The 72,089-nt window shown below is 46.8% G+C and overlaps 2 protein-coding genes across 2 annotated transcripts in view; one reads left to right on the top strand and one right to left on the bottom strand.

Moving 5' to 3' along the window:
• The window catches only part of HAAO (3-hydroxyanthranilate 3,4-dioxygenase), a 56,030-nt gene extending 53,630 nt beyond the window's left edge, over nt 1-2,400 (top strand). Inside the window, exons 9-10 of the mRNA XM_073553452.1 lie at nt 1,452-1,534; nt 2,221-2,400. Coding sequence (XP_073409553.1) covers nt 1,452-1,534; nt 2,221-2,299 — 162 coding nt within the window. The 3' untranslated portion in view covers nt 2,300-2,400. The remainder of the gene's footprint in view (nt 1-1,451; nt 1,535-2,220) is intronic.
• Nucleotides 2,401-29,236: 26,836 nt separating this feature from the next.
• Nucleotides 29,237-45,528, bottom strand: TMEM229B (transmembrane protein 229B). The gene is made up of 2 exons (XM_073553451.1): nt 45,363-45,528; nt 29,237-30,901 (listed from the first exon to the last, which is right to left on the bottom strand). The coding sequence occupies exon 2, from the start codon at nt 30,877-30,879 to the stop codon at nt 30,400-30,402; it is 480 nt and encodes a 159-aa protein (XP_073409552.1). The 5' UTR covers nt 30,880-30,901; nt 45,363-45,528; the 3' UTR covers nt 29,237-30,399.
• Nucleotides 45,529-72,089: the final 26,561 nt, after the last annotated feature.

Below are 72,089 nucleotides of genomic sequence, written 5' to 3'. Positions count from 1 at the left end.
CCTATTTTCCAGGGTGCTATGATTGTTTGATTATAATTAACTAGATGGTGGCCCGATTCTAACGCATCGGGTATTCTAGAATATGGCCAGCGTGGGTTATACTCACCTTCTGACGGCCCTTGATCTCCTCTCCACGCTCCCGGCATCTTCCGGTCCCAGTAATGCTTAGCGTGAAGGACCGAAGATGTCGTCATTCTCGCGAGAGCGCGACATCATCAGCGGTCTTTCGCGCAAAGCATTACTGGGACCGGAAAACTCCAGGCGCGTGGTGAGAGGAGGGAAAGAGTCCGGCGGCCGTCGGAAGGTGAGTATATCACTATTTTTTATTTTAGTTCTATTTTTTACAGGTTTATGGTACCCAGGGCCTGGAGGAGAGTCTCCTCTCCTCCGGACCCTGGGTACCATCCACACATTGAGCACTAGTGCCGCAGATCTCCAGACGGTAGCGGTGGCGTTGGTCATTTGAATGTCGCACCAATTCGCGACCGGACTGCGCCTGTCGCTGATTGGTCGCGCCCCGCTGGGCGCGACCAATCAGCGATGCGGGATTTCCGTTACAGACAGACAGAATTAGACGATTACATAGTAGATGATGAATCTTTGCTGAGCAGCAGTTCAAAGCAACCTCTAAAGGAGGTTGAGGCAGCACTGAAGCGCAGTGCTTGGAAGAGAAGGAAGCAAAATAAGGTAAGGAAGTATAATAACCTGGAGGTTAAATTAAAAAAAGTTAATGTTCAGGTTCTTTGCCTGGTTCCTTAGTATATTATTACTGTATGTTATGCAGTTCGAACTCCATAATATGTAAATCCTATATTGAAAAGAATTCTAGAATTTTTGGTTGAATCCATACTTTATTACTCTCAGAGTAGTTATATGTAACTAAGAAAATAAATCTATTTTCACTGATAGAACTCACACCTGTGATAGTCTATGCGGGCCATTCATCTGCCCGTTACTTTTTGCAGGCCGAAAGGTCTGCGGAAAATAATAGAGGCATGTTGATTTTGATCCGAGGGTTGCATCGAAATCAGCAGTGCAAGTCAATGGGTTTACAGACTGTCAGAAGGAAGAAGGTGGAGAATTTTTAAAAAAATTTCTGCATGTACGAGAAAATCGGATGACAGTCGTGACACACCCTGATGGGAGTCTGATTGATTTTCCGCTACATGAAAAAAATCAGATGCCTGAGTGAGGCTTTACATTGACTTTGCAATAAGGACTTGCCGATCCAACAGCTCCTCTATGGGGGGAATATACCAGAACGGCACAACTTATTTCTCACACATAAGCCCCCAGTACTATATGAAAGAAAAGTCGCCCAGTATTAGAGCCGTGCGGAGGTACAATGACTTGGAACAAGTCTGTCAAAACAATATTGTGTATTTTAAGCAACATAATAATAAACCATAATGTAGTTTATAGTGACATTTTCTTATGGCAACACATTGCAGGAAGGCTCCTCTGCGGTAGCGGCTGGTGACAGAGTTCTGACGTTAGAGGCTGGAGACAGCGTGCTCGTACCAGAACAGTCTGCGTGAGTTAAGAGATAAAACCTTCATGCTGTACAATATGCAGAACTGTAGGGTTTAACCCTACAGGACCATGGGATTCAGATCTCCACGGACATAATTTCACCCTTTTGGAATGACAAATATAATGTTGAATGTAATTTTTTTTATTAAATTTAGACTTTGGTCAAATATTGATTTTTTTTTTTTTTGTATGATTTTTTTGGACACAGATTGGGGATTTACCTTTGCGTAAAAAAAAAAAATCAGAGTAATTTTAATTTTTATTTCATAAATTTATAGTAAACGTCAAAATAAACAACTTTGTGATATATCTTATTAAAAGAAAATTGCTTTTTTCTCTTTCTGGTTTTATCTTTTCCTCTCAATTGATGGGTAAAATCTGTATTCATCCCTGAGATAGGAAGATGACAGTTGGTGCATTTAAATTTCTATGGAGGGGGAGGAGCTAGAAGAAGACACAGACATTCTGCTGCAAGTTCTCCTGGAATGACCGTTATAATTCTCCATAGGACTTTATAAGCACCAACTGTCAAGCAAAAACCTATCGGGCGGATTGTTGATGAGTGATTTAAACTGAAGTAAATACTGACTAGTGAATAGAATACTTACTGGAACATCCTGGATTTATTGAATATGTGTGAGTTGTTTTTTATGCTGTAACAGTTTCTTACTATTTTACTTGGAACAGGTTTTCCTGGAGGAGACATGAGGGCTGTGTTGCCTTCTGCATTCACATGGAACCGGCTCAAAGGAAAGCAAATAATTAATCACTTGATCAGAGCATTTTCCGAAGACAGCAGATGCATTTTTATCATGACACATTTGCCACTAAACATGTTCATGAATAAATTTGATATCGGATACGTTGTCCTTGAGTTACGTTTTATTGCTATCGAAATGAAAGGAACACGATCCAGCTTTATACAAAAGCCTTTATGTCAGACGCCGATAATTAGACTAACAATATATATGTAGCATACTGAAATACTAGTATTTTTAAAAACTAAGGGAAATGTCAGTGTATTCATCTGTCTGACAACTATTTGAAGTGGCTTCCCATTTTGCACAATTCTTTTTGTTGGAGCGCTTTTGGTTATAGGACAGAATTTTTTAGCATTGTGATTTTAACATAATATTACTATCAGGATCCTGACAGCGCTGGCGTACAGCCTCCGCTGAGCAGGGACTCACCCGCACTGTAGGGTCCCCTGGGGACCAGGATAGCCAGAAAGTATAGGTGCACAGGACCTGCGTGATGAAGTTTAGCCAGCCGGCACGGGACCTACGGTCATGTGACTGCAAGGGGGCGGAGCTTAACATCCTGCTTTCAGAGGAGACAGAAAAGTCAATCGGGCAAAACAGAGGTCATTCACAGTACAGACAGCGAGGTACAGGAGGGGTAAACAGACGGGAGGTCAGACAAAGCCAAAGGTCATACACAAGAGAGCGACGCGGTACCAAGGGGACGAGCAGAGAGAAGTCGGGTCACAAGCAGAGAGTCATACACGAGAGGTAGCGCAGTGCAAGAGGGACAAGCAGAACTCGTAACAGGGACAGAACCGGATCAAAACCAAACAAGCAAGCAAGCTATCAGGCACAAGGCACACGTACGCACAAGGTCAACTAACTCAGCCGAGGGTAGGAGTATAACTGACACCGGACCTAGGTCCAGTGAGCATTAAATAGCCGCCCTCTGCCAGGGAGAGGCGGAACAATTAACCCCCAGTCAGACCAGGACGGGCCAAAGCGAAACCCCGTCCTGGATCATGACAATTACTTTGTTGCTTTTTTAATTGAGGGAATGGTTTTTATTAATTGTTCATCCGCAAATGTAATCACCTCTATAGAAGGAGATGCTTTCTTAGTTTGCTGGTTAACACATTGCCAAGGAGGAAAGACATCAGCGATGATCTTAGAGAAGCAATTGTGGCTACCAGTCAATATGGAAAGACGTTTTAAGGCCATTTCCCAAAAATTTGGAGTCCAACATTCTAAAGTGAGAAAGAATATCAACAAGTGGCAAACATTTAAGACAGGAAAGGATGTCCCAGCTAATTAACCCTAAAGTCAGACCATGAAATGCTCGAAGAAATTACAAAAAACCCAAGAACTACAGCTCAGACTCTAAAGGCCTCAGTTACATTTTCGAGTTCGTGATAATACAATCTGAACAAGAATGACTTGGTTGGAAGGGTTTTGTCATGTCCCACGATTTGAGAGTCACAAAGTACTGAATTGCCATTGTATTGTTGCTGTTACACTGTTATACAATCAGGTTTGTCTTTCAGAAGTTTATCCTGTTTCTCATACTCTGAGTTCAGTAACTTCTCACTTCTTCCTCCTGTTTCATTGTTTGCCAGCCAGATTGATTTGAAGTTGATCCCTTTACATTTCTACTTTATCTTATTCTTTTTACCTACTGCAGTTGTTTTGCAGATACTGTACCTACTACAGCTGCTGCTGTTACTTTTGGGCATAATACAAGAATTTAGCTTGAAAATAAATTTCTTCTGGAATCTTCATACGTGCCTCTGCAGTAGAGTTAAAACTATCTGATGAAATCTGTTTGTGTGAGTACTGGTACATAGAGAAATCCATAGATTTGGTGTACCAAGCCCCACACTCACAGCCTACTTGTGCAGTCAGAATAGGTTTGACTGGAGAAAACCTCTTTTTTTAAGTTGCAAAATTATAAAGTTTGCAAAGCTGGATATGACCACTTCTGGAGCAATGTCTCTTGCACAGACAAGACCAAAATGGAGATATTTGGCCACAATGTCGTGCGTCATGTTTGGCAAAAACCAAACAAAACATACACCTCATTTTAACTATCAAGTAAGGTGGTGAAGGAGTGATGATTGGGATTGTTTTGTAGCCACAGGAGTCGATCAGGAATTCCTCTGTATAACAAAGCAGTATAGAGACGAATGTGAGGCCATCTATCGAAAAGCTAGAACTTGACCGAAAATTGGGTCACGTAACAGGGCAGTGAGGAGATCTGCTTTGACTACTAGGAACATAGTATTGAGGATTACTCTGACTAGTGCAGAAGTATGGTAGACACTGACTACAAGCTGGGGAGGCGTAGGCGATAAGGAATTGAAAGTGGTATTGGTAAGACTGCTGAGTAGAGACAAATCTTTTCATAATCAATTTGACGAGATTTTCCAAACTTAAACCAAAAAATTGCATTTGACGCAAATCGATTCACCATGTTGAAAGTATAGCTAAGCCTTCAATTGCCCTGAAAAATGTGCATGACACTATTCCTTCTTCCTTATACTTTAATCTTCATTGCTGAGTTGTCACAGTTTTATCAATGTTTCATGACTTTCTCTCCTTATCTTTATAGCAAAGTTGTGAGCTGTGATTTTCTTTTACTGTCCAGATTCACCACATAATGGCTGCTGCATTCCCTACCTCAGCTTTTAAACTGGCTGTGATTCTTCCTCCTTATTGGCTATTATTGTGAGGAAAGAGGGAGACACAAGCGCAATATAGGGTCTTATCCCACAAATAAATAAGCGGTTTGACAAAAAACTGCTCACCTGGTAGTAGGTATTCAAAGCATGTATAGATAAGGGCTGCTGCAGATCCACAAGTCGGTCACCGACTATCTGAAACAGAGCTCTGCAAAGGAATACGTGGATTTCGTCCACGCTGCCCAAATGATGAAATTCCAGAAGCTTAATAAGGTTTGACAGTGGTTTATTCTACGCGTTTCAAGGTTTTTTGCAACTTCTTCAGGAAATACCACCTACCTGGTAGGTGGTATTTCCTGAAGAGGTTGCAAAAAACCTTGAAACGCGTAGAATAAACCACTGTCAAACCTTATTAACCTTCTGGAATTTCATCATTTGGGCAGCGCGGACGAAATCCACGTATTCCTTTGCAGAGCTCTCCTTATTGGCTATGTTATACCATGTGTTTTGATAGCTGCAAGGCATTATAGGGAGGCCCCCTGTCGGGCCTGAGATCATGTAATCCTTCTATAACTGATGTAATCTTCTGCATTGTGTAAAATGGCAGTGTCAAATCACAAATTGTTCAAATTTGCCAGATTTGGCGAAATCTAAAAAATTTCAATACAAATTCAATTTGCATTAAATAAATTTTTATCATCTGTAGTGCTGAGATTATTATGATGTTAAGGTGATACCGTGACTGATGGCATATAAAGGGATGCGTTACTTTTACAACTGGCTAAGGGGACTGAGGTGCCTACTGAAAAAGTAGGGTGGTGGGCTTCTTTAAAGGGGTTATCCACTACTAGGACAACCCCTTCTTAAACTAAATGTTATGCCTCGATAAAATAATAAAGTCTATACTCACCTCCCCTGCTGGCTCCGTTCCAGCGGTGTCGGCACTCATGGTACCGGGGCTGTGATGTGGTGTTGTGAAACATGATGCCGGCGCCCAGTCAGCGCTGGCATCATTGTCTCTGCCATCGGACAACCTGAAAATGAAGAGGAAGCCAGGGCTGCTGCTCCTCCCCGACTTCCTCTTCATGTTCAGTTTGTCCAAAGGCAGAGACAATGACGCCAACGCTGATTGGGCGTCGGGCATCATGTCATTGCACCGCATCACAGCCCCGGGACCCCGAGTGCTAACATCGCTGAAACGGAACCAGAATGGGAGATGAGTATAGGCTTTATTATTTTATCGAGGCATAACATTTAGTTTAAGAAGGGGTTGTCCTAGTAGTGGTCAACCCCTTTAATGATCTAAAGGGAGAGTGTTAAATGCAATATTTATTATTGGGTGAGAGGTAGACTACAGTGACTATTAAGGAGAGCTCTATTTCGACTACTGGGGGCAATCATATAAATAGTGTGTCTGTGTTATGTACAATCAGTACTGGAGTTTTTTTTAATCTTTAGCCATATGGTATTATTTAGTAAGTGAAGAGAAAATGAGATGTTTATAGCTAAAGAAAATAACTTTTTGTTGAAGGTTATGGATTTTCTAAGAATTTTCCACCTGCTGATGCAGATGTACCACGGAAATGTGCATATAAACTCTCAGATGGCAGCGCTCAATTTAGTCAGGATTTTCAGATGTTGTTTTTGAAGAGCTTATAATTAGTGTAATGTCTACACACAGATATATAACGACTATTTTTGCTGCTAATGTTTAAAGGTATATGTATAAAAATTACCAATTTACTAGAAAATATACAGTCTGGGTCCTTGGTGGCCTCACATTGCAATCCCCCCTCCACTTGGTAGGTAACCAGTAGATCACACTCTGAGGTCTCCTTGGACCGTATTCATCTCATTGCTGGCTGTTTTGCAAACACAGACTTGGGGCTCATTCTCACGTCAGTTTTTCCATGTGTGAGTGCTATCCGTTCTTTTTCAAGGGGAAGCTATTTTGTGTATGATAGTCTATGAGGCTGTTCACATATCAGTGATTCTTTGCTGGACCGAGTGGTCTGTGCAAAATTGCAGAGTCATGCCAGATATTGATCCAAGTGTGGGATTAAACCTGGCAATGCAGGCATGAAAAAATCAGCCAGCACTTGGATGCCATGTACATTTTTAACTGATTGATAGATAAGAGAAGGTGGAGAACCAGTGATAAAGAATGATGAAACTTTGACCAAACTTTTGCACAGTGTGTAGCGTGTAGTGGCACTTGAGAAGTGTTGAGCGAGGGACCTGCATTTGCTAGACACTGCACAAGCGTGCCTGCCCGTATCATACTGCGCAAGTGTGGCGCCCCCAGGGGTATGGTCGCCACACTGGCCTTGCCTTCCTCCAGGGGAGGGTAATGCCAGGCTTGGAAGCAATGATGGGTCTCTCCAGCAGATAACCTAATGCATGCAACACAATTCCACTCCAAGCCAGCAGGGGGAACTCTGAACCAGGATGAAGGGGAGGGGGTGCTCCCTGAGGGCTGAGAGGAAGGAGTGGTCAGTGACTTGAAGGAGGTCCACGTGTGCAGACATGTGGAGGAAAGTGGAGGTTGAGCTCCGGGTGGAGAGCTCCCTCACTGCAAGAGCGCAAGAACTGGAGCTTGGTCTCCACGGTGGTACGGATACTAACGGTCCTGCCACAGATACCAGAGGAGTAGGAGGCTGTAAATGCCCTGCTCCCATCAGAGACTTGGGACACAACAGCAATTGAATAGAGAGCCAGTACTCAGGAGAGGAGTCCCCGAGAGAGGCTACAGTTGTCTGTCATACAAGTACGGTTCTAGGAACATCTGAAGAGAGGCATTCCAGAGTAACTAAGTACTGGGGTGCTTCACACCACAAGGCGCTAGGAAGGAGACTGCACAGCCCTTCTGCTGAGAGAGAATCCTGATCTGCTTCCAGGCTAACCTGCTCCAACACCATCTGTAATCAGGACCCTGGACTGCATATATTACGTAAAGGTACAGAAACTGCAACCGCTGTGTCTTGTCTGATCCCTACGCTTCCAGCACTGCTACATCCCCGTGCTGGTTACATCTACACTGCCCTGGGACTACAGCTCCACCTGTGGGGAGCTTTTACATCTTTGCTGCACCCTGCCATCAGTCCCAGTGGATCTGTATGCAGCGTTGGCCTAACACCATACTTGCCGAACACCACGGGTGGCGTCACGAACTATTCTACAATTAACTACATCCCCCATTGCTTGGGCGCCCAGCGCCATGGACCGGGTCAACGCTGCTGTGACACATTCCCCTGACACCGGCCCGGTACCGATTACCCCACAGCCCTGGGAGGGCGACCCAATTTGGCATCACGAACAGGATTACGGAACCAGGAATCCCCGGGTCCTGTGTGCCATAGACTGTGTTTGTGAACTGTGCGTGAATTTGGTGCCAGAAACCACCATTGCCGCGCTGCTTGGCGCGTGCAGGAAGAAAGAGGCGTGCCTTCGTGGGCGGAGCCTGCCGCAGAGCGCAAAGAAGCGAAGTGCCACGCGGGAAGAGAGGACAGCGCGTGAGAGGAGGAGGAGCTGAGGCCTACAGCCCGGAGCGCCGGGCCTGTGAAGCGGCCGCTGGTGAGCTCACACAACCCCCCGGCCCTGGCTAACGTTAACTAGGGGGGGGAGAGGATGTCCGCGCCAAATAGCGATGCAGTGACAGGCGCCGCTGCCAACACCGCGGTACCGCCAGGAGGAGCACCCGCCGCAGCGGTCCCCATAATGGCACTGTCTATGCCCTACATACCGGGAGCGGCCTGGCTACCGCAGTACTCGGGTGAGGCACATACCCTGAGTGAATTTAAAGAGACTGTGCAGCTTGTTTAAAGTTTACCCTCTGTCTGAAGACCAGAAAGTGAATATCCTGATTGGACAGTTAACGGGTGCTGCACTGAGGGAGGTGAAAGTCTGGCAGGCCACCGATAAAGAGACTGTTGCAAAGGTCCTGACCAAGCTGAAGAGCACCTTTGACACCCGCCCTGCAGCTGAAATCAAGATGCGGTTCTTTGGCTTTAAACAGAGGCCACAAGACAGTATCCAGGATTATGCCCTCAACCTGCAGGAGGCGCTACGAGCAGTTAAGCAAGTTGATCCTGATAGCGTAAAGGAAGAAGATAAACTGTTGAAGGAGCAGTTCATTGAAGGACTCCTATCTAGTACCCACAGAGGACAGTTGCGTATTATAGCCCTGCAAAACCCTGATCTGGACTTTGCTGAATTTAAGGACAGGGCTATTTGGATACTGCAGGAGTCCACTGACAGCCGGCCAGCGCCCCCTAGGCGCCCAGCGATCACCTACCATCAGGAAGCAACGTCTTTCCCTTCCATCCCTGTGGAGGCTGATGCACAGACTCTGGATAAAGATCCAACTGAGGAGCTGCGTCTTCAAGTCCAAGAGCTGACCAAGGGGATGGCTGCACTTACCAAAACTGTGCAGTCCCTGCAAGTGTCCTCCAAAGACAAGATCCAGCTTGCTTCCAGTCCAGAGGATGTCCCGTGGCTCTGGAGGAGGAGAACCCCGCCACTTCGAGGAAGAAACAACGATCGCTATGACAGGACGGACATCCCATCTGTCGTCGCTGCTACAAGGCAGGTCATCTTGCAAGGTACTGTCCTTTAAACGAGCAACCCCTGGGGCAGAGGGCCAACCCCCAGGAGTAGGTTCAGCAGGCCCAAGGAACTGGAGAGCCAAGTATGTGGGAGGGAGACCGATCCTTCCTGTGGTGATTGACAGCATCCCCATGAACGCTTTGTTGGACACTGGCTCCCAGGTGACCACTATGCCGTACGTTCTGTACAAGAGGTACTGGGCTGATTCTGAACTCACCTGTGGCCCAACTGATGAACTAACAGTAGTTGCTAGTAACGGTCATACCTTGCCGCAGATTGGATGCAAGGAAATTACTGTTAAGGTGGGGCGGGTAGAGCTAAAATCACAAGGTTTGATAGTTGTTGATATTGATTGACGTGAATGTAATCCCATGATGACTCTTGGTACCAATGTAATTGAAAATTGTCTGTCCGAGGTTATTGTCATGTTGCAACAGGTGGCTGAGACAGCTGGTTCCGGTGAACAACAAGTCCTGCAGAAGGAGATCCGAGCCCTGATGCAAAGACAACAGGTAGAACTCTCTGGCGGAGAGATTGGCAGCGTCAGAGTGAGTGATGCTTTTCCCATTGTAATACCCCCCAGGAGTGAAATGTTGATATGGTGTCGGGCAGCTATAGGCCTTAGAGGGAGGAATTACCAGGCATTGGTGGAACCAGTATACTCCGAAAGCAGGCCCACTGTCCTGACAGCCAGAGGGGTGGTTGATGTACAAAAGAGGAGAGTACCTGTACGCTTTTTGAATTGTGGGGAGGAGGAAGCCACAATACCTCGGTACGCCACAGTTGCCAAACTGCTCACTGTTAATAACAACACATTGCAGGCAGCAGAGCCCTTGGTCTCATCCCACCAGGTGGAGGACAACGGCTCTGGAAAGCAGCTAGAAGAGTGGTGCCAGCAACTGCATGTGGGAACTGACTCTACACCTTCATAACCAGAGAAATGGGGTCTACAGAGTGACACAAGAGTATGAGCGGGTATTCAGCAAACACCCACTAGATTTTGGGCTGGCAAAAGGGGTTCAACATCATATCCCCACTGGAGACCATCCACCCATAAAGGAGAGGTACAGACCTATAACCCCAACACATTACCAGTGTGCTAAGAGTATGCTGAGGGAGATGAAGGAGGCAGGGGTCATCAGGGACAGTTGTAGCCCCTGGGCAGCTCCAATAGAGTTTGTAAAGAAAAAGGATGGTACAATGAGAATGTGTGTTGATTACAGGAAAATTAACAGCATTTCACATAAAGATGCCTACCCATTACCTAGAATTGAGGAATCATTAGCTGCACTTAAAACTGCTAATTTATTTTTCCACCTTGGATCTCACCAATGGGTATTGGCAGGTTCCCGTGGCAGAGGCAGATAAGGAGAAAACAGCATTTACTACTCCAATGGGTCTCTGTGAGTTCAATTACATGCCATTCGGGCTCTGCACTGCTCCAGGAACATTTCAACAGCTGATGGAGTGTTGCCTGGGACACATGAACTTTGAGACAGTCCTGTTATACATGGATGATGTCATTGTTTTCTCCAAGACCTATGAAGAACATCTGGAACACCTGGCTGAAGTATTTGAAGCTTTGTCCAATTTTGTCCTGAAGGTGAAGCCTTCCAAATGCCACCTACTGAAGCCTTAGGTACAGTATCTTGGTCACGTGGTCAGTGCAGAAGGTGTGGCACCAGATTCTGACAAGGTCATGGTCATCGGGGACTGGAAGAAGCCCAGCAACCTCCACGAGGTACGCCAATTCCTTGGACTGGTACGCTACTACCGGAGATTCAGCAAAGGCTTTACTGAAATAGCTGCCCCGATGCAAGACCTTCTGGTGGGGCAGTCCAAGAAAAGCAAGCATAAGAATTCCACGTTTGAATGGACTGAAGAATTGGAGAAGTCCTTCACCAGATTAAAGATGGCCCTCACCGGTGACGAAGTTCTGGCTTACCCAGATTATGACAAACCCTTTGTGCTGTACACGGATGCCAGCAAGTGGGATTAGAAGCAGTACTGTCGCAGGTACATAACGGAAAAGAGAGAGTGATCTCCTACGCCAGCAGGAAGCTGCGTCCCACTGAGAGGAACCCGGATAATTACAGTTCTTTCAAGCTGGAGTTCCTTGCCATAGTCTGGGCGGTCACCGAAAGGTTCAAGCATTACCTAGCATCTGCCAAGTTTACAATCTTCAAGGACAACAATCCGTTGACCCACTTGGACACTGCAAAACTGGGTGCCCTGGAGCAGCGGTGGATGGCTCGGCTGTCTAACTACGAGTTTACTATCAAGTACCGAGCAGGGCACAAGAATGCCAATGCGAATGCGCTATCCAGGATGCCTAATTTGCCAGATGCAGGCGAAGACCCAGAGGCTCTGGAAGAGATAGAGTTGCCTCCCTTCCACCGACCACTGGCGGCCCAGCGTGCTCAGGGGGTGAGAGACAGATGGTCTGGCTTGAAGGAAGTCACCCTGAATCCATTGCCCCATCATGACTGGGCCGAAGCACAAGATAATGACCTGGCAGTCCACCTGGTGAAGGAGCTACTGCTACAAGCTGACTCACGCCCAGGTTCGAGTGCTCCTGAAGAAACCCAGCAGTTGTGGAAGGAGAAAGGACGGCTGTTCATATATGAAGGGAAGCTATGTCGGAGGAGTATCAATGCCCGCACTCATGAGCTAGTCTGGCAGGTGGTGGTCCCAAAGAGAGATGCATTAATGGTCCTGGAAGCATACCACAATGGAGCTGGACACTTCAGATGGAAGAAGTTGGAAACGTTGCTCCGAGAGAGGTTCTACTGGACTGGCATGAGGAAAGCCATTGAGAGGTGGTGCTGGGAGTGTGGACAGTGTAACCTGCGCAGAAAGGATAGAGACAGCCAGAGAGCTCCTCTGCAGCCCATCATCACCAAGCAGCCACTTGAGTTGGTGGCCCTGGACCATGTGAAGCTGGTTCCTAGCCGGTCAGGTTACCTCTATGCCCTTACCATTGTGGACCACTATTCAAGATTCCTGGTGGTTGTGCCTGTCAAAGATCAAACTGCCAGAACAGCAGCCAGAGCATTCCAACTGCACTTGTGTAGACCCTGAGAGAGTGCTTACTGATCAAGGTCCGGCTTTCGAGGCAGAATTGTTTCATGAATTCTGTAATCTGTATGGTTGTAAGAAGATCCGGACAACACCGTATCACCCACCGACCAATGGCATGTGCAAGAAGATGAACCAGGTAGTGATTGACCTGCTGAAGACATTGCCCTTGGAGGAGAGAAATCTGTGGCCTGAAAAGTTGCCAGATCTGGTAGACCTCTACAACCATATTCCCGTGAACTCTACCAACTGTGCTCCAGCATACCTGATGAGAGCCAGACCTGGTAAGCTGCCTATTGACTTGGACATGGGAGTCCTGACACCTGAAGTGGCATCCCCAGATGCTGATTGGGACACAGAGAGGCAGCAACAGTACAGAAGAGTGTAATGGTCAACGTGTGACTGGACACAGCGCCTCCAGCAGGGCGAATTTATGACACACGTGACCCTGGATACAGCGCCTCCAGCGGGGCGAATTTAAATAATACCGGGACGTGCAGCCGTACACACCGCCTCCAGCTGGCGAATTTAAAAAGTACACGTAAAACTGGATACCCTGCCTCCAGCTGGCAAATTTAAATAATAAGGGGAAACACAGGAACAATTACAGTGGTGGGCCCTGTAATAGGAAATAGGGATGTGGAGACCTCCTGAGCTCCCCTGAGGCAGCGTCCCTACACTCCTTACGTTCCCTATACAGGCTCCTCACCTGTCGCCGCACGCGAACCTTATGCCCTGACTCGCCCTGAACCTAGTCCCTCACTAGGGCATTGGCCGGTGCGGAAACTAATCCCACCACTGCACTAGATCACACATAAGGAAAGTCACAAACAGGGGAAATAGAAAACTTAGCTCTCTCTGTGCAAATGCTCCAGCACAGAGTCCAGCAACCGACTGCAGCCTTCCTCCTGAATAGCTGCCACCAAGTTCAGTCAGCGCTGCAAAGAACTCCCTTCTGTGACTCCTTCCACACCAGGACTGAGACTGAGCTGAGCATACTCTCCAGCTCCTTCCACCACCAAGGTTGGTTGCAAATGAACAACTATCACCAACAGTGACTGCACCCCCCTAGCACACCTCTATAGGGTGTCACACCTGATACATAATTACAAATTAAACCTACCACTAAGGTGCGATACCACATCCCCACCACCGGGCAACTTAGAACGAAAGACACCACGTGTGACAATTCCAATGGCCACCGGGGGCAATCACGTCACACTTTGCACTTGACAAAGTAAAAAAAATTCACTTTGTCCAATTTAAAACTGTCAGATCATGACAGTACCCCCTCCTTAATGAGGGGCCTCTGGACCCTCAAGACCACCCCTCATTAGGGAAACACCGACAGCGGGGACGCCCAGACCCTGAGTTCACCCCACGATCAGCCTGAATTCAAATTTATGACAAACACACAGCTGGTATTGGCAAATAAAGTTTATTTTGGAGGCATCACTCATCTCCACAGCGCCAACCTGGGGAACGAGTTTATGTATGAGTATCATTGTTATGAGCTGATCAGGCTCCACAACACTCCACAACAAGATGTTTTTTGGTGGCCACCCATACTGGCTCGTTCACACACAGGTCCGGACCTGAGCGTTTATTGCACACATTCGTTTGTCATAAAATAGGTGAACTAATTCTGGACCTGATAACAGAGGCGTCCCCCTGTGTCACCACACTCACACCCCCGCACTACACCATAGGGTACACCACCCTCCAACCCTTTCCACCACGAGGTCTGCCTCTCACAGGGTTTGGTCGCGGCGAGGGCTGAAACTTGCCCCTACTCTCCCGCCGCACAATCGTTGCTCTCACTGGAGAGGAAGGGGTCCCCTGAAGAGAGACGGCAGAGACAGTAGTCCCAAGGCAGCAGCCCTCACACGACTGCCCCCAGCTAACTACTTCCCTTGCTCGCCAATCTATCCCCGGGTTGTGTTTTTTTAGCCAAGGGAAGCCTAAAACGATAGGTACTGGCATTCCCTCCAAGACGTAGCATGACAAGGACTCCTCATGACGTCCTATACGCAGATGGATGTTTTCTACGACTTGGGTAAGGCTCCCCTGGCTCAGTGGAACAGAGTTAATGGCCTGGACGCTTATAGGTTGGGCCAGCGTCCTACACTTCAGGCCATGAGTCTGGACAAAACGAGCATCCACCAGACTGACTCCTGCTCCGCTGTCCACAAGCACCGGTACTACCTTCTGTACCCCGCCAGCCAACACTTCCCCTGACATAATACCTTGGGAGGGCAAAATGGAGGAAATGTACATTCCCTGGTTGTTTTCCTCCAAACGACCAGGGGTCTGCGGCTTCTGAGATGACACAGATATTTTGGCACGTAATGGGCACGCCTTAAGGAAATGACCAATCTGCCCACAGGAAAAACATGCCAACCCCACTCCCTGAACCGTAGGCAGGCCTGAACACAACCCAACACCTCCTACTTGCATAGGTTCGTCCGGAGACTTGGCATGCCCTGGGCAGGCTCCCATGAAATGGCCCGGCTTCCCACAGGAAAAGCATACCCCCCCACCACGGCGAACCCCAGGCAACCCCCTATTTGTACCAACAACCCCGGGCTGCTTGGGTTCCACCAACCGTACCGGGGGGTCCTCCCCCCCGGAGGGGACTACAGGGGGTACATTTTGTGTATGTCTTTCCCTAAGGCGTCTATCCACCCGGATGGCGAGGGACATGGCGGCCTCCAGCGACCTGGGGGCGGCGTACTGCACTAGAGTGTCCTGCAACTTTGGAGACAGACCCTGCACAAATTGACTCCTAAGTGAAAGGGTCATTCCACTGAGTGTTAGTGGCCCATCTCCTAAACTCAGAGCAGTACTCCTCAGCAACCCGGGCTCCCTGTTTACACCTACGGAGTCGGGATTCCGCCAGAGAGACGCCATCAGGATCCCCATACACAAACGCCAAAGCCGCAAAAAACTCGTCCACGGACTCTAAAGATGGTGAATCGTCCGGCAGGGAGAAGGCCCAGGATTGGGGATCCCCCTTCAAAAGGGACATAACGATTCCCACCCGTTGCGCTCCGCTCCCTGAAGAACGAGGGCGCAGCCTGAAATATAATTTACAGGCTTGCTGAAATACCAAGAATTGATCTCTCCCTCCAGAAAACCGGTCTGGGAGAGATATCTTGGGTTCTGGCTGAGCCTGTGCCTGAATCAAACCTCCAAAACCCACCAACAGCTGCAGTTGCTGCAGCATCTCACCGCGCAGCCCCATAATCTCTTCAGTAAAGGTCTGCAGTACCTGGGTAAAGGTTTGCATTAGGTCCATGGCTCAGCAGAAGAAAAAAAAAAAAACTTTATTGGTTGGTGATAATGTAATGGTCAACGTGTGACTGGACACAGCGCCTCCAGCAGGGCGAATTTATGACACACGTGACCCTGGATACAGCGCCTCCAGCTGGGCGAATTTAAATAATACCGGGACGTGCAGCCGGACACACCGCCTCCAGCTGGCGAATTTAAAAAGTACACGTAAAACTGGATACCCCGCCTCCAGCTGGCGAATTTAAATAATAAGGGGAAACACAGGAACAATTACAGTGGTGGGCCCTGTAATAGGAAATAGGGACGTGGAGACCTCCTGAGCTCCCCTGAGGCAGCGTTCCTACACTCCTTACGTTCCCTATACAGGCTCCTCACCTGTCGCCGCACGCGAACCTTATGCCCTGACTCGCCCTGAACCTAGTCCCTCGCTAGGCCATTGGCCGGTGCGGAAACTAATCCCACCACTGCACTAGATCACACATAAGGAAAGTCACAAACAGGGGAAATAGAAAACTTAGCTCTCTCTGTGCAAATGCTCCAGCACAGAGTCCAGCAACCGACTGCAGCCTTCCTCCTGACTAGCTGCCACCAAGTTCAGTCAGCGCTGCAAAGAACTCCCTTCTGTGACTCCTTCCACACCAGGACTCAGACTGAGCTGAGCATTCTCTCCAGCTCCTTCCACCACCAAGGTTGGTTGCAAATGAACAACTATCACCAACAGTGACTGCACCCCCCTAGCACACCTCTATAGGGTGTCACACCTGATACATAATTACAAATTAAACCTACCACTAAGGTGCGATACCACATCCCCACCACCGGGCAACTTAGAACGAAAGACACCACGTGTGACAATTCCAATGGCCACCGGGGGCAATCACGTCACACTTTGCACTTGACAAAGTAAAAAAAATTCACTTTGTCCAATTTAAAACTGTCAGATCATGACAAAGAGTTCAAGAATGTGTGGAGAAGAGTTTGACCCAGGCAAGACAAAAGCAGGAGAAGATTTACAATCAAAATGCACCTGCCGTTCCTTTGACGCCAGGGGAGCAAGTCTTGAAAAGAAAGAGAAGACTGCACAAATTGGATGATCAGTGGGAAGCTGAACCTTATACCATCCTGCCCTCAAACTTTGATAATACTAAGATGTGCCTTGTGAGTAAAGATGGAGGGGAGACCTCAGCAGCGGTATTAAGAGATTATTTGAAGTTGTGTCCTGACCAGTTGAAGGAAAGGAAAGAAGAACCAGATAACATCCGGCCCATAGTTGAAGAAGAGAAGGTCAGCACAGTGCTTGGAGAATTCCCTGCGAATTGGACTAGCGTGAACAATGCTATAGTGGTGCCAGTGTTGCTGTTTCCCCAATTGGTAGCACAGGAAGACGTGACTCAAGAGAATCAGGAAAATCGGGTAGCAGATGCCACACCAGCAGTGGAGCCAGAGAACCCTCGACCTGCCAGTGGTGAACCTGTCGTACCTTTGGTGAGTCTAAGAAGTCACTGTCAGTCCAGTATCCCTGTGTTACAAAGAACCCCCAGTAGTGTATCCAGTACATTACCCACTGCACCAGTCTTATGCAGATCTACCCGCACCACACAAGACATACTACCAGTTAGATACCGTATATAAAGTAATGTAATTGTTGAAATTTTGTAAATATGTAACTGTTTTTCAAGTTTTGTGCATACAGATAACCTGTAAGAGTTCCTTGGAGTTTTCTTGTTTTCTTTATGGACACGGAACCACAGGACTTGTGTGTGGTCAAAAACTTTTACCATTTGCCCAGGAATGGACCATTGACATTGATGCTGGACTTATCATCATAGGACCATTTTTGAGCTCCTGGTTTTTGTACATTTTTACCTTTTTAAAATCTTGTACAATTATTGTTGTTGATACGTTATATATGTTGTTTTTCATGTTTCTTGGTCAGCCCAGGAGTGCTGACTTGCACTAGGGGGGAATGTGGCGCCCCCAGGGGTATGGTCGCCACACTTGCCTTGCCTTCCTCCAGGGGAGGGTAATGCCAGGCTTGGAAGCAATGATGGGTCTCTCCAGCAGTTAACCTAATGCATGCAACACAGTTCCACTCCAAGCCAGCAGGGGGAACTCTGAACCAGCCTAATTCAGTCTGTCATACAGTTGTGTGATATACATTGGGCCTCACACAATACATCAGTGTCCAGAAGTGTGTAAGGACAATCCATTTCTGCCATCCTATGTCACATTTTTCACATGAGCCTAATTCAGTCTGTCATACAGAGGTGTGATATACATTGGGCCTCACACAATACATCAGTGTCCAGAAGTGTGTAAGGACATTCCATTTCTCCCGTCATATATCACATTTTACACACCAGCCAAATTCAGCCTATCATACAGCGGTGTGATATACACTGGCCTGACACAATACATCAGTGTCCAGAAGTGTGTAAGGACATTCCATTTCTCCCGTCATATATCACATTTTACACACCAGCCAAATTCAGCCTGTCATACAGCGGTGTGTTATACATTGGGCCTCACACAATACATCAGTGTCCAGAAGTGTGTAAGGACAATCCATTTCTGCCATCCTATGTCACATTTTTCACACCAGCCTAATTCAGTCTGTCATACAGCGGTGTGATACACATTGGGCCTCACACAATACATCAGTGTCCAGAAGTGTGTAAGGACAATCCATTTCTGCCGTCCTATGTCACATTTTTCACACCAGCCAAATTCAGCCTGTCATACAGCGGTGTGATATACACTGGCCTGACACAATACATCAGTGTCCAGAAGTGGTAGGAGAATTAAATTCTCCCCTGTCCTATATACACCTTGTACCTTGTTTTACAGTTCCATATCATTGGTGGAATTGTGGGTACATTTTTCAAAATAATAAGGAAGTGTGGTGTAAGAGGCCGTGTTAGTGGGCGGGGGTTGCCAGCTGATAATGATGGTGTTGGTGTTGGATCTGCTGGTAGTGGCAAAAGCAAAATAACACCTAATGCAGGAGGTGTTAAGCCTGCGTCATCGTCTGGCTCCACAAGGCCTCGAAGGCTCCCTTTTCTGGGAGTAGGTAAACCGCTTTGAAAGCCGGAGCTTCAGGAACAAGTTTTGGCCTACATTGCTGACTCGGCCTCCAGCTCTATCGCCTCCTCTTCTGAACTTGTAAAAAATCAAAGCACTGAGCCGTCTTTGGAGGCTCATGGTCATGAACCACACCTTTCTTTGTGTCCTTCCCCCCAACCAAAATTGAAGGATGCGGCAGGCCACACAACAGATTACTCCATGGAGCTGTTTTCACATACCATGCCAGGGTTATCAAGTGAAATAGTGAATTACCCAGGCCAAGATGAATCTGACATGGAGTGCACTGATGCACAGCCACTGATAGATGATTCTGCTGGTACATTCACTCAGAGCATGACATTTTCCTCGCAGTGTACTGAGCCAGATTCTGACCCTGATGAAACTCAGGTGCCCCTTCCCGCATACTATACCACCGTACACGGTGACACAGAGGAAGGTGCACATGACATTGAAGAGGAGGTGATGGATGACCCAGTTGTTGACCCAGATTGGCATCCATTGGGGGAAGAGGGTGCCGCTGCCCATAGCTCCGAAGAGGAGGAGGAGCATCCGCAGCAGGCATCGACCTCGCAACAGCTGTTATCTGGCAGGCACGGAGCAGTCCAAAAATGGGTTACAAAAAGCCAAAAAGTTGCTGGACTGCTTGGCCAGACGGTCAAAATAGCACAGCGTGCAAGGGCGCAAAATGTCTTCCATAGTAGGAAGAGTGCAGTGTGGCACTTTTTTTAACAAAATCCTAATGATCAGGCCAAGGTTATCTGTAAGAAGTGCGCAAAGACCTTTAGCCGAGGGAAAAATCTGAAAAATTTGAATACCAGTTGCATGCTTAGATATTTAACAACCATGCACTTGCAAGCGTGGACGGAACACCAAACCCCAAGTACCACATGTGCAAATGCTCCCAAAGAAGGTAGTCAGCAACACTACATTGTTTCCCCCACTGTAAGCCCACCGGTTAGCACAGCAGCAAATGTTGAGGTGTCATTGCAAGGCCAAAGCTGTCAGGGAATCACAATGTTATATCAACGAATGACTGAATCTAGGCCATCAGAAAGAACACCAACTCCATCACCATCATCATCCCTCTCTCAGTCCGCCCTGTCCACCGCTAGTTCCACCATAGGCATCTCTCAAGTCCAGCTCACCCTGCCAGAGACTATGAGTAGGACAAGAAAGTACTCATCCTCTGATCCGCGTAAACTGGGTTTGAACGCCAACATTGCCAAACTAATCTCGTTAGAGATGATGCCCTATTGGTTGGTGGAAAGTGTAGCTTTCCTCGAACTCATGGCCTACGCAGTACCACGCTATGAACTACCCAGTCGCCACTTCTCTTCTCGCAAAGCCATCCCAGCCCTCCACCTTCATGTGAAGGACCGCATTGTCCATGCACTCAAGCAATCAGTGAGTGGAAAAGTGCACCTCACAACTGATGCATGGTCCAGTAGGCATGGCCAGGGCCGTTACGTGTCCATCACTGCGCACTGGGTTAATGTGGCGGATGCAGGGCCCACAGGGGACAGCGGTGGTGGGACTGTGCTGCCTAGTCCACGGTATAGGAAACAGTTGGCTGTAGGCGTTCGACCCTCTTCCTCCTACTCCTCTAGAAGCAAAAGCTCGTCCCCAGAGCGCAGTCGCAGCAGCACTCCATCCGCAGCTGCCAGTGTTGCACACGAGGTGTCCCCCTATCGATCAGCTAGTGGAAAGCGTCAGCAGGCTGTGTTGAAGATGATGTGTTTGGGCGACAGACACACCGCGGAGGTACTGGCCGACTACTTTCAGCAACAAACTGAGTCATGGCTGGGCAGTCTACATCTTGAGGCAGGCAAGGTAGTCAGCGATAACGGCCGTAATTTTGTGGCTGCCATAGCCCTTTCAAAACTCAGACACATACCTTGCTTGGCTCACACCTTGAACCTGGTGGTGCAGTGCTTCCTCAATAATTATCCAGAGTTAACAGGCCTGCTCCAGAAGGTTCGAAAACTGTGCTCGCACATCCGCCGGTCGCCCGTACACTCCAGTCGTATGCAGAAGCTGCAGCGATTGCTACACCTTCCCAAGCACCGGCTAATTATCGACGTTGCAACAAGGTGGAACTCCACCCTGCACATGGTTGAGCGGCTATGCGAACAGAGGCAGGCCGTAGTGCATTTGTGGGAGGATACCCGGACAGGCACTTTGAGGGCAGACATGGAGTTGACAGGTGTGCAGTGGTCAAAGCTGAAAGACCTCTGTAAAGTCCTTCAGTGTTTTGAGGAATGCACACGGCTGGTAAGCGCAGATGACGCCATCATAAGCATGAGCATCCCACTTATGCGTCTGCTCATGCAAACTTTGACGCACATTAAGGAGCAGGTGTCTGCAGCCGAGGTTGACGAAGAGGAAGAGGAGGAGGAAATCCTTGATGACAGTCAGCCATTGTCTGCTCCGGGACCTCTCCTGGACGAGGTGGAGGAAGAAGAGGAAGAGGAGGAGGAGGGTGATGATGGAGATGATTATTTAGGGGAGGAGGATGCTTCTCGTGTGTCCAGAGAAAATGTTGGCGTGGCAAGGTCTGGTACAGGGTTTGTACGTGACTGGAGGGATGTGGATTTGCCAGAAAGTGCTCCTCCACCAAGCAGTCGCACTGCATCATTGACACTGGCAACATTGGCCCACATGTCTTGCAGATCCTAAAAAGGTTACCCCCGCATTGCCAAAATGATGAACGATGACGACTACTGGTTGGCCAGCATCCTGGATCCACGCTATAAAGGCAAATTCCAAAACATCATGCCACAGGAGAACCTTGACCTAATATTGGCTAACAAACAAGCTACTCTGGTAAACCGGTTGGTTGAGGCATTCCCAGCACACAGCAGCGGTGATGGTTCTCACACAAGCCGTAAGGGCCAGGGGCAGCTTGGAAGAAGTGTTCGTGGTACACACATCAGAAGTGGCGTTGGAGACAGGGGTTTCATGACCATGTTGTGGACTGATTTTTCAAGTCCCGCTCACACGACCGGTAATACTGCATCGATGGAAAGTGACAAGAGACAGCACTTGTCAACTATGGTTACAAACTACTTTTCCTCCCATGTCGATGTTCTCCCTCACAGGTCATTCCCATTTGACTATTAGGCCGCTAAACTGGACACCTGGCCTGAATTGGCACAATATGCGCTACAGGAGCTCGCTTGCCCAGCTGCAAGTGTGCTATCGGAAAGAGTCTTCAGTGCTGCTGGATCAATCCTGACAGAAAAAAGGACCCGTCTGTCGACCCAAAATGTGGATTATCTAACCTTCATTAAAATGAACCATGTATGGGTTTCCAAGGATTTTGTCCCACCTTCCCCTGATGACACATAGGTTGACAGAAAAATGGCTTGCTTTGGTCCTCCTCTTCCTGGGACTTGAACAATTTCGCCTTTTGCATCAGCTGAATGTCCAACATCAACATATGCCACTTTCTAAAACTCCCTAACTGTGCTGCCTCCCCCCCTCCCACGTCACCCGCCGTCAGACACACTGCCGTACTATGAGGGGCCCAGTGCCAGTACCGACGCCCACGAGTGGGCCCCCCTTGCTTGGGCAGGGCCCCAGCATTTGCAATCTTTACCTCTCCCTGCTCCACCGCTGTGTAGTCTGGGCCGTCAAATCCATACTGGGCCTGACACCGTCTGAGCCTGCCTCCTGATCTATAGACATATATTTTGAATGTGTACACTATGCTATCCATACATGTTATCCGGTGATACGGTACCCTTTCTCACCTTTGTGCAATCACGTGTAATCCATACTGGGCCTGACACCGTCTGAGCCTGCCTCCTGATCTATAGACATATATTTTGAATGTGTACACTATGCTATCCATACATGTTATCCTGTGATACGGTACCCTTTCTCACCTTTGTGCAATCACGTGTAATCCATACTGGGCGTGAGAACGGCTGGCGAGCTGTTAAGCAAGCTACAGCACCTGTGGTTTGCACACGTAAGTTTTTCATTTTTTCAGGAATGACGGTTAGGCCTAATTCCGGAACTGCGGTTGACCTGCTCTTACTGGGAAATCATCGTTCGCGGGTAATAATTGTAATCCCAGATCCCCATCACTAACGGTGTTCAGCGGGTTATCTGCACCTGTAAGCGACAAACGCTGGCCCTTTCAATGTAGCGCACATGCAGCCACGGACATGTAAGGGCATGACACACCAGTTATTGGCCAATCTCACGTGCCAGAGCCTCGCGTGTCCCTCTAGTAAGCCGGACTCGGACCGCGGGGCATGACGGAGTCTCGTTCGTTAACGGAATTAAGCCTGCAATGTGTGCATCTTTTTTGTGGCTGGATGGTTGAGGTTGCCCGTGTTGAGTCAAATTACGCCGCAGGCTCCACTCCTGGTGGTGCCCTTCTGGACATTCCTTTAAGGTTCAGCTTTGCAACCATACTTCCCACGTAAAACAAACACTTTGCCTTCATGAACGCTGTTTGGAGGGTCGTGACTTGTGAGAATAACGCCGCCCAATAAGTTAACCTGCTAGAGAGATCCTTCTTTGCTCCCAAGCATGACATCACACTCCCTAGGAGGAAGGTAATGCCACTGTGGCGACCGTACTCCTGGGGGCGACACACGTGCACTGATGCCCAGGCACTGCTCGATGAATCTGCTGGTACATTGACCCAGACCACTACATTCCCCACGCACTCTACACGGCCTGAATCTGACCCTGATGAAACTCAGGTTACCCTTCCCATATACTGTTCCATCTTACATGGTGACAAAGAGGAAGCTGCAGATGAAAGTGCAGGTTTGGCCCACCCGCCGTCAGACAGACCACCGTACTATCAGGGGCCCTGTGCCAGTGCCGTCGCCAACGAGTGAGCCCCCCCTGCTTGCTCAGGATCACAGCACTTGCGAGGTTGAAATACTGTGCAGTGAGATGGAAGATGGGGACGACGAGGAGTCCAGACTAGTACAGGGATTCCCTAGCGAGGAGACTTATTTCATTGTTTTCAATGTTGGGACAGCAATTTTTGGGGAGTACTATACTCTGGAGAATGATAGATGGGGCCCACCATACACTGGAACATTCCAAAGGTTCACATCAGACACTGGAGCAGCATTTCCAGGGCCCATTATACACTAGAGCATTAGAAATGGGGCCCATTATGTATGGAGCATTATTTGGGCCCATAAGACAGTGGAGCTTCATCCATGGGGACCAACATATACTGTAGCATTATGTGGAGCTCATCATATACTGTTTCAAACATTATATGGGACCAATGATTCTGTATGGAGAAATAGATGGGCCTCGTCATGAGATGTAAAATGTGAAGTATTTTTCTTTGTAGTATACCACTATTTCTCTGCCGTATCGGAGCAGCATGAGTTGTGGTATGTGTTAAAGGGGCGCTCTTTCGCCCAGGGCACATGAAAACCTGGAGCCAGCCCTACCCCCCACAACTTTAGCCAAATAACCCCCATTTTTCAGTGCGTAACTAATATTATGAAGTAAATAAAGGGTGACAAGCTTCAGTAATAAGAATTTATGCTTTTGGCATTCAAATGGGCACTCTAAGTGTGTTTCCTGTCCTCCTCTCACTGCCGACTTTTCTTCCCCATTGACTTACATTTGGTTTCGTGTTTCAGTCGGACCCCCGACTTTTCCCTATAGTCGGCCGATTTCGTTCGACCCGACTTTTGCGAAAGTCGGGTTTCGCGAAACCCAACTCAACCCGAAAAAAGGCAAAGTCGCTCATCTCTATTGATGACATTTAGCGGAAAAACTTCATCACATGATACTGCAAAAAAGGAGAAAAGGAGTAATAATTCAATAAAACTTAAGGCCGGGTGCCCACGATCCGGAAGTAACAGCGCTTTGGACACAGCATATGTCCGCTGCATCCAAAGCGCTGGCACTGGCGTCTATTGAACGCAGGTAAATCTGCATGTGTTCGCTGAACCGTACAGATTCACCGCGTCCAATACATTCTACGGGTGACATTTGTCTTGCAGAAACTAGCGTGTTCACAATAGAAATTGACATGCTGTGGTCTGTCTGTGCAGGTGAGCCGAGGGTGTCTCTGGACGCATAGTGGACATGGGATTTCTTGAAATCCCATCCACTCTGCTGTAGCATCTGGCCGCTGTGGGTTAGACGCTGCATATGTACACAGCGTTTACTGATCATGTGCACCTACCCTAGCAAACTTTTATTTCATTAAGTTAAAACACAATTATTGAGGTTTTCAGACGTATCACTGGTGAAACAGTGAGGACAGGGGCTGAACAATGCTATTTCTCAGTACAATAAATGTATCAGTCATGATACATAACATTAACCCCTTCCTGACATTGGATGTACTATTCTGTGCCCTGGGACTTAATGCCCATGGACGGAATAGTACGTCATAAGCGATCACTCGCACTCACGGGGGAGCGCGGCTGATCGCGGCCGGGTGTCAGCTGATTCTCACAGCTGACACCCGGCACTAAGTGCCAGGAGCGGTCAAACATGATCGCAGCGTTCCGGAGCCAGCAGAGGGGCTAACAAAAATTATAGCTCTCAAAATGTGGTGATGCAAATCTATTTTTTGCAATAAAAAGCATCTTTTAGTGTATGACAGCTGCCAAACATAAAAACCCGCTATAAAAACCCGCTATGAATAGTAAATCAAACCCCCTTTATCAACCTCTTAGTTAGGGAAAAAATAATGAAATAAAAAAATTTATTTATTTCCATTTTCCTGTTAGAGTTAGGGTTAGAGTTAGAGTTAGGGTTGGGGTTAGAGTTGGGGTTGGGGCTAAAGTTAGGTTTAGGGTTGGGGCTAAAGTTAGGGTTAGGGTTGGGGCTAAAGTTAGGATTAGGGTTAGGGTTGGGATTAGAGTTAAAGTTGGGATTAGGGTTAGGGGTGTGTTGGGGTTAGGGTTGGAGTTAGAATTGGCACATCACTGTTTAGGCACATCAGGGTGTGGCACCCCTGAGGGTCCAGTCACCACAGAGGTACTGCACCTAATCCAGAGGTGTGGTATCCCACACTCAGGTAAGGAGGGAGCACCACCCAGGACTTCCACACTTGCACCCAACACATGCTAGTTCAGTAAGGGCATCTGGGTGTACCCTTCGGGAGGATGGCCTCATCCCAGGCTGGCTAGGAAAGGGTGTTGGAGTCAGTGGAAAAGGTAGAGAAGGGGAGGAGCTTAGGAGGTGGTGTGAGAAGGGACATCCAATCAGTGACAGTTGGTGGGCAGAGTTAAGGCTGAGGTAAACGGAAGATTGTTCTAGAAAGGGTCAGTTGGTGACAGGACAGCGGAGGAGTCAGTCAGACGCAGGGGAGAGAGAAAGAGTGAGGAGAGCTGAAGGAATCTTCCGGAAGGACAGAAGGGGTCCTAAGGGTCCTAGTGTGAAAGCCACCTGTGGGGCCCATATCCAGACGTGGAAGGACCAGGCCACAGTGAGGGAGCCGGCCCCTAAGTCTAGTGGAGGATAACAAACGAGGCTCAGCTAGCAAGCCGGAGGCTGAGATAACTTCAAGTGCCCCAGCCGCAACCACAGGCTTTCCCCAAAAAGGCTGTCAGATAGGAGCAAGGGGACTTTGAGAACGTCACCTGACAGGTTCCGCGGCTGCTGACTCGGGGACAGTGCTTGTGAAGGCACAGGGCAGGGGAGAAAATGGAGATCAGCGCAGAGAGGCGGCCAAGAAAGGCGGACACAAAAGGGAGTCCTGGAGACATGCTTCCCAAACTATCTGGAAGTTTGCTGGCCCTCTGACCTGGAGGACACAGTGCAAGCGGGTAACTGTACTAAAACAGTGAGTAAAAAAGCTCTGCCTATGGAGAGCAGTAACAAATTGGCTGCATCATCATCGGCCCCGGAGGATCTGTTCTGCAGCGCTGGTCACCTCTGACCGGAAACCACAGGTGGCGTCACGACTCCATTTTCCTTCCCATTTTCACATCATCTTCTCCTCCTCATTGTCATCCATCATCCTTCATAAAACATCCATCTATACTGGATGCCCAGGGCCACGGACTGGGTCACTGCCATGGTGACACATCCCTCTTTAAAGAACCTGACCGGCCTGGTACCGAGTAACTTAAGGCCCTGTGGGGGTGTTCCAATGGGCTCTCCAAACACGACATGGTGTCTGATCTCAATTCCAGCCAATTCTGCATTGAAAAAGTCAACATGTGCTCCTTCCATTCCGAGCTCTGCCATGCGCCCAAATAGTGGTTTACCCCCAAATAAGGGATATCAGCATACTCAGGATAAATTGTATAACAGCTTTTGGGGTCCAATTTCTCTTGTTACCCTTGGGAAAATAAAAAATTGGGGGCGAAAAGATTTTTTATTTTTAGGGCTCTACATTATAAACTTCTGTGAAGCACTTGGAGGTTCAAAGTGCTCACCATATATCTAGATAAGTTCCTTAAGGGGTCTACTTTCCAAAATGGTGTCACTTATGGGGGGTTTCCAATGGTTAAGGCACATCAGGTACTCTCCAAACGCGAAATGGCTTCCGATCTGAATTCCAGCCAATTTTGCATTGAAAAGTCAAACAGCGCTCCTTCCGTTCCAAGCTCTGCCATGTGCCCAAACAGTTGTTTACCTGCATATATGGGGTACCAGCATACTCAGGACAAATTGTATAACAACTTTTGGGGTCCAATTTCTCCTATTACCCTTGGTAAAATAAAACAAATTGGATCTGAAGTACATTTTTTGTGAAAAAAAGTTAAATGTTCATTTTGCTTTAAACATTACAAAAATTCCTGTGAAGCACCTGAAGGGTTAATAAACTTCTTGAATGTGGTTTTGAGCACCTTGAGGGGTGCAGTTTTTAGAGTGGTGTCACTTTTGGGTATTTTCTATCATAAAGACCCCTCAAAGTTGCTTGAAATGTGATGTGGTCCCTAAAAAAAAAAATGGTGTTGTGAAAATGAGAAATCGCTGGTCAACTTTTAACACTTATAACTTCCTAACAAAAAAAAATTTTGATTCCAAAATTGTGCTGATGTAAAGTAGGCATATGGGAAATGTTATTTATTGACTATTTTGCATGACATATTTCTCTGTTTTAAGGGCATGAAAATTCAAATTTGTAAAATTGCAAAATTTTCAAATTTTTCACCAAATTTCCATTTTTTTCCACAAATAAACGCAAGTCAAATCAAAGAAATTTTACCATTATCATGAAGTACAATATGTCACGAGAAAACATTGTCAGAATCACCAGGATCCTTGGAAGCTTTCCAAAGTTATTACCTCATAAAGGGACAGTGGTCAGAAGAGTAAAAATTGGCCCGGTCATTATCATGCAAACCACCCTTGAGGGTAAAGGGGTGAAGTGCTCCTAGTAACATTTACAACCACACACCAGGTGCAGGCCTGTATATACTGTATACAAATAGAGTTATACTGTTTGTAATAGTACCTACAGATGCACATCTGACTCCTTTTTCTCCTTTTTGTGGTATCATTTTCGAGAAAGAATGTCTACATGGAGGCGGACACTCAGACGCAGTCTTCTATGTCTACGTGTCCACCTCCTGTAGGCATACACTCCCGAAAATGATGCACGTCAGAGCGCACATTTGCGTTCCATCATCATTACAATCTATGGCACCGTCAGTGCGTACACCCAGACCCCGTTTTGTGGGGTTTTCGGACATATATCCCAACGGGACACAAAACGCAAACATAGCCTTATTGTGCAGAAAGATCCCGGTAGGGCAGTAGGATACTATTTTTCTATTACATTATTGAAATAAGTGGAACTCACATCTTGGAATAAAGAAGAAGTAGGTGGTACACAGTATTTTCTGTAGAAAGAAAGAACTCTTGGGGTGCACTATGCACACAATGTGCTTTCGGTTCTCAATATTTCTTTAAGAAACATATTCTGCGTTCCATGAACGTAAACCTATAACACAATTGTGGAGACACAGCATTGTATCTTAATTAACCAGACATCTATTTTTTAATAAACCAAGAAGAATAGACTGTTATCTGTATGTTGGCTTTTGAATACATGTGTTTGTCAAGAAAAAAGACTTTTGCTTGTGTAAGCCTGTAATATTGATATTTAATATAACATACTGTGGTCTTATCCTTGATGACTAGTGAAGTTAACTGATATGCTAATTATGCATTATGCAGACCTGATAGTTTGGTGACTTCGAAAACAGAAGAGGAAAAACTATGCAAATAGATTAAATAATTGAGTAATGCTACTTGATCTCATCTCCATCCTTACACTTTATGTCAATACTGAATGAAGGACACTTGTTAATTATAAAAAGAGGTTACATGCCTCTATAGAGAAGACAAAGAGAGACAGAGATTCTGCCAAGACATCCAAACATCCAGGGGACCCTACAGGCTGCTGCCAAGTCATAATGGCTCCATCATGAGGGACACGTTTCTATCATTCTACAGGAAACGACCTTGGCCCCAGGTGTAAGAATGCAGATCTGCTCCATTGACCATCGCTGAACCATGGATACGTTTGGAGAAAGCATGGATTGTGACTGGCTGGTCACCTGGCTCCATGGAGATGTTTGAAGAAGCCAGGTTGTGACCTTCTATGATTCTATGATTCTATGATTCTTCGTGTCAACTGGCCTTATACCTGAATGGACTGTCATCTTCCTATGTTTGTCGTTACCTCCTCTCTGTGTGCGTGCCACAGGTGGGGTAGTCGACCCTGGCAGGTATGAAGTAACAGCTGCCATCATCCCGGCTAGTCAGCGGAAGGGTGAGACTCTGTAATGTTTATCATCTTGGGGTATTTTGCTGTGACTGTTCTACGTGTTATCTGATTGTTTTGTGGTTCAATAAAGTATCGCCACACTGTTTTACCCTCACCCTGTGTTGTCTGAGTAATGATATGCCCACGTTAAAGGGAGAGCAGGGGGTTCGGCAGGATGATCCCTGGTCCATGCAGTTTCAGCTAGCGAACCTTGGCGCCCGCCGACCCCCGGAGTCTCTACAATAATAATCTTAAAGAAAAAAATAATTGACTATTGTTAAGGCACTACATTCATTATTTAAAAATATGTGACATAAGACATAATGAAGAACTCTTAGCTTCGTAGTTTACATAGGGTACAACAAGGTAATTCTTCATGAGATCTTAATAGAAAATTTTACCCAGTTCTTTGCAACAGTTCTGAAAATAGCTGGACAAGCGTGAGCTGCATGTTTCAGAACTTTTATAGAAGTGAAGAAATTGTTGCCTATGCACATTGCCCCTCTCCTTTCACGAGTCCTCGTTCTGAAGATATGTAGGTGCCGGACTCAGAAGTCACATCTTTAGAGCATAGTGCGTGGACATGCCATCAATATCGGAGATGAGAATCTCATTCAAAGGCTATTACCATGTTATTGTATGTAAACAAATGTTATTGGTCTTTGCAATTTTTATGGCTATTCTGGATGAATTTTAGTCTAAGTGTCTTTTTGATCACCACTTGTTCGGCTATTATGCAGCCAAAATACCAAGGTATTGCATACTCCATAGTAATGAGACCCATAAAGTTTCCACTGAAATGTGAGTAATCCCATGGACAGGAATTAAATATCTTTAGTAAAAAACCAGTGGAGAACTCCCAGGCATATGTCCAGAGAGTGTACAGGAGACATCTAATAAGAAGATGACATTTTCCATCCAGATATAGTGACATTTTCTCTATGACGAATATTGCAGTTCCGTATATAAAAACCGCCCAAATGCTGCTCACACCGATCAGTTTCCAGCTGGAGGTGGCAGCCAAATCCCAGGATGCAGTAAACAATATTTCACATAAAAGTCCATGGAGTGCATATATGTACCAACGCCAGAGTCCACTGAGACATGCGGATTTCTGCTTCTGCACTGTCATTGTTTTGGTGGTAAATCACATCCTGAAAAACCAAAAAAATAATAAAAATATTAAAGATCATGAAAAATTATATACAAGGTGTTCTAGGAGCGCTTTCTCTTGTGGAATCTAAAACAAGAGTTATGGGTTTATTCCAATCTTTAAACATCATTGCCTATCAATAGAGCCCCAGACCGGGGTTCTGAAATGTCCCTTCTGAATGAAGTAGCTGCCAGGTCTGAGCACCATCGCTCCATTCATTTACGGGAATGATGAAGATAGGCAAAGGCTGAACTTGGCCATATCTGGCAGTTGTATAGAGATAGAATGGAGCAATAGGATAAAAAAGTTATCACCTATCCTATGAATAAGTAATAATGTTACTCACTTGTCCCCGCTGAACTCTGTCGTACTCCATGTCAGGCTTTGCAGATGGCCCAGTGTGATCCCATGTGATCATCTTCCTGGACCTATATATGGCCCACGAAGGTACACAACTGTGCCTTGGTATTAAGACTTTTAGTATTCTGGCAGTGCCGTAACTATAAACTTCGGGGCCGCGGGGCAAAACTTCATAGTGGGGCCCCTCAACATTTCAATTACTAGAGGTTGTGCAGAACGTGGTGAAGCCTGCTACTCATTGTTGTATACAACACACAGGCTTCACCACGTTCCGCAAGACCTTTAATAGATTTTGTTTATGATGCAAGTTTTAGAAGTTAAATATTCAGTGAATATGTTTGGAAAATTAATAAGGTGAATAATTCCAAATATTGCACAATTTTTCAAATAACTGTATGTGTTTATTAAATATTAAGTAGTTTTAAACAGTGTATATTTAAACTTTGTTCACTTAAACATAACAATACTTAAACATTACCAATTTGTTGAGTTTTAAACAGCAGCTACGTAAACATTTGTTTCCTAACTTTCAGAGAAGCGAATTCATCAATTACTTTGTCAAAGTTGATCTGTTGAGCTCGATCATTCTCAATTGAAAGTAAAGCTAAGCTGCTGAGTAGAGTTGAGCGACTTTGGTCGGATCGGGTTTCATGAAACAAAATTTGAGTCGGATGAAACTGGTCCGGCTAGGGCAAATAAAGTCAGAGTTTCGTCCGAAACCCGACCCCAATGCAAGTCAATGGGGAATAAAAGTCGGCATTGAGTGGGTGAATGTTATCCGCTCAATGCCGACTTTTATTCCCCACTGACTTGCATTGGGGTCGGGTTTTGGACGAAACTCTGACTTTTTTTGCCCTAGTCGGATCAGTTTCATCGGAAACAAATTTTGTTTCGTGAAACCTGATCCGACCAAAGTCGCTCAACTCTACTGCTGAGTCTTTCTTGAGCCATAGTACTTCTCAAGGAGTATTTTATGAGTTTAAGTTTAGAGAAGGATCGTTCAGCTTTAGGCTGCTTTCACACATCCGTCTTTTTGAATCCGGCACGATGCGGCAAAAAAAGTGAAAACCGGATCCAGAATTGGATCCGGTTTTGTCACATAGAAAGTAATGATCGCCGCATCGTGCCGGATGTACATGCGGCGGCCCCGGTTCTTTCCGGATACGGCAAAAATGCGCTGTCCGGCGTCTGCAAAAAATGTTCCCTGCAACGTTTTTTGGCAGCGCCGGAACGGCTTTTTAAAGTGCGCATGCCTGGACACTGTGTGATTTAACCCCACAGGTGCCCGTCAAGCGCAAGACTCGTTTACTCTCCATACCTTTCTTTGTCTGACTCACTCGTCCCCCTGCTCTCTCCAGATGGCTCTCATCGCAGCAGCTCCCGTCTCTACAGCGCGGCTCTCGTCTCTACAGCTGGCTCTCGTCGCCCGGTGCTGCGGCTCCTTTAATTTTATCCAGGCCACATCCGGCGACGCATCCACATCCGGTGTCACCGGTACAGGCCGGTTCTGGTGGCACGGCTTTTCACCGCACGCCGCCGGAACCCTGAAACCGGATGTGTGAAAGCAGCCTTAGACACAGTCACAGGAACAGTCAAATACATGATGCACGATGCACGCTGTGCAAACGTCTGGATAGCTTGATGAAAGTGAAGAATGCTCGACTATTAGGAAATCAGCAAATTCCATAACACTTTTCATTTTTTCCAGTTGCTTTTGAAACAAATTTTTTACTGAGCATAACTGTGAAGGAAAGGCTGGAGTTACATCATCTGCAAACTTGTTAACAAAATCAACACTAGACTTCCGCCTCTCTTCCCCCTCGCAGCAATATAGACCTGCAGAATGGAGAGGGGCAGGGCTTTTCACAGCTTGTCACAGGGATATTTGTGTCTGCTGAGACTGTCTCCTCTCAATGCTGAGAGTTTGTTACAGTGTGCACTGTGCCTGCCTCGCCAACTCTCTGTGATCTCCAGACTAACATATGGTTACAAATCTTGTGCTATGAGACTCTCCAGGCCAGTGCAGGTTTCCATTCATTGACAGCTGGCAGAGCTCCTGGAAATTATTGAAATGAGAGTCTCCTGTCCTCCGGGTGACATTGTCTGACAGGAAAGTTTGCCCCCTGTACTCCCCCAACCCCACCCCCCCATCTTGACACAGGCACAAACCCCTCTCCATGTCACCTACCCCCTCATGGTGCTGGCACATCCCAACCCCCATATTCCACCCCCTCCACACGATGCTGGCACATCACCCCTCTCCATGTTTATAGTATATGGAGGACTATGCGGGTGCAGTATACTATATGGAGCACTATGATGGTGCATTATAATGGGTGACTATGGATGATGCACTATAATATACGGAGCCAATTATACTATGTGGAAGCCATTATAATACTGGGAGGGCTCTGTAGGGGGGCATGATAATACTTGAAGGACTATGAGGAAGCCTTTATACTTTATGGAGGGCGATTAAAAGGGACACTGTCACCAGTGTCACTTACTTGGTGGCTCAGTGTAGTTTTCATAAAATCACTGTTCAACCAGTTTGAGATTAACATTGTATGACTAACCAAATAGTCCAGCACATTCATTTACTGCTAAATATGAAGCAGGGAAAACAGTAATTATATTAAAATTACAGCAAGCAGCTCAGTAAGTTTTTTTGGAAGTGCATTGAGCAGCAAGGTGGTGTGCTGGTGAAAGGGGAAAAAAAAAAAAAAAAAAAAACTCTTTTAAATCTTCTTCCTGAGCGAGTGTGAACGAGCTGAGTGTGACCTGAGCGTAAGTGCGAACTGTGGTAAGTGTGTGACTTGAAATTCAGTGAAGAGGTATTTGGAAAACCTATAACAAATACCTGTGTGAGTTGCTGAATTGTAAGTTGCTGAGTGCTTTCTACCTGTTCAATTTTTGGGGTGCTTTGGGGGCTTGTTTAACCTATATTTTCTCTCTTCAGGGTTAATCTCTTCTTTTACTATCTGTGTTTTTAAGGGTAAACTATATTGCATTTAAATCTTGAGGTGTAACTATATTCACAAGGGGTTAATTAAGGGTGGGAGTTCATACAGTAATTAAGGGTTTATAAGGGGCAGCTGGTTGGGGCTCAACTCCTTTTGGAAGTGCATTGAGCAGCAAGGTGGTGTGCTGGTGAAGGGAAAAAAAAAAAAAAACTTCTTCCTGAGCGAGTGTGAACGAGCTGAGTGTGACCTGAGCGTAAGTGCGAACTGTGGTAAGTGTGTGACTTGAAATTCAGTGACTTTAGATTCAGAGAGTTTCCAAGGGAGGTCTTACTGAATTGCTGTTATAGTAATATTTTTTTTTTTTTTATTTTTTTTTAATTTATTTTTGCTTATCTTATTGTCTGGTGCAATCCCCATTAGGATGTGCTCCACTATTGCCAATGCCATCCAGTGCACGTCTTGCCGCATGTATGAAATCCTTGAACAGCCGGTGGAGGGTGCATACTGCTGTGCAAGATGTGAGCACGTTGTGCATTTGGAAGCCCAGATACTGGATCTAAATGTGCAGCTGGCAACACTGAGATCCATAGACAATATGGAAAGGAGTCTTCTGCTCACTGAGCAGACGCTCAATGGGATAGATGAGGGGGGGATGCTAGGTTGGAGCTGCAGGACAATGAAGCAGCTAGCTGGGTGACAGTTAGAAGGCGGGGTAGAGGGAAGAGCACCAGGGAGGCTAGTCCTGATCTGGCACACCCCAATAAGTTTGCTAAGTTGGCAGATGAGGGGAGTGTCAGTGCAGGAGTAGCACTGCTGCAGCAAGGCATGTCCTCTGAAAGCCGGAGGAGTGTCTGCTCCAGTAAGGGGGGAAATAGGAGAGCAGGGCAGGCCAGACAGGTTCTGGTAGTGGGAGACTCAATTATTAGGGGAACAGATAGGGCAATCTGTCACAAAGACAGGGATCGTCGAACGGTGTGCTGCCTACCTGGCGCTCGAGTCCGACACATCGCTGATCGGGATGACAGATTACTGGGAGGGGCTGGTGAGGATCCAGCGGTCATGGTGCACATTGGCACAAATGACAAAGTTAGAGGTAGGTGGAAGGTCCTTAAAGATGATTTCAGGGAATTAGGCTGTAAGCTTAAAGCAAGGACCTCCAAGGTGGTATTTTCGGAAATACTTCCTGTACCACGTGCCACACCAGAGAGGCAACGGGAGATTAGGGAGGTTAATAAGTGGCTCAGGAATTGGTGTAGGAAGGAGGGGTTTGGGTTCCTGCAGAACTGGGCCAACTTCTCAGTTGGCTACAGGTTCTATGCTAGGGACGGGCTGCACCTCAATGGGGAGGGTGCAGCTGTGCTGGGGGAGAAAATGGCTAGAAGGTTGGAGGAGTGTTTAAACTAGGGACGGGGGGGAGGGTATTCCTTTTATAGGAGGGGAAGACAGTGCAGATAGAGACCTGGGCACAAATAATGACATTGGGGGTGGGGGTGGCATGGGGGGTGGGGTTAGAACAGTTAATAATTTAAGAAAGAATAGAGGTACAGAGAGATACATAAAGTGCATGTATACTAATGCCAGAAGCCTCGCCAACAAGATGGAGGAATTGGAGTTAATGTTATTGGAACATAGTTATGACATGGTGGGGATATCTGAGACATGGCTGGACGAGAGCCATGACTGGGCGGCTAATTTACAGGGCTATAGTCTGTTCAGAAATGACCGTACAAATAAGCGAGGGGGAGGCGTGTGTTTATATGTAAAATCATCCTTAAAACCCATCCTTCGTGATAATATATATGAATCTAATGAAAATGTAGAGTCCCTGTGGGTAGAGATAAGGGGAGGGGGGGAAAAATAATAAATTACTGATAGGGGTTTGTTATAAATCTCCAAAAATAATGGAAGCTACAGAGAATATCCTCATAAAGCAAATAGATGAAGCTGCGACTCAAGGAGAAGTCGTTATTATGGGGGACTTCAACTACCCTGAAATACATTGGGGAACAGAAACCTGCAGTTCCAGCAAAGGTAATAGGTTTTTGACTACTATGAGAGACAATTACCTTTCAAAACTGGTTCAGGACCCAACAAGAGGGGGGGCACTGCTAGACCTAATATTAACCAACAGGCCAGACCGCATATCAAATGTAAGGGTTGGGGGTCACTTGGGTAACAGTGATCACAAATTAATAAGTTTTCATGTATCCTTTAATAAGATGTGTAGTAGAGGGGTTACAAGGACACTAAACTTCAGGAAGGCAAATTTCCAACGGATGAGAGATGATCTTGGTGCAATTAACTGGGACGATATCCTGAGACATAAAAATACACAAAGAAAATGGGAGACGTTTATTAGCATCCTGAATAGGACCTGTGCACAATATATACCGTATGGGAATAAACATGCGAGATATAGGAGGAAACCACTATGGCTAAATAGAGCTGTAAGGGGCGCAATAAGAGATAAAAATAAAGCATTTAGAGAATTATAGCAAGTAGGTAGTGATGAGGCATTAAATAAATACAGAAGATTAAATAAATTCTGTAAAAAGCAAATCAAGACAGCAAAGATTGAGACAGAGAGACTCATTGCCAGAGAAAGTAAAAATAATCCCAAAATATTCTTTAACTGCATAAATAGTAAGAAGCTAAAAAATTATAGTGTTGGTCCCCTTAAAAATAGTCTGGGTGAAATGGTGGATGAGGATGAGGAAAAAGCCAATATGCTAAATGACTTTTTTTCAACAGTATTTACACAAGAAAATGCCATGATGGATAACATGATCAGGGATAAAAATTCTCCATTAAATGTCACCTGCTTAATCCAGCAGGAAGTACGGCGGCGTCTACAAATCACTAAAATTGACAAATCCCCGGGCCCGGATGGGATACACCCCCGAGTACTGCAGGAATTAAGCACAGTCATTGATAGACCACTATTTTTAATCTTTAAAGATTCCATAATAACAGGGTCTGTACCACAGGACTGGCGTATAGCAAATGTGGTGCCAATATTCAAAAAGGGGACAAAAACTGAACTTGGAAATTATAGGCCTGTAAGTTTAACCTCAACTGTGGGTAAAATCCTGGAGGGTTTTCTAAGAGATACTATACTGGAGTATCTGGAGAAGAATAACCTTATGACCCAATATCAACATGGGTTTACAAGAGACCGTTCCTGTCAGACTAATCTGATAAGCTTTTATGAAGAGGTAAGTTCCGGACTGGACCAAGGGAATGCAGTGGACGTGGTGTACATGGACTTTTCAAAAGCTTTTGATACGGTGCCACACAAAAGGTTGATACATAAAATGAGAACAATGGGGATAGGGGAAAATATGTGTAGGTGGGTTAAGAGCTGGCTCAGGGATAGGAAACAAAGGGTGGTTATTAATGGAGCACACTCGGACTGGGTCACGGTTAGCAGTGGGGTACCACAGGGGTCAGTTTTGGGCCCGCTTCTTTTTAACATATTTATTAATGACCTTGTAGGGGGCATAGAGAGTAGAATTTCAATATTTGCAGATGACACTAAACTCTGCAGGGTAATTAATACAGAGGAGGACAATTTTATATTACAGGAGGATTTATGTAAACTAGAAGCTTGGGCTGATAAATGGCAAATGAGCTTTAATGGGGATAAATGTAAGGTCATGCACTTGGGTAGAACGAACAAGTTGTATAATTATGTGCTTAATTGTAAAACACTGGGCAAAACAGTCACTGAAAAAGACCTGGGTGTATGGGTGGACGACAAACTCACATTTAGTGGCCAGAGTCAAGCAGCTGCTGCAAAGGCAAATAAAATAATGGGATGCATTAAAAGAGGCATAGATGCTCATGAGGAGAACATAATTTTACCTCTATATAAGTCACTAGTGCGACCACACTTAGAATACTGTGTACAGTTCTGGTCTCCGGTGTATAAGAAAGACATAGCTGAACTGGAGCGGGTGCAGAGAAGAGCGACCAAGTTTATTAGGGAACTAGGGGGTCTGCAATACCAAGACAGGTTATTACACTTGGGGTTATTTAGTTTGGAGAATCGAAGGCTTAGGGGTGATCTTATTACAATGTATAAATATATGCGGGGACAATACAAAGACCTTTCTAATGATCTTTTTACTCTTAGACCTGTGACGGGGACAAGGGGGCATCCTCTACGTCTGGAGGAAAGAAGGTTTAAGCATACTCACAGACGCGGATTCTTTACTGTAAGAGCAGTGAGACTATGGAACTCTCTGCCATATGATGTTGTAATGAGTGATTCACTACTAAAATTTAAGAAGGGACTGGATGCCTTTCTTGAAAAGTATAATATTACAGGGTATATACACTAGTCTCCTTAATATTGCGTTGATCCAGGGAGCTAGTCTGATTGCCGTATGTGGAGTCGGGAAGGAATTTTTTTCCCCAATGTGAAGCTTACTGTTGCCACATGGGGTTTTTTTGCCTTCCTCTGGATCAACATGTTAGGGCAAGTTAGGATAGGAAATGGGTTGAACTAGATGGACTTAAAGTCTCCCTTCAACCTTAATTACTATGTTACTATGTTACTATGTTACTAAGTGACACATCACTGGAATCCGGGTCTCTATCTCTACATTATGCTGCTTTCAGATGGGATGGCAAAATCCTGGTGACAGTGTCCCTTTAAGGCTGTGAGGGGGCCATAATACAGTGTGAAGAGATGTAGGGGCCATTATACTGTATGAAGGGCTGTGTGGGGTTCACAATGGGAATCATACCGTAGAAGAGGGGTAGTCTTATACGGCGAGTATATTCCAAACTCTGTATTTTAACTGGAAAATTTGGGGGTCGTCTTATATGCCGGAAAATACGGTAATGCTAAATACTCTCTACCTACACACGCACTACAACTACTATATGCGACACAGACTGCACTGACGATCCGACACTGGCCGCTGACCGATGAGCAATGGCCAATGAGCAGTCGGCAGTTTGGGTAAACAAGACCTCAGTGTCAGTGCACGTCACGTCGCGGCCGCTGCCTGAATTATTGGCTGAGTCACCGCCTGGCGCGACACCACACGATCAGCTAACAGTCTACTGTCTGCCAAAGAGCTCCTGTTACTAAGCGAAATAGCGTTTCCCCGTTTAAAGTATAGATGAACAAAAACATTTACGCTTGCACTTTCATGGATCTTTTCATTATTTTTATTAACTTTAAACTCGAATAATATAGGAGCTGGGTATTTTATGAGAAATTAAAGTATTAAAATACAATTTTTTACCATCAGTTTGGGGCCCTTTGGGTGGTTGGGGCCCCGGGGCAGTGCCCCGGCTGCCCCGGTTGTAGTTACGGCCCTGTATTCTGGAGTTCTGTGTGTTTGCAGCCTCCAGGACCTCTGTTACCTGTTTCCAGTCTCCAGTCCATCTGCGGTCTCCAGTACATCTGCTAAACGATCTTTGGTTTTCTGGCGGTCTCCAGGACCACTGCTAACTGTTCTTGGTCTTCTGTCCGCCTGCGGTCTCCAGAACATCTGCCACCTGTCCCTGATCTCTTGTCCACCTACGTTGCTAGTGCTTCACCTGCCAGCTGCACTGGTGCCTGTAGCTCATGTGCCCACCAAGACCTTGGGCTTGGAGGATCCACCTAAGGCAATCCCTGCATGTGTTACGGCTGTTGAATAGCCATGAAACATGCAGCTGTTGAGAGTCAAACATATTTTTTGAGCACACTGAAGTCACTCGGTTAGCACCCGCGCATGTTCCGATAACACCTTATCCCAGCACGTACGCTCATCACTATTGGTGGTATATTCCTAAGATATGCAGTAAATGCTTATTAGACAGAGGCCCGATTGCTGTTCCTCCACTTCCCAGTGATTGCTAGGAAGCATCAGCAACAGTGCTTGAAGGTGTGGCTCCATTTAGACTCCTGTCTCTGCTGCCACAAAGACCGCCATTTATTATAATGGCCTTCCCACATGGTCTCCGTAGAAAGCCAAGTAGGGTCAACAGAAGAAAAAGTGACGTGGCTGTTTGCCACCTCATTTTGCAATAGGTGGGTGTCCTATTCTTATGCCACCAATGTCCACCTTGAGTAAACCCCAATCAGGAGTTAAAGGGGTCCTCTTCTCCAACATATGGACCTTCTACTAGCATTTTTCAAAGTGCAATTTCTTACTAAACAAATTAAACACATTACCTCGAAATTCTTGGAAAACCCTTGACAGTAGTAGTCTGTATATATTAATCTGAGGCACAGAAGTTGGCAGCAGATGACGTTACTCAATTGTTGATTTGTAGACATTGATCTGTAGACATTGTACTAGATAAGATAGGACGGGAAGTGTCACGACCAAGCACAATGTTAAATGATAGCGTCAAGGGCCAAAAGTCAAATTAATATTTTACTAGAGCTCAAATACTGGGGTTACTGTACATGAATGTCCGAGGGACCGAGATCATGGAAGCTGCAGCAGACTAGAAGCACAGCAGGTTTTCATTTATAGAGGTAAAGTGTAATGAAACCTATAAACTTTGTTCCCCAAAGATAAAGAATGAGAATGGCTCATTGATGTGAAAAGTATTTGCCCCCTTTAACTATAGTGTATTTGTGACACTGTACAGATTTTGATGTTTCCGGCAGCTACATAAGGTCACCAGTGTATGTGGAGCTCTTCACTACAGCAGGAGGGGAAAGCTATTCCAATAATCTAATGTCATAAATAAGTACACCCTTGCAAAAGTCAAAAATTATGTGCCAATTATTCATATCTAAGATGGAATGAAATTTACAAATCTTGTGTTTGGTTAAAGTAATTTTGCAGAAATTTAGTAATGATGACCTATCCTTAGACTAGGTCATCAATATGAGATGGATGATCTTCTGACTCCTGCTGCACCCCAGCGATCAGCTGATTGAAAGGACTGCAGAGTGAATGGGAACAGCTCCGTACTGTCATGTCGGACGCTGTTCACACCACAGCGTCCGGCAGGCAGAGGTAGTTCCACCTCCAGCCACTATAGCCTCAGTGGCGCCGGCTTGATCTTCAGGCTCTCGGGGGTTAATCTTGCTGGAGACCAGGTTGGATGGTTAGTCACGCCCACGGTCTTTAAATAGTCATGCTGGCCTATGGGCGTCGCCGATTATAGCTTGTGTTTCATACCAAGTGGTTCCGGTCTGGAGTGGAGGTGTTGCAGAGAGAGAGATTCGTATCTGGTGTCGTATGATCCATCGTTATCCTTTCTCCTTCCCATATTTGTGTTTAGTTGTGCCCTGTTCACATTACTGTATATTCCTGTGTGTGTGCGGCGCAGTGCAGTTTAAGTTCTCCCTGTCTGTCTTATTTGTGTGGGAGCTTTGGTGGTGTGTCTCCTCACTGGGTGGAGGGTGGAGGGTTAAGTGCAGGGCTGAGCAGGAGATAAGGAAAGGTCGGAGGCTCAGGCATTTGCACCTTCAGCAAAAACCCTGGGTTGAGGGTCAGACAGGGTTTCCCCTAGTGAAAGGGACACCACAGGGGCCCCGGGTATTTCTGCCTTAGTTGTCCTAAGCCCCGCGTGACATTATAATCGGCCCACATTTTTTCAGGAGTCCATGGATCCCATGGATTCCATAACCCGCCAGTTGGCGGCGCTGTCCTTACAGGTCTCCGAGTTGAAAGGGGCAGTTCAGCAGCAGGGCCTGGTAGTAGCAAAGGTGCAAACGGCATCTGCAGGTATCGGTGCAGAGCCGAAGTTTCCGCTGCCAGAACGATTTTCAGGCGATCGCAGCAAATTTGTCGTATTTCGGGAGGCCTGCAAGTTATTCTTCCGCATGCGGCCAATCTCCTCAGGTAATGAGGCCCAGCGAGTAGGGCTGGTGTTGTCATTACTGAGTGGTGACCCCCAAGCATGGGCATTTTCCTTACCAGCTGACTCTGCTACATTTCATTCGGTCGATAATGTTTTTTCTGCCCTCGGGCTCATTTACGATGACCCTGACCGACTGTCTCTAGCGGAATCTAAAATCCGCGCCCTCCGCCAGGGGGAGCGCTTGGCAGAAGACTATTGTTCGGAATTTCGCCGCTGGGCTGTAGACACACAGTGGAATGACCCAGCACTGCGGAGCCAGTTTATTCATGGGGTATCAGGGAGGGTGAAACAAGCCCTCCTGATGTATGAGACTCCGGCATCATTGGAGTCTGCCATGAGTTTGGTGATACGTATTGATCGCCGTTTTCGCCAGGGGGCACAGGAGATGCTACCTCTGGGGGAAAGCAGAGGTGCAGGTGTGGTTGAAGTAGATGAGTCCCCTGAACCTATGCAGATTGCTGGCGTGGCACAGGTTCAGCCTCGCGCTCCGGGATTCCGGAAGCCCGGAGCATGTTTCTACTGTGGTAAAAGAGGTCATTATGTTAACGTTTGCCCGGTACTACCTAAGAGGATAACGACGGATCATACGACACCAGATACGAATCTCTCTCTCTGCAACACCTCCACTCCAGACCGGAACCGCTTGGTATGAAAACACAAGCTATAATCGGCGACGCCCATATGCCAGTATGACTATTTAAAGACCGTGGGCGTGACTAACCTTCCAACCTGGTCTCCAGCAGGATTAACCCCCGAGAGCCTGAAGATCAAGCCGGCGCCACTGAGGCTATAGTGGCTGGAGGTGGAACTACCTCTGCCTGCCGGACGCTGTGGTGTGAACTGCGTCCGACATGACACGTACACTGAGCAGTGGCCACGAACGGTACTTCAAGTTTCTCACACTCAACTATAAAAATATAAAACTTAATTTTTTTTGGGGGACATTACATCTTTATTTTTCATAAATGTACTAAGGATATTGTACACTACGCAGACAGATGAGCGGATCTTTTGAATTTCGAATTCGCCAGTTTTGCCAAATTATCCCCAAGATATACAGTATATTTGATGAGAGAGAGAGGACCCCGCTGACCATAAGGGTCTACACTCTACAAGATAGAAAGAGAGGACCCTGTTGATCATAAAACCTTAATCTCTACAGGAGAGAGAGAGGACCCCACTGACCATAAGAGCTTACACTCTACAGAAGAGAGAGAGGACCCCGCTGACCATAAGAGCTTACACTCTACAGGAGAGAGAGAGGACCCCGCTGACCATAAGAGCTTACACTCTACAGGAGAGAAGAGAGAGAGAGGACCCCACTGACCATAAGAGCTTACACTCTACAGGAGAGAGAGGACCCCACTGACCATAAGAGCTTACACTCTACAGGAGAGAGATGACCCCACTGACCATAAGAGCTTACACTCTACAGGAGAGAGAGAGGATCCCACTGACCATAAGAGCTTATACTCTACAGGAGAGAGAGGACTCCACTGACCATAAGAGCTTACACTCTACAGAAGAGAGAGAGGACCCCGCTGACCATAAGAGCTTACACTCTACAGGAGAGAGAGAGGACCCCGCTGACCATAAGAGCTTACACTCTACAGGAGAGAGAGAGAGAGAGGACCCCACTGACCATAAGAGCTTACACTCTACAGGAGAGAGAGGACCCCACTGACCATAAGAGCTTACACTCTACAGGAGAGAGAGGACCCCACTGACCATAAGAGCTTATACTCTACAGGAGAGAGAGGACCCCACTGACCATAAGAGCTTACACTCTACAGGAGAGAGAGAGGATCCCACTGACCATAAGAGCTTATACTCTACAGGAGAGAGAGGACCCCACTGACCATAAGAGCTTACACTCTACAGAAGAGAGAGAGGACCCACTGACCATAAGAGCTTATACTCTACAGGAGAGAGAGGACCCCACTGACCATAAGAGCTTACACTCTACAGGAGAGAGAGAGGATCCCACTGACCATAAGAGCTTATACTCTACAGGAGAGAGAGGACCCCACTGACCATAAGAGCTTACACTCTACAGAAGAGAGAGAGGACCCACTGACCATAAGAGCTTATACTCTACAGGAGAGAGAGGACCCCACTGACTATAAGAGCTTACACTCTACAGGAGAGAGAGGACCCCGCCTGCCATAAGAGCTTACACTCTACAGGAGAGAGAGAGGACCCCACTGACCATAAGAGCTTACACTCTACAGGAGAGAGAGAGGACCCCACTGACCATAACAACTTACACTATACAGGAGAGAGAGAGGACCCCGCTGACCATAAGAGCTTACACTCTACAGGAGAGAGAGGATCCCACTGACCATAAGAGATTACACTATACAGGAGAGAGAGAGGACCCCACTAACCATAAGAGCTTACACTCTACAGGAGAGAGAGAGAGAGGACCCCACTGACCATAAGAGCTTACACTCTACAGGAGAGAGAGGACCCCACTGACCATAAGAGCTTACACTCTACAGGAGAGAGAGAGGACCCCACTGACCATAAGAGCTTACACTCTACAGGAGAGAGAGAGAGAGGACCCCACTGACCATAAGAGCTTACACTCTACAGGAGAGAGAGAAGACCCCACTTACCATAAGAACTTACACTCTACAGGATAGAGAGAGGACCCCACTGACCATAAGAGCTTACACTCTACAGGAGAGAGAGGACCCTGCTGACCATAAGAACTTACACTCTACAGGAGAGAGAGAGGACCCCACTGACCATAAGAGCTTACACTCTACATGAGAGAGAGAGGACCCCACTGACCATAAGAGCTTACACTCTACAGGAGAGAGAGAGGACCCCACTGACCATAAGAGCTTATCTGATAATGCCAACTTGGACTTAACTAAAGTCAACTCATTAGGTGACAAATACTTTGGACATTAATATCTCCATAACGAAGAAGCAAAATTACATTAAAAAAAGTTTTATTGCGCAGACATTGAAAAATTTGGAGAAAGGTCCTCTTTTAAAGAAATACTCTCACATCAGTAGATGATGGCACTTCACTAGGATATTCTATCACTTTATTGGAGGTCTGAGCTTCAGACCGCCACCAGTTCTGAGAAAAAAAGGGCAGATGTAAGTGAAGGGGGTTGGCTGCAGGTCCCTGTGTGGCAAATTTCCAGAAGTACCTCTGTAAAAGAAAAAAAAGTGACATTGATCTTTCTCAGGATTGGTGGTTGGACCCCTTGTCATTTTAAAGTGATGATATATCTTTGTAATGTGCCATCACCTGCTTAGATGGGAAAACCACTCTTAAGGATTTGCTCTCGTACTTACAGAATAAAGACGTTCTCACGGTTCTCTCCTCTTCAGGACACGTTCTTGATGTGGCTCTGTTCAGTACTTGATCACTCGATGTTGATGACACTTAATCTAGTTAATATTTTCTCAGGCTGAATACTTAACACAAATAACCTTGATCAATATCGTGGATTGTGAAAGCTACTTGAAGATGGAGGACAGAACCATATGTGTGATGTTCGCTGCTCTTTTACAAAGGTCACTAGTAAATCCATGCAATAAAAAAAGACAGAAGCGTTGAGCAGGTGTTTAATGAACTGATAGATACAAGATCATTGCTTATCAATAGGCAGCGATAAGACTTCAGCTTCACTTTATAATGGTTAGAGCAGATGCACCTTAGTGCATGACATGTGTCACCTATGAACAGTCTGACAGTCTACGTACGGAATTAAAGTCGTTTTATACAATGGTCCATCAACATTTGATTGTCAGGTATCCTTCACTTGGTAACTCTGATGATCGGCTGATTGAAGGAGTTCTGGTGCTGTCATTGTGATTGTGCCTGGTTCTGTAGTTCACAGTCACAGTACCAGGCACAGTCACAATAATAAATACAGCACTGTGTCTAGGTGACATGAGAGTTGACGTGGTACTTTGCTACCATTGCTCAACAGGGGTGCTTAGAATCCTGGAATCATAGAATGTTAGGGTTGGAAGGGAGTGGGACTTCCAGGGTCGCCGTGCCCAACCCCCTGCTCAATGCAGGAATCACTAAACCATCTCAGACATGTGTCTGTCCAGCCTCTGGTTGAAGACTTCCATTGAAGGAGAACTCACCACCTCTCGTGGCAGCCTGTTCCACTCATTGATCACCCTCACTGTCAAAAGTTTTTTCTAATATCTAATCTGTATCTTCTCCCTTTCAGTTTCATCCCATTGCTTCTCGTATTTCCATGTGCAAATGACATTCCACCAGATATTTGTTTCAGCGCCCCTTTTATCAAATATTGATTGACTATATGCTATAGAAATCTCAGTACTAAAAATCCAGAAACTCTATAATTGGCTTACATAGCGGATTACCTTTATGAATCAATGACATTATTCCATACCGATTCTGCAAATTCATACCTGAACCATCTGAGCATTACTTGCTCCATTTTGGCACAAAACTTGGTCATTTAAACCCAGGGGTAGAGATGAATGCATCAAGCAAAATTCGAACCTAAGGATTCTCAAATAGAAGATAAATACAGCTCTGGCAAAAATTAAGAGACTACTTTCAAATGTTCAGTTTGTCTGAGTTTTCTCTTTATAGGTATATTTTTGAGTAAAATGTAAATTGTTCTTTTAGTCTTCAAACTTCTGACAACTTGTCTCCGAATTTCCAAGCAATAAATTTTGTATTTTTTTCTGACAAAAATAAATGGTCAAAATTAAAAAAAAAAACCCAGTGCTTTCAGACTTCAAATAATCCAAAGAAAATAAGTTCATAATGATTTAGAAACAATAATACTAATGTTTTAGCTCAGGAAGAGTCCAGAAATCAATATTTTGTGGAATAACCATGATTTGTAAAAGCAACTTTTATGCGTCTTGCTTGCCACCAGTCTTTCACACTGCTTCTGGCGCAAAAATGTAAGCAGTTCTTCTTTGTTTGATGGCTTGTGAGTATCCATCATCCTCTTGATTACATTCCAGAGGTTTTCAATGGGGTTCAGGTCTGGAGAATGGGCTGCCCATGACAGGGTGTTGATGTGGTGGACTCTTAATTTTTGTCAGAGCTGTATATTGTCTACCAAAAAGAAACCCGACTGTAGCAGAAGCAGACTGTTAAAATGTAACTTTTAATGAAGTACAGTATCTAAAAGTAATGATCCTTTTTGCTACTAAAACAACAGACAAACATATAATATTAATAAAACCCCTTATTTTGGCATATTTACCAGGATTCTATTGAGTTTTAGGAAACACTCCTATCAAAGGTTTAATCCTCTTAATATATTGCAATCATCATATTATGTAGCACTATGTGCTTACAATTGCTCATTTTGCCTTTCTACCCAGATAATTGTTCTCTTTTCCATTAGGTCTATGACATCACTTGATTAAAAACTGACGAGCTGAATCCTTCTAAGCGCTATTCAAATTGTCTTTTCAGACAGGAACTCTACCGCCAACTATTGGAGGTAGCAATCCTAAAAGTCAATATCGACCATTTAATGAGCCTTGTTACATGACTTAGAAGAAAAATCAAACCATAATCTCAATTTGTAAATTGAGATTATGATTTGGCTTTTCTCCTAAGACATGTGGCAAGGCTCGTTAAATGGTCGATATTGACTTTTGGGATTGCTACCTCCAATAGGTGGCGCTAGAGTTCTAGTCCTCTTCCTCTCTGAAGTGACAATTGGCATATTTAATTTCCCAGAGGAGCATTGCAAGGCTTAAAAGTCTCCTCGCCGTAGTATAGCAGGCTTGACGTCAGTTTCCGCAAGGGGAAAAGTTACCACTTAGATCCCAAGCTCTATGTAGAAACAGAAAGTCAAATTCCTCTGCATGACTCATAGGTCACTGCGAATATCCTTGGCAGGGAGAGGAAGGAGCAGATGGGTCACAAGATGAAGAGGGGAATGATAAAAGCAGGGACAACAGTCTTCCAGTTTCTACATAGAGCAGAGAAAATCTAAGAATTAACTGGGTAGAAAGCCAAAAAGAGCAATTGTAAGTGCACATTGCAGTATAATATGATGACTGCAATATGTTAAGAGGATAAAACCTTTGATGTGAGTGCTTCTTTAAACTGGTTAGTTCTACAATGCTAAAACAATAGAGTAATGTCATGTCAGTTACACATACTGAAAAAAGGAAAGATCCCACCCTAAAAAAACACATCGGTACAGTATATCACAAAAGTGAGTACACCCCTCCGTTTTTGTAAATATTTTAACCCCTTCACTACCAAGGGTGGTTTGCACGTTAACTACCGGGCCAATTTTTACAATTCTGACCACTGTCCCTTTATGAGGTCATAACTCTGGAACGCTTCAACGGATCTAGGCGATTCTGACATTGTTTTCTCGTGACATATTGTACTTCACTTTAGTGATAAAATTTCTTCGCTATAACTTGCGTTTATTTATGAAAAAAACGGAAATATGGCGAAAATTTAGAATATTTTGCGATTTTCAAACTTTGAATTTTTATGACCTTAAACCAGAGAGTTACATGACAGAAAATAGTTAATAAATAACATTTCCCACATGTCTACTTTACATCAGCACAAGTTTGGAAACAAAATTTTTTTTTGTTAGGAAGTTATAAGGTTTAAAAGTTGACCAGCGATTTCTCATTTTTACAACAAAATTTACAAAACCATTTTTTTTAGGGACCACCTCACATTTGAAGTCACTTTGAGGGGTCTATATGGCAGAAAATACCCAAAAGTGACACCATTCTAAAAACTGAACCCCTCAAGCTACTCAAAACTACATTCTAGAAGATTATTAACCATTCAAGTGCTTCACAGGAGCAGAAGCAACATGGAAGGAAAAAAATAACATTTAACTTTTTAGTCACAAAAATGATCTGTTAGCAACAATTTTTTAATTTTCCCAAGGGTAACAGGAGAAATTGGACCCCAAAAGTTGTTGTCCAATTTGTCCTGAGTACGCTGATACCCTATATGTGGGGGAGGACCACTGTTTGGGCGCACGGCAGGGCTCGGAAGAGAAGCAGCGCCGTTTGACTTTTTCAACCTAAAATTGGCTGGAATTGAGATTGGACGCCATGTTGCGTTTGACGAGCCCCCAATGTGCCCAAACAGTGGAAACCCCCCACAAGTGACCCCATTTTGGAAACTAGACCCCCTAAGGAACTTATCTAGAAGTGTGGTGAGCACCTTGAACCCCCTAGGGCTTCACAGGAGTTTATAACGCCCGGGCGTGAAAATAAAAAATCATATTTTTTCCACAAACATGATCGTTTAGTCCCCAATTTTTTATTTTCCCAAAGGTAGCAGGAGAAATTGGACCCCAAAAGTTGTTGTCCAATTTGTCCTGAGTACGCTGATACTCTATGTGTGGGGGGACCACTGTATGGGCGCACGGCAGGGCTCGGAAGGGAAGCAGCGCCGCTTGACTTTTTCAACCTAAAATTGGCTGGAATTGAGATTGGACGCCATGTTGCGTTTGACGAGCCCCCAATGTGCCCAAACAGTGGAAACCCCCCACAAGTGACCCCATTTTGGAAACTAGACTCCCTAAGGAACTTATCTAGATATGTGGTGAGAACGTTGAACCCCCAAGTGTTTCACTAAAGTTTATACTGCCCAGGCGTGAAAATAATAAATCATATTTTGTGCCCACAAAAATGATCGTTTAGTCCCCAATTTTTAATTTTCCCAAGCGTAACAGGAGAAATTGGACCCCAAAAGTTGTTTTCCAATTTGTCCTGAGTACGCTGGTGCCCCATATGTGGGGGAAAACTACTGTTTGGGCACACGTCGGGGCTCAGAAGGGAAGAAGTGACGCTTTGGAATGCAGACTTTGATGGAATGGTCTGCGGGTGTCATGTTCCGTTTGCAGAGCCCCTGATGTAGTTAAACAGTAGAAACCCCCCACAAGTGACCCCATTTTGGAAACTAGACCCCCTAAGGAACTTATCTAGATGTGTGCTGAGCACCTTGAACCCCCTGGGGCTTCACAGGAGTTTATAACACCCGGGCGTGAAAATAAAAAATCATATTTTTTCCACAAACATGATCGTTTAGTCCCCAATTTTTTATTCTCCCAAAGGTAGCAGGAGAAATTGGACCCCAAAAGTTGTTGTCCAATTTGTCCTGAGTACGCTGATACTCTATATGTGGGGGGGACCACTGTTTGGGCGCACGGCAGGGCTCGGAAGGGAAGCAGCGCCGCTTGACTTTTTCAACCTAAAATTGGCTGGAATTGAGATTGGATGCCATGTTGCGTTTGACGAGCCCCTAATGTGCCCAAACAGTGGAAACCCCCACAAATGACCCCATTTTGGAAACTAGACCCCCTAAGGAACTTATCTAGATGTGTGGTGAGCACCTTGAACCCCCTGGGGCTTCACAGGAGTTTATAACGCCCGGGCGTGAAAATAAAAAATCATATTTTTTCCACAAACATGATCGTTTAGTACCCAATTTTTTATTTTCCCAAAGGTAGCAGGAGAAATTGGACCCCAAAAGTTGTTGTCCAATTTGTCCTGAGTACGCTGATACTCTATATGTGGGGGGGACCACTGTTTGGGCGCACGGCAGGGCTCGGAAGGGAAGCAGCGCCGCTTGACTTTTTCAACCTAAAATTGGCAGGAATTGAGATTGAACGCCATGTTGCGTTTGACGAGCCCCCAATGTGCCCAAACAGTGGAAACCCCCCACAAGTGACCCCATTTTGGAAACTAGACCCCCTAAGGAACTTATCTAGATGTGTGGTGAGCACCTTGAACCCCCTAGGGCTTCACAGGAGTTTATAACGCCCGGGCGTGAAAATAAAAAATCACATTTTTTCCACAAACATGATCGTTTAGTCCCCAATTTTTTATATTCCCAAAGGTAGCAGGAGAAAGTGGACCCCAAAAGTTGTTGTCCAATTTGTCCTGAGTACGCTGATACTCTATATGTGGGGGGGACCACTGTTTGGGCGCACGGCAGGGCTCGGAAGGGAAGCAGCGCCGCTTGACTTTTTCAACCTAAAATTGGCTGGAATTGAGATTGGACGCCATGTTGCGTTTGACGAGCCCCCAATGTGCCCAAACAGTGGAAACCCCCCACAAGTGACCCCATTTTGGAAACTAGACTCCCTAAGGAACTTATCTAGATATGTGGTGAGAACGTTGAACCCCCAAGTGTTTCACTAAAGTTTATACTGCCCAGGCGTGAAAATAATAAATCATATTTTGTGCCCACAAAAATGATCGTTTAGTCCCCAATTTTTAATTTTCCCAAGCGTAACAGGAGAAATTGGACCCCAAAAGTTGTTTTCCAATTTGTCCTGAGTACGCTGGTGCCCCATATGTGGGGGAAAACTACTGTTTGGGCACACGTCGGGGCTCAGAAGGGAAGAAGTGACGCTTTGGAATGCAGACTTTGATGGAATGGTCTGCGGGTGTCATGTTCCGTTTGCAGAGCCCCTGATGTAGTTAAACAGTAGAAACCCCCCACAAGTGACCCCATTTTGGAAACTAGACCCCCTAAGGAACTTATCTAGATATGTGGTGAGAACTTTGAACCCCCAAGTGTTTCACTAAAGTTTATACTGCCCAGGCGTGAAAATAAAAAATCCTATTTTATGCCCACAAAAATGATCGTTTAGTCCCCAATTTTCAATTTTCCCAAGCATAACAGGAGAAATTGGACCCCAAAAGTTGTTTTCCAATTTGTCCTGAGTACGCTGGTGCCCCATATGTGGGGGAAAACTACTGTTTGGGCACACGTCGGGGCTCAGAAGGGAAGAAGTGATGCTTTGGAATGCAGACTTTGATGGAATGGTCTGCGGGCGTCATGTTCCGTTTGCAGAGCCCCTGATGTGGTTAAACAGTAGAAACCCCCCACAAGTGACCCCATTTGGGAAACTAGACCCCCTAAGGAACTTATCTAGATATGTGGTGAGAACTTTGAACCCCCAAGTGTTTCACTAAAGTTTATACTGCCCAGGTGTGAAAATAAAAAATCCTATTTTGTGCCCACAAAAATGATCGTTTAGTCCCCAATTTTCAATTTTCCCAAGCGTAACAGGAGAAATTGGACCCCAAAAGTTGTTGTCCAATTTGTCCTGAGTACGCTGGTACCCCATATGTGGGAAAAAACTGTTTAGGCACACGGCAGGGTCAGAAGGGAGTGACGTTTTGAAATGCAGACTTAGATGGAATGGTCTGTGGGCGTCATTTTCCATTTGCAGAGCCCCTGATGTGCCTAAACAGTAAAAAAAAAACACAAGTGACATTGATTTGGAAACTAGACCCCCAAGGAACTTATCTAGATGTGCCCCAACTAATCTAATGTTTCCGGTAACGAAATTTAGTAGTGCATTGAGGTGTGGTACAATTTGAAGCAATCCTTCATACACAGGCCAGGTTTTTCGGGGCAGGTGTCGCATTGATAAATGGTGTCCTTGCGTATTCCGTTTTTGTAACACACTCGGCACCTTTTTTGCGATTTACCTCTTTTTCCAGTTTGCGGGACCTCCCCCGGGAAATGCTGACCTGGTACAATACGAGCACCTTCAGTTCCGGAAGTTCTGGGGCCCGCTCCTTCCAGAGTGCCAAACATCAGGGCCTTAACCACTACCTCCTGAAACTGAAGGTACGACGTATCGCTGGGGCATGCACATTGTGACAATAGGAATGCGTTGAGCATTGCCAATTGGACGATGTGCACGACCAGCTTTTTGTACCACGCCTTGGCCTTTCTCAAAGCATTGTACGGTTGGAGGTATTGATCGGAGCGATCAACGCCCCCCATTTTTTTATTGTACCCCAGCACACTTTCAGGTTTGCTGACCTGTGCCGAGGTACCCCGTACAGTGCTGAGGGCGCTGCCATCACCGTGTATGGTGGTCAAGAGAAAGACATCCCTCTTGTCCTTGTACTTGACCACCAGCAGGTGGTCGCTACATTGGGCCCTGCTCTCACCTTTTCGGAGCATCTGCCCAAGTAGCGTCTTCGGGAGGCCTCTCTGATTTTTGTGGACAGTACCGCAAGCTGCGGTACCTCGCGCAAAGAGGGCTTTGTAGAGTGGGACACTGGTATAAAAGTTATCAGTGTAGAGGTGATAACCTTTATCCAGCAGTGGGTGCACCAAATCCCACACAATTTTCCCACTCACTCCCAGGTCAGGAGGACACTCAGGGGGTTCAATCCTGGTGTCCTTTCCTTCGTACACTCTAAACCTGTGGGTGTACCCTGAGGTACTCTCACACAGCTTATAGAGTTTGATTCCGTACCTGGCCCTCTTACTGGGAAGGTATTGACGGAATCCGAGCCTGCCCTTAAAATGGACCAAGGACTCGTCCACGCAGATGTTCCTTTGGAGCACGTACACTTCAGCAAACTTTTTGTTGAAGTGTTCGATGACCGGCCGAACTTTGAACAGACGGTCAAAGTTGGGGTCATCTCGTGCGAGACACTGTGCATTATCGTTATAATGCAGAAACTTGAGGATGGCCTGAAAACGCGCCCGGACCATGACCATTCGGAACACTGGAGTGTTGTATAAAATATCAACACTCCAATATTGCGAAATTTCAGGCTTCTTCAGGATACCCATGTGGAGGACCAGGCCCCAAAACTTCGTCATTTCAACTGCGTCCACAGGAGACCAGTTAGTATAGGATGAAAGCGGGTTTTGCTCCAAAAATTGCCGAGCGTACAAATTAGTTTGCTCCACCATGTGGTTAACAAAATCCTCAGAGAAAAAGACTTTGAAAAAGTCAATTTCTGTGAGGCCGGTGGTGTCAAACTTGATTCCTGATTCTGCCACAAAATCAGGAATCAGTGGCTCGTAATTTTCGGGGGGCAAGGTCCACACAGGGTCTGCTGAATCAGCTGCGGGCATGGTGGGCGCTGCCTCATCTTCTGTCCTGGAGCGTCTGCGTGGCGGTTCCGCAGGACCCGAGGAGGAAGATGAGGAGGGGGAAGAGGAAGAAGAAGAGGATGAAGAATCCGAAAAATAAAGAAAAGTCAGATCATCATCCTCGCTATCAGTGTCGGAGGCAAGGTAAGAATATGCCTCCTCCATTGAATAGCGCAGTTGGGAGGAACGTGATGGGCGGGACATTTTTTTGTGTAAATATGGTGCTTGGGTGTACTTTATTTATAACTGTGTATGTGGTGGGGGGCTAGTGATTGGTGCACACTATCCTGTAAGAAAAAGCTAAAAGGAAATGTGGAAAAAAAAGTCTAAAACAGCAGGACCTAGATATGGTAAGTGAACGGCGTCACTTACCAAAATTTAGTGGCTGCTGGATGTGTGCACAGGGGTGGCTCAAAGGGGGAGGGGGAGGTGAAAAAGAAAAATGGAAAACAGCCGGCACGAACTTTTATAAGTGAATTGCGTCACTTATCAAAATTCAGCGGCTGCTAAATGTGCACACGGAAACGGCACAAAGGGGGGTAAAAAGAGGGGGCTGGGGGGATTGGGGTGGATGAATAGAGATCGGACAGGGATCAACAGTTAGGGTTGTAGTTAGGTGGCACAAAAAGGGGAGAAAAAAATTTAAAACGGCAGGCAGGTGGCGCAAAAGTGGGGTGGAGGGGGGTGGGGGATGGGGGGATTGGGGTGGATGAAGAGAGATTGGGCAGGGGTCAGTTAGGGTTGTTAGGTGGCACAAGGGGGGGAGAAAAAAAATGAAAAACGGGATGTGTGTGCGAAGGAAAAAAAGCGAGCACGAGTGTTGATCGGTGAACTGCGTCACCGATCAATGCTTGGTGGCTGCGCACGGAGGTGGAGCAAAAGTGGGGTGGAGGGGGGTAAAAATAGGGGGAAGGGGGATGGGGGATTGGGGTGGATGAAGAAAGATTGGGCAGGGGTCAGTTAGGGTTGTAGTTAGGTGGCACAATGGGGGGGAGAAAAAAATGAAAAATGGGATGTGTGTGCGGAGTAAAAAAAAGCGAGCACAAGTGTTGATCGGTGAACTGCGTCACCAATCAACGCTCGGCTGCTGCGCACGGAGGTGGCGCAAAAGTGGGGTGGAGGGGGTAAAAATAGGGGGAAGGGGGATGGGGGATTGGGGTGGATGAAGAAAGATTGGGCAGGGGTCAGTTAGGGTTGTAGTTAGGTGGCACAGCTCTGATTCCTAGGCAGGTCATGGCCAGGTCATCAGCAGGGCACAGAGCGGTCACATGGTGACCGCAGCTGTGCCCTGTGGCTGGCGCGATCGCCGATCTAATCGATTGCGCCAACCACTTCCTGCAGGCCCTGCTGGGCCTGTCCTAGGCTCTGGCCTAGGATCGGTGCTATTACAGCACCGATCCGGGCCGGTACCGGCAGGGCACAGCGGCGATATTGCGCCGCTGTGCACTGTGATTGGCGCGATCGATTAGATCGGCGATCGCGCCAATCTGGGGGCTTTTCTCCGGTGCCTGGCGTTGCCAGGCACCGGTCCTAGGATCGAGTACATCGGTACTCGATCCTAGCCTAGATTCCTGTTGTTTCAGCCAATCTGATTGGCTGAAACAAAGAGAATTGCTGTGATTGGTTGTTCTGAATTGAACAGCCAATCACAGCTCAGAGAGGGGCGGGCCAGGGCGGAGACTGCCCAGGATGCCGAGGCCATCTATCCTGAGGTAAGATGGCATTGGCATTTTAATGCGATCACCGCGACTTAAGTCGCGATGTCGCATTAAAGGGCATGACGTAATATTCCGTCCATGGTAATTAGGTCCATGGTCACAAGGACGGAATATTACGTCAATTGTAGGTAAGGGGTTAACATATCTTTTCGCGGGACAACACTAAAGATATGACTCTTTGATGCAATGTAGTCAGTGTACAGCTTATATCACAGTTTAAATTTGATGTGACTGTCCTCTAAATAACCCAACACACAGCCATTAATGTCTAAACCGTTGGCAACAAAAGTGAGTACTCCCCTTAAGTGAAAGGTGGACTCTTTTGCAGAATTCTGATAAGCAGTATATTGGAACGCTGCTTCCGAACTTTGCCCAGTTTTGAAAAATGAGAATAACCCTTTCATTTATTCTGCGGTCCACTTTGTACTGCGCTGTATGGAGGCTATAAAAACCAGCCCATCCCAAGGATTTCTGATAAATTTGACTGTAAAAATGCATTTTACCCAAAAGTACATTTGTTACGGTAAAAAAAAAAACATGCCCAGAAAGTAAAAGAAGGTGATGTGATAAGTGAGCTTTGACTTTAAGCAAATTAGGTGCAGATTTATACATTTGCTTTGGATTCATGAAATACTTATGCAGCCTCCAAATTCCAGCATGAAATTAATGTAGTATAATTTGCATCCTATAAATGTTTCTTTGCCTGTTTGGTCTTATTTTAACTGTGGAATTAAAGCTCTATTGCCTTTCTTTGTTATGTACTTTCTGTGTCTCTTACAATGAATACATCATGCTTCGCTTTAGGTGGACTGTTCCGTTGGTATTTTCCTATTATTTTACAGTAAGCAAATGCTTACATTATAAATGGCGATATGTCATCCAAATTCAGCACATTGCGCAATTCGGCAAATAAATTCCATAAAATGAGCTACGATAGATATATCTGTGAGAGTTAGGAAAACAGTAATATGCGACCTCATATAGTTATATGCAAGTTTATATAAACTAAAGCACGTAGATGCAGCTGTGAGTCTTATTTTTTTTTTAAAGTAGAGTCGCTCATAAAAAAGTAGGCTTTAAATGAAAGCTAAAAATGATACAGCTACAGGCCATTAGTGTGGGAGTGACTGGTTTCCTATGTAAGGGATGGAGCACTTACATGCTCTTTTCAATAGAGTTTGTAAGTGCTGCCCTAAAGCTGGCCAGATCGCTGGATCTTGGCAGCTTCAGTGCCATTGCACTCCTGCAATACTGGCGCCCCCTGGCGAAGGTTTTCTGAAACGCGCGTTGGGGTGGGCACGTGGACCCTCTGTTTGCCCGCACTTGCTCTTACCAGGTGATGGGTTTGTGCCAGCTATTATTTATCTATTGCTTTGATTAATGTGTTCTATCTGATATTATCTATGAATTCATGGCCAATGTACATTTCTATTTGCCCAGATTAACTCTATGATATGCCGCCTGTGATATATACTTACCTTTGATTCAATGATAAATGTGTCTACACGATGTTCTCATATATTAGGCATTTATGGTCCGCTGTGCCATTGTACATATTGTGGTGGATAATTGGCATTTTAGCATGTTTTACTGTTCCTTGCCCTTCCACAAACAAAGCAATTTTATAGTATAGACCTATGGTTGTTTTTTTGGATTTGTTCCTCCCCCTTACGGTATATACTCCTGCTAAACTGCCTCTACTTGCAGCATTGAAGATCAGATAGTTCAGCCCACTGGCACAACCACGACACTGGTTCTAATTGTAAATCATCAGGAGCACTTCATCACGCAACTACACCGGTAAGATATTCCCCTAATATCCTCTCCATTTATGTCTGACACCCGCATTAGAGCCATATCCCCCTGATGAAGCTGCGGTTCATGCGGCGATACGCATAGGGTTGGTTTCCAGATCGATCAGATGGCCCGTGGAATGACCGGCCTACACCAGTATAATTCTTAGGTGCATCCTTCTAGGTAATATGTACCTTTCCTCACATGTATATCTCTTTAGCCATGGCCATTAATGCATTTTCCATGTATACTTAATGCATTGTGATTTGGGCTGTTTTTTCTTATTTTGGTAGCAGCCCCTCTTACAGACTTTCTTAACTCGGGATACTACTTCTTCATATCATATGCCTTACTGATGATCAATGCAGCCTCATAAACATAGCCATAGTTTCAGTAGGTCTTAATTATTGGTATCTTGTATTGTATTCTGACTAAGCTGTTATATTGCAGATGACAGTGTGGGAGACACCCGGACCCGAACCCGAACAATAACTTTGACTTCCTGGAGAAGTCCACATTTGGGGTCCTTGCCTGAACACTTGGTCTTCGTTACGGATCCCGAACTTTACTGTTCGTGTTCGCTCATCTCTACTTTGTTAATAACAATAAAAATGAAGGCAAAACCAGCCATTTTCTATCACTTCATCCAAAATGCAGAAGTCAGAACTTGAGAATCCCAATCTTTATTAAAATACAGTATGTCTTGGCAGTATTATTAGTAGCATAATTCTACAGACAGAATTTGCTGAAATTTTAATGACCTTAAATCAAATATTGAGTGAGAACTTGTAAAATTATAAATGGAACACACGAGGCAGAAATATTTAATCATTTTCAGTCTTTTATGTAGAGTGTTTCATTTTTTACATATGGTTGTCAGTAAACTTTACACTGATTCTAGAGCCAAGTATGGCCATAATCTAATTTAACCCCCGCCACACATACACACACAAATGTGGCTGATTTCGGCAGGTGGAGCATTTATTCAGGTTTGTTATTGGATTGCAAAGTGGCTCAGTGGTTAGCATTGGGGTCCTACGTCAAAACGGAAGCAATAACAGTATCTGCATGGAGTTTTGTATGTTCGTCTTATTGTTATGTTGGTTAATTGGAGTCAATTGTTCTGTATGTGAGTTTGAGATCTCACCAGGTTCTCTGCCATCCAGCTCCAGCATTGGATCCTCTGTCCTGCGCAGCCAGCGGCCTGCTTCTTTGTGTGCATTGGGTTCGATACCCAAAAATATCGTATCGGATGGTATCGCCCGATACGAAAAAAATATCGGGTATCGCCGATTCCGATACCGGAAGACCCATTCAAGTCAATGGGACTTCCGGTATCGGAATTAAAAAAAGGCCTTTATTTCCTTGTTGGCTAATTCTACATAATTGAAAACAAATAAGAATCATGTAGAATGTATTGTGGGAGGTGGAGGAGACATTAAAGGCATAGTGGTTTATTCAAATCACATGGCATAGCATTAATTCCAATTTTTTTTTTCAAGACGTTCGGAGTTAAAAAGATATTGACTATGTTAACTTTTTTATATCTAGTCAGATATGTATGTTTCGCAACTTCCATGCTCTTCACCTTCTTTTGTACTTCTCCCACACATTCTCCTTCATGATCCGCAGCAGTAGCATTTTTTTCATCAACTTTTTCTTCACCTTATTCATCTTCTTCTTCTTCACCTTCTTCCCATTAATTTTTTTTTTCCATTCTTCATATTCTTCTTATTCAGCTATTATTAATTTTCATATGCTATTTCTTCATCTTCTTCCTATTCTTCTTTTTCTTCATTTTCTTATGGTGACAGGCATTCCTGTAGTACTTATCTATAAAAGTTATAAGATTACACCTTACGTTCTGCCTGTCACAAAAGATTTACAACAGGATTTGTCCGCGTTCAGTTTGGCCTGCAGCAGCAGGCATTTTCCAGGGGCACCACGAGGAGGAACGGACTCACCCCCATTTACTGCTTAGTCTTCTTCTGCTTATAATTTTGATTTCTTCTATGCTGATTTTTTGTCTTATGCTTAATGTTCTTCTGCTTTCTGTTCTTCTGCTTTTGCTTCTTCTGCTTCTTGTTCTTCTGTCTTTTGTTCTGTATCTTGGTGGTTGTCTTCATGTTCTTTGTCCTCTTGGTCTTATTATTTAGGGTCATATTTCTGGTCTTCTTTGGTGTGGTCTTCAGGGTCGTCATCATCAGGGTCATCGTCATGGAGATCAATAAGGATTACCAAAGACAATTTCAAAAAGCTTGATCTTGGAAATGTAGCAGAAGGTACAAGAAGGCTGAGAAACTGGCGAGAACCAGCAGACAGTGCTGGCACCCGGATGGGTAGCAGAAGGAACAAGAGCCAATGGCACTACCGAGGACCAACTGACGGTGCTGGACCACGGTTACTAAGCAGAAGGTACCTGTGCTAAAAAGCACTACCAAGGACCAGCTGACGGTGCTGGACCTCGGATACCGAGATGGTGGCACCTAGGCCAAAGGCTGTGGCAAGAACCAGCAGACAGTGCTGGCACCCGGATGGGTAGCAGAAGGAACAAGAGCCAATGGCACTACCGAGGACCAACTGACGGTGCTGGACCACGGTTATTAAGCAGAAGGTACCTGTGCTAAAAAGCACTACCAAGGACCAGCTGACGGTGCTGGACCTCGGATACCGAGATGGAGGCACCTAGGCCAAAGGCTGTGGCGAGAACCAGCAGACAGTGCTGGCAGCCGGATGGGTAGCAGAAGGAACAAGAGCCAATGGCACTACCGAGGACCAACTGACGGTGCTGGACCACGGTTACTAAGCAGAAGGTACCTGTGCTAAAAAGCACTACCAAGGACCAGTTGACGGTGCTGGACCTCGGATACCGAGATGGAGGCACCTAGGCCAAAGGCTGTGGCGAGAACCAGCAGACAGTGCTGGCACCCGGATGGGTAGCAGAAGGAACAAGAGCCAATGGCACTACCGAGGACCAACTGACGGTGCTGGACCACGGTTACTAAGCAGAAGGTACCTGTGCTAAAAAGCACTACCAAGGACCAGCTGACGGTGCTGGACCTCGGATACTGAGATGGAGGCACCTAGGCCAAAGGCTGTGGCGAGAGCCAGCAGACAGTGCTGGCACCCGGATGGGTAGCAGAAGGAACAAGAGCCAATCGCACTACCGAGGACCAACTGACGGTGCTGGACCACGGTTGCTAGGCAGGAGGTACCTGTGCTAGAAAGCACTACCAAGGACCAGCTGACGGTGCTGGACCTCGGATACTGAGATAGAAGCACTTAGGCCAAAGGCTCTGGCGAGAACCGGCAGACAGTGCTGGAACCCGGGTGGGTAGCAGAAGGTACCCATTGAAAGCAAAGTAGCCAGGCCGCAAGCCGGCCGCAGTTACCGAAACCCACAGTCCTACAGGGGGTCCATGTCCCATTGGCACTACGGATCCAGCCTTCAGTGCCAGTTCCCGCAGCCCACATAGGAGTCACCTAAACTGCAGGCACCGTAGAGTCGGCTAACCCGGCCGCAAGATGACAGGACAACGGATTGGTGGCATAGTGACCTTGACACTACCCGGAAACAGCAGGCGTGCTGGAACCAGGCTGGGCAACAGGGAGTCCCCGTGCCAAAGACACTGCCGAGCACCAACTGGCGTTATTGGAGCCCAGGGACAATCATGGTGTAGGCCGAGGCCTACTTGGTGGTAGTTTTAGATTGTTTGTAGGCTACAACAGACTGTCAACGTGCTCCAATTAGGCATCTGTCTCCACTCTGTTTCCAGGATTTCACGTGACTACCAAAACCGCCAGTTTATGCGTACAGTAGCCGTCTGCCCAATCCACACATGTTCCTGTGTTACTGGTGTTCTGTAATGTCAGCAGATCCCCTGATGTTTGTCTGCCAATGTCTCCTGCTCTGTCCACATTCCCACCACTTGCAGTGGGAAGGTGGACAGCGCAGGAGACAGTGCCGGACACACATTGGGGGATCAGCTCACGTTACAGAACACCAGGAACACAGGAACAAGTGTGGAATGCGTGGATGGCAACTGTGAGCAGGAACTGGCGGTGTTGGAGGTCAGGGGAAATACTAGAGACAGAGTGGAGACAGAGGCCAAATCAGAGAATGTTTAAATCTGAAGTAGTTACAATTTGGAGGCAGCGGCAGTTTGCCCTCCACACAGCAGGGGATCAGCTGACTTTACTGAACCCCACTTTCACATGAACGAGTGTGTTTTTCTGTGTGGACAGCACTTCCGAGCACGAACTGGCGGTGTTGGAGCCCAGGGACAATCATGGTGCAGGCCGAGGCCTACTAGGAGCCAGGTGTAAAGCTGAGGTATTTTGACTTTGGAGGGAGCAGGACACTTTGCCCTCCACACAGCAGGGGATCAGCTGACGTTACTGACCCCCACTTTCACAAGAACGAGTGTGTTTTTCTGTGTGGACAGCACTTCTGAGCACCAACTAGCGTTGTTGGAGCCCAGGGAGAACCAGGGTGCAGGCCGAGGCCTACTTGGTGGCAGTTTTAGATTGTTTGTAGGCTACAACAGACTGTCAACGTGCTCCAATTAGGCATCTGTCTCCACTCTGTTTCCAGGATTTCACGTGACTACCAACACCGCCAGTTTATGCGTACAGTAGCCGTCTGCCCAATCCACACGTGTTCCTGTGTTACTGGGGCTCTGTAATGTCAGCAGATCCCCTGATGTTTGTCTGCCAATGTCTCCTGCTCTGTCCACATTCCCACCACTTGCAGTGGGAAGGTGGACAGCGCAGGAGACAGTGCCGGACACACATTGGGGGATCAGCTCACGTTACAGAACACCAGGAACACAGGAACAAGTGTGGAATGCGTGGATGGCAACTGTGAGCAGGAACTGGCGGTGTTGGAGGTCAGGGGAAATACTAGAGACAGAGTGGAGACAGAGGCCAAATCAGAGAATGTTTAAATCTGAAGTAGTTACAATTTGGAGGCAGCAGCAGTTTGCCCTCCACACAGCAGGGGATCAGCTGACGTTACCGAACCCCACTTTCACATGAACGAGTGTGTTTTTCTGTGTGGACAGCACTTCCGAGCACCAACTAGCGTTGTTGGAACCCAGGGACAATCATGGTGCAGGCCGAGGCCTACTAGGAGCCAGGTGTAAAGCTGAGGTATTTTGACTTTGGAGGGAGCAGGACACTTTGCCCTCCACACAGCAGGGGATCAGCTGACGTTACCGAACCCCACTTTCACATGAACGAGTGTGTTTTTCTGTGTGGACAGCACTTCCGAGCACCAACTAGCGTTGTTGGAACCCAGGGACAATCATGGTGCAGGCCGAGGCCTACTAGGAGCCAGGTGTAAAGCTGAGGTATTTTGACTTTGGAGGGAGCAGGACACTTTGCCCTCCACACAGCAGGGGATCAGCTGACGTTACCGAACCACACTTTCACATGAACGAGTGTGTTTTTCTGTGTGGACAGCACTTCCGAGCACCAACTAGAGTTGTTGGAACCCAGGGACAATCATGGTGCAGGCCGAGGCCTACTAGGAGCCAGGTGTAAAGCTGAGGTATTTTGACTTTGGAGGGAGCAGGACACTTTGCCCTCCACACGGCAGGAGATCAGCTGACGTCACTGACCCCCACTTTCACATGAACGAGTGTGTTTTTCTGTGTGGACAGCACTTCTGAGCACCAACTAGCGTTGTTGGAGCCCAGGGAGAACCAGGGTGCAGGCCGAGGCCTACTTGGTGGCAGGTGTAAAGCTGAGGTATTTTGACCTTGGAGGGAGCAGGACACTTTGCCCTCCACACAGCAGGGGATCAGCTGACGTTACTGACCCCCACTTTCACATGAACGAGTGTGTTTTTCTGTGTGGACAGCACTTCCGAGCACCAACTAGCGTTGTTGGAACCCAGGGACAATCATGGTGCAGGCCGAGGCCTACTAGGAGCCAGGTGTAAAGCTGAGGTATTTTGACTTTGGAGGGAGCAGGACACTTTGCCCTCCACACAGCAGGGGATCAGCTGACGTTACCGAACCCCACTTTCACATGAACGAGTGTGTTTTTCTGTGTGGACAGCACTTCCGAGCACCAACTAGCGTTGTTGGAACCCAGGGACAATCATGGTGCAGGCCGAGGCCTACTAGGAGCCAGGTGTAAAGCTGAGGTATTTTGACTTTGGAGGGAGCAGGACACTTTGCCCTCCACACAGCAGGGGATCAGCTGACGTTACCGAACCACACTTTCACATGAACGAGTGTGTTTTTCTGTGTGGACAGCACTTCCGAGCACCAACTAGAGTTGTTGGAACCCAGGGACAATCATGGTGCAGGCCGAGGCCTACTAGGAGCCAGGTGTAAAGCTGAGGTATTTTGACTTTGGAGGGAGCAGGACACTTTGCCCTCCACACGGCAGGAGATCAGCTGACGTCACTGACCCCCACTTTCACATGAACGAGTGTGTTTTTCTGTGTGGACAGCACTTCTGAGCACCAACTAGCGTTGTTGGAGCCCAGGGAGAACCAGGGTGCAGGCCGAGGCCTACTTGGTGGCAGGTGTAAAGCTGAGGTATTTTGACCTTGGAGGGAGCAGGACACTTTGCCCTCCACACAGCAGGGGATCAGCTGACGTTACTGACCCCCACTTTCACATGAACGAGTGTGTTTTTCTGTGTGGACAGCACTTCCGAGCACCAACTAGCGTTGTTGGAACCCAGGGACAATCATGGTGCAGGCCGAGGCCTACTAGGAGCCAGGTGTAAAGCTGAGGTATTTTGACTTTGGAGGGAGCAGGACACTTTGCCCTCCACACAGCAGGGGATCAGCTGACGTTACCGAACCCCACTTTCACATGAACGAGTGTGTTTTTCTGTGTGGACAGCACTTCCGAGCACCAACTGGCGGTGTTGGAGCCCAGGGACAATCATGGTGCAGGCCGAGGCCTACTAGGAGCCAGGTGTAAAGCTGAGGTATTTTGACTTTGGAGGGAGCAGGACAATTTGCCCTCCACACAGCAGGGGATCAGCTGACGTTACTGACCCCCACTTTCACATGAACGAGTGTGTTTTTCTGTGTGGACAGCACTTCTGAGCACCAACTAGCGTTGTTGGAGCCCAGGGAGAACCAGGGTGCAGGCCGAGGCCTACTTGGTGGCAGTTTTAGATTGTTTGTAGGCTACAACAGACTGTCAACGTGCTCCAAATAGGCATCTGTCTCCACTCTGTTTCCAGGATTTCACGTGACTACCAACACCGCCAGTTTATGCGTACAGTAGCCGTCTGCCCAATCCACACGTGTTCCTGTGTTACTGGGGTTCTGTAATGTCAGCAGATCCCCTGATGTTTGTCTGCCAATGTCTCCTGCTCTGTCCACATTCCCACCACTTGCAGTGGGAAGGTGGACACCGCAGGAGACAGTGCCGGACACACATTGGGGGATCAGCTCACGTTACAGAACACCAGGAACACAGGAACAAGTGTGGAATGCGTGGACGGCAACTGTGAGCAGGAACTGGCGGTGTTGGAGGTCAGGGGAAATACTAGAGACAGAGTGGAGACAGAGGCCAAATCAGAGAATGTTTAAATCTGAAGTAGTTACAATTTGGAGGCAGCAGCAGTTTGCCCTCCACACAGCAGGGGATCAGCTGACGTTACTGAACCCCACTTTCACATGAACGAGTGTGTTTTTCTGTGTGGACAGCACTTCCGAGCACCAACTGGCAGTGTTGGAGCCCAGGGACAATCATGGTGCAGGCCGAGGCCTACTAGGAGCCAGGTGTAAAGCTGAGGTATTTTGACTTTGGAGGGAGCAGGACACTTTGCCCTCCACACAGCAGGGGATCAGCCGACGTTACCGAACCCCACTTTCACATGAACGAGTGTGTTTTTCTGTGTGGACGGCACTTCCGAGCAACAGCTGACGATGTTGGAGCCCAGGGATAGTCATTTTGTAGGCTGAGGCCTACTTGGAGGCAGTTTAAGATAAGACGTTGCTTGAATTTGGAGGCAGCAGCAGTTTGCCCTCCACACAGCAGGGGATCAGCTGACATTACTGACCCCCACTTTCACATGAACAAGTGTGTTTTTCTGTGTGGACAGCACTTCCGAGCACCAACTAGCGTTGTTAGAGCCCAGGGAGAACCAGGGTGCAGGCCGAGGCCTACTTGGTGGCAGTTTTAGATTGTTTGTAGGCTACAACAGGCTGTCAACGTGCTCCAATTAGGCATCTGTCTCCACTCTGTTTCCAGGATTTCACGTGACCACCAACACCACCAGTTTATGCGTACAGTAGCCGTCTGCCCAATCCACACGTGTTCCTGTGTTACTGGGATTCTGTAATGTCAGCAGATCCCCTGATGTGTGTCTGCCACTGTCTCCTGCTCTGTCCACTTTCCCACCGCTTGCAGTGGGAAGGTGGACAGCGCAGGAGACAGTGGCGGACACACATTGGGGGATCTGCTGACGTAACAGAACCCCAGTAACACAGGAACACGTGTGGAATGCGTGGACGGCAACTGTGAGCAGGAACTGGCGGTGTTGGAGGTCAGGGGAAATAATAGAGACAGAGTGGAGACAGAGGCCAAATCAGAGAATGTTTAAATCTGAAGTAGCTAAAATTTGGAGGCAGCAGCAGTTTGCCCGCCACACAGCAGGGGATCAGCTGATGTTACCGAACCCCACTTTCACATGAACGAGTGTGTTTTTCTGTGTGGACAGCACTTCCGAGCACCAACTGGCGTTGTCGGAGCCCAGGGAAAATGAGGTAGATGGCCGAGGCCTACTTGGAGCCAGGTGTAAATCTGAGGTTGTTTGACTGTGGAGGTAGCAGGACACTTTGCCATACACACAGCAGGGGATCAGCTGACGTTACCGAACCCCACTTACACATGAGCGAGTGTTTTGTCTGTACGGACAGCACTTCTGAGCACCAACTGGCGGTGTCGGAGCCCAGGGAAAATCAGGTAGTAGGCCGAGGCCTACTTGGTGGCAGTTTGCGATTGTTTCTAGACTACTACTAACTGTCAACGTACTCCAAATAGGCCTCTGTCTTCACTCTGTTTCGAGTATTTCCTCTGGCTTCCAACCATGCCAGTTGCTGCTCTGAAATGCCGTCTGCACAACCCACACTTGTTCCTGTGTTACTGGGGTTCTGTAACAGCAGCTTCTCCCTAGAGGTGAGTCAGGCAATGTCTCCTGCTCTGTCCATATTTCCACTACAAGTAGTGGGAATGTAGACAAAGCAGGAGACATTGCCGTGCTCAACTCTGGAGATGAGCAGATGTTACAGGACCCAGGTACCACAGGAACAAGTGTGGATTGTGCAGACGGCACTTGACAGCAGAAACAGGCGGTGTTGTAGGCCGGAGGAAATACTCAAAACAGAGTGGAGACAGAGGGCAAATCAGAGAACATATTAAATCAGAGGTAGTCAGAAGTTGTAGGCAGCAGGAGAGTTTGCTGTACACACAGCAGGGGATCAGCTGACGTTACCGAACCCCACTTACACATGAGCGAGTGTTTTGTCTGTGCGGACAGCACTTCTGAGCAACAACGGGCGTTGCTGTAGCCCAGGAAATAAAGTTCAGGTCATAGAAATATGAACACAACAGGAGACCTGGATCCTGTTGCCAGCCAATTATTTATTCTGGAAGAGGACTGGCAAATTCAGGTGAGATCCAGGCCTTGTTCATTTTCACAAAAGTAAGCCGGTCAACATTATCGGCGGATAGTCGCATGCGACGGTCTGTTACCACACCACCTGCAGCACTAAAGACACGTTCCGACACTGGCAGCAGGGCAAGCCAGCACCTCCAATGCATACTGGCTAAGCTCTGGCCATGTATCCAGCTTAGAGACCCAATACTTGAACGGGGAAGAGCCGTCTGGGAGAACACTAACAGGGCACGACAAGTAGTCTGTCACCATCTGACGGAAACGTTGCCTCCTGCTGACTGGAGCCGTCTGTGATGGTGTAGCCGTTTGTGGCGGTCCCACAAAACTTTTCCACATTTGGGCCATACTGGCCTTGCCTTGTCCTGCGGCACTGCCTCTGCTACCTCTTTGTGCAGAGCTTCCTCCACTGCCTCTACCCACATGGCTGGTTTGAAAAGCACTACCAGCAACACTTGTGGGGGGAATGGAGAACATGATGGCCTGCACAAGTGTTTCTTGGTACTCCCGCATTTTTCGCTCCCGGTTCAACTGTGGTATGAGGCTTTGTAAGTTGTCCCGGTAGCGAGGATCTAGGAGGGTGTACACCCAATAATCAGCCGTGTGGAGAATGTTGGCGATGCGGCGGTCATTTAACAAGCACTGCAGCATGAAATCAACCATGTGCTGCAGACTGCCAACTGGACCGGAAACGCTGTCCCCAGCTTGAGGCAGCATCTCTGCCTGCTCAGCATCACCCCACCCTCGCTGTACACACTGACTACTAGAGCCTTGTGTACCTCCCTCCTCTGGAGAGATGTGTTCCTCCTCCTCCATTGACTCCTCGTCATCCTCCTCACTAAGTGTCCCCTGCCTGGGCCTTTGTGTGGAAACAGACTTGCCATTAGCAGATGGCATTTCTGACTGCTCATCCTCGACCTCTTCACAAACCTCCTCACTTAGTGCTTGTAAGGTTTTTTGAAGCAGACAGATGAGGGGGACAGTCATGCTGATTAGTGCATCATCTGCACTGGCCATCCGCGTGTAGTCATCGAAGGCACGCAAAACTTGGCAGATGTCCCTCATAGTGGCCCACTCAGTGGTGGTGAAGTGTGTCCGGCGCACAGTGCGACTTGTTTGCGCCTGATGCAGCTGGTACTCCATTACTGCTGCCTGCTGCTCACACAACGGCTCCAACATATGTAACGTTAAATTCCACCTGGTGGGGAGGTCACATATGATGCGATGTTCTGGCAGGCGGAATCGGCGTTGCAGAGATGCAATGCGCGATCTTGCCATGCTGGAACGCCGCAATGAGCACACTCTAGGCGAACCTTGTGCAGCAGTGCATCAAGATCCGGATAGTCCCTCAGAAAGCTCTGCACGACCAAATTGAGCACGTGTGCCAGACATGGTATGTGAGTGAGGTTGCCTAGGCCCAGAGCTGCCACTAGATTTCGGCCATTGTCACTCACTACCAAACCTGGCTGGAGATTCGCTGGCACAAACCACACATCGCTCTCCTGCTTGATGGCATTCCAGAGCTCCTGTGCTGTGTGGCTCCGATTCCCCAAAGAAATTAATTTAAGGACGGCCTGTTGACGTTTGGCCACACCTGTGCTCATATCTGGCCTAACAGGCTCACGCAGTGCTGATTCCGAGGAACTAGAGTAGGAGGAGGACTCAATATGTACAGACTGCATTCCTGCAATCCTTGGAGTTGGCAGAATACGTACAGAGCCACTCTCCAGATCTGTACCCGGCTCCACAACATTGACCCAATGGGCAGTGAGGGAAAGGTATCATCCCTGTCCATGGCTACTGGTCCACGCATCGGTGGTCAGGTGGACCTTGCTACTGACAGCATTTAGTAGCGCATTTTTAATTTTTCCCTCCACATGCTTTTGCAGGGCAGGGACAGCTTGCCTGCTGAAATAAAAGCGGCTGGGCACATTGTATTGTGGAACTGCCAATGACATAAAGTTCCGGAAGGTGTCAGTCTCCACCAGCCTGAATGACAGCATCTCAAGGGCCAGTAGTTTGGCAATGCCGGCATTCAGAGCCAGTGCTCGGGGATGGTTTGCCGGGTATGGCCGCTTTTTCTCCCATGCCTGTGCTACCGATTGCTGGTGAGTGGCCTGGGAGTGTGCTGATGACTGCGAACGTGGTTCAGTGGGTGGAATTTCACTGGGTCTCTGGACAACAGTGGCAGTGGTTCTTCCATGGCGTTCCAGTGAGGAAGCCGAACCAGCTGTGTGTGAGCTGGAGGAAGAGGCCCCAACACGAGCTGAAGAGGTGGTAGGTGCTGCTGAAGGTTGGCCTACATCTTCAGTGTGTCTGTGTAACTCCACCTCGTGCTTGGTACGCACATGTTTCCACATATTTGTGGTATTGAGGTTGGTCACATTTTTCCCTCGTTTCACTTTCTGATGACACAGCTTGCATTTGACAAAGCAAATGTCATCTGCAACTGTGTAAAAAAAGACCACGCACTGCAAGTCCTGGGAGCGCCCGTTTTGTGTTTTGGAAGAGGATTGCTCCTCACAGGTGCCAAAGTGAAGGCTACAGGCAACCAAGTCTGCCCCCGCCCTCTCCCTCCTCTTTTGGCCGTTTGGGGAATCTCTTCCTCAGAGCTGCTCCCACCACCTTCCTGTGGCTGACGCCATGATGGGTCAAGGACCTCATCATCTCCACTCCCCTCTTCAAGCACCGGCTGGTCCTGGGTTGTCTCGCCAGCACCGTATGCACCAGAAATTGGCAACTGAGTCTCATCATCATCTGATGCATACTGAGGTGTGCTGACCATAGGCACTGGCCCACCCGCCTCTTCAGATTCAGAGGGACAAAGCAGTTGCGCATCACTGCATACTCCCTCTTCTTCACGCTCTAGAATGCTGCTTGGCTGGCCACCTCTTTCCAAGCCAACAGATTCTGAGAACAGAAGTAAAGATTGAGATGGCTCCTGTCCAGGGCTCTCAGACTGCCTGGGCAATTTGGCAGGTGGTGAAGAGACAGATGGTTGCTCTTCAGTGCTCTGGCCTTGGGAGGATGCGGAAGTCATTGAAGTGGATGCGTTAGCTGCCATCCATCCGACAACGGCTTCAATTTGTTCGTCACGCAGCAGTGGGGTACGGCGAGGTCCTACAAAGCTGCGCATGAAGGACTGTTGCCTGGTAAAAGTGGGGGATGCCGGGTCACTGGTGGCCGCAGCAGATACCGAATCCCCACGTCCTCTCCCTGCTGAATCCCCCCGTCCTCTCCCTGCTGAAACTCCACGGCCACAACCACGTGCCTTACTCCCTGCCTTCTTCATCTTGGTAGACTGATAAAGATAGGCAGAAAAGTAAAAAAGGGGTGGCTTAGTGTTCTTATTCCTGAACACCTGCTAACCAGTATAAGAAACACTAAATTGGCTAAGAGTGTTAGTACTACACTTTAATATGATCTAATGTGGCCTAGACAACTGTAAAGTGGAGTGTTTGGTGAACTTTATTTCCTTTTTTTTGGGTGGGGGGAAAGGAAAGGATGTGACCAAAGTTTGAAAGGTATAGTATCACAAACTTTTTGGAGCGATTACAATGCAGGAAGCTAACCTACAATGCAATTGATGAGGCTCCAAAAAATAGGGTGATACTAGCCTGGCTGGCCCTGAAGGGCACAAGCCAGCAAAAAGGCTCCTCTATCTAATCCTATATAGTGTTTGCAACCAACCAATGACAATGGATGCGGTTGGAAGCACACTAATATAGGAGCAAAAATCTGGCTAAATTAGCTGCAAAAAAAGGACTATGTATGAGGCAGTGACGCACGCTGAGCGGACTACAGCTAGCGGTGGCTGTAGAACACACTGCAACGTGAGCTGCACTCACACACAGAGAGACCTATCAGACAGCCAAAAACAGTGCAGAGAAATGGGCTATAGCACTGAAAGGCTGCTGAAAGGCTCCGCTGTCCACTCCTTTAGTGTTTGCAACCAACGTATATGGATACGTATGGAAGCACACTATACAGGAGAAAAAAAAAGCAGCAATAAAAGAAAAATGTGTATGAGGCACAGACACACGCTGGCCGGCCTACAAGCAGACGTGCCTGCAGGACACACTACACAGCGTGGGTCTGCACTCACACAGCCCTTGCAGACAGCTGTGAAAACAGCGCTGCTAGGGAAAAGCAAGCTACAGTGGTGGTTTATGTAGCCTGGGTTAAGCACTATATGTTTTGCGGAATCGCTATTTCTAACTGTCCCTCACAGTCTTCAACAGCAGCCTGTCCCTAACTGAATTCACAGCAGAGTGACCAGAAATGGCGGCTGCAGCGCTTTTTATAGTGCATCATGACATCATTTCAGCAGCCAATCACAGCCATGCCAGTAGTTAACATGCCTACATGCCTAACAGGATATGCCCTCACTTCTGAGGATCCCCATTGGCTGAATCAAATCGAGCGGGCTCCTAGCATTATGGGAACTTCCGATTCCGGTATTCGATATGAAAAAAGTATCGGAACTAAGTGTCGGAATTCCGATACAGCTAATATCGGCCGATACCCGATACTTGCGGTATCGGAATGCTCAACACTAGTTATTATAGTAATCTGGCTTGCATCTCTGATGTAATGTTCCTTGGTGTTTCTAGACTGGCAGGTACTTAGCCCTCCACACTGCTACCTTACTGCAGGGCTCTGCTACTCCAAGTGAGTCTCTTGACTAACGCAGCTCATCTGTTCTATTGGGCTCTGCTACTCTGTATAAGTAAGTCTCCTAACAGACATAGCTCTGCTGTCCTGTTGGGCTCTGCTGCTGGGCTCTGCTACTCTGCGCTCAGAAAAGAGCAACCAGAATGGTGACCGGTCTGCAAACCCTGTCTTATGAGGAAAGGTTGCAGGATTTGGGAATGTTTAGCTTGCAGAAGAGAAGACTGAGAGGAGACTTAATAACTGTCTACAAATATCCCAAGGGCTGTCACATTGCAGAAGGATCATCTTTAGTCTCATTTGCACAAGGAAAGACTAGAAGCAATG

This window comes from Dendrobates tinctorius, unplaced genomic scaffold, assembly GCF_039654945.1.
Source record: "Dendrobates tinctorius isolate UK_male_01 unplaced genomic scaffold, ASM3965494v1 ptg000201l, whole genome shotgun sequence".
Classification (NCBI taxonomy): Eukaryota; Metazoa; Chordata; class Amphibia; order Anura; family Dendrobatidae; genus Dendrobates; species Dendrobates tinctorius.
The sequence above is the reverse complement of the archived record's forward strand: the minus strand, read 5'-3'. Positions and strand labels throughout refer to the sequence as shown.

Excerpts from the sequence above, each read along its gene's own strand:
- TMEM229B (XM_073553451.1), bottom strand. The coding sequence starts at position 30,879 with ATGACAGTGCAGAAGCAGAAATCCGCATGTCTCAGTGGACTCTGGCGT.